We start from the raw sequence: 60,948 nt of genomic DNA on the forward strand, positions 1-60,948 counted from the left end.
GAGATAAGTGTTCATCGAGACTGATTGATATCGTACATCAATAGCTAATTAAATTAGATTCGCATATGTTAAGGTTATTGAAATACGAGCTGTGTTCACATTGGATATCAAGTAGATTTTAAGCGAAAAAAGTGACGATCAATGGATAGGGCGTTTTTGCGATTTTCAAACTGAGCCATTTTAGCGAAATTAAAAAGAGTAAGTTCATTTAAGTAGCAATTAAAATTCTACGTCCAGGATGGATGGGAATAATCAAGGTGTTTCTTAAATTGTTCCTATTTTGATTAAAATAACAAAAACGGAATTATTATAGTCACATATTATTTAACTGGTAAAATATTGGAAAAAAATACAAATTAAAACAAAAAGAAATTAAATTAAAGAAAAACAAACTGAACCTTATAGAATCGTTGAGTTGTGTAAAATGCAGATATAAGATGCTACAACAAAATTTTTATTTTTTAATATATTTTAGCGGTATGTTGAATGACAATTCTGAAAGAATAATTAAATGTTTGGGCTTGATGTTTGTGATGTCGTATAACAGAAAAAAAGATTATGCATATGCAATAGAAGTGGTGAAATACTAGTATAGAGTCAGAAATAAAATAACGAATGTCCTTTATAGAGACTGAGAGATGATATAATGAATTTTTATTTATAGTAATTAAGGCTCTACATTTTTATCTAACTTAAATATAAATAAGGAAACAAAAGCAATAATTGTAATTATTGACAACGCTATGAAATCAGGTAGTTAGTTTTCTCGTATGAGTTGTTTAACGTTGTCATTTCGGGGCCTTTTATAGCTTACTGTGCGGTATGGGTTTTGCTCATTGTTGAAGGCCGTACGGTGACATATAGCTGTTAACTTCTACGTCACTTGGTCTCTAGTGGAGAGTTGTCTCATTGGCAAACATACTACATCTCCCTTTTTTTTACTTAAAGAAACCATACTTAATCTTATTTAAAAATACAAGTTAACTTTGGAAATTACGACGAAATTTAAAGGCACCTTTTATGTGTGTTAAATGCAGAAATTAAACGTCACATCGAAACAGTTCATAAATGAATATACGTTTGAGTCCTTAAAATAATTCTAAAGATATGAAAAGATTTACAGACCTTTGGAGTTGAGGCGATAACTCACTATTTATTTAAAACTTATGGTCAATGAAATAAAACAAATTGAGGTTTGATATATTCCTCGATGTTTGGCATTGAAAACTATCATAAATTACTACCGGTATGTGGTTTGCGAGGATATATTAGCAATTGTCCAAAGACTTAAAATAACAAGAAGATGAGTATTATATATTCATGATTCTTTTATGAAATTAGAGATGCGTATGTTAATTTTCTTTAGAAAAATATGTGAGTTTTCCAAAGGGCACGTGTGTCGACTTCCCTCTCCAAAACATATAGTTATAAATGGCAAAGTGAATTCTTTTGTTTTTGGCATGTGAAACAACCCACCTCCCCCTCAAAATAAAATCAGATTAAAAGTTGAAGCAGCTGGTGCACAACCTCATGTCCCACCTAAAGAAGAATCAGTGCAATTTTTTGGAAATTCCGTCAATTTGTTTTCAAGGAGTCGAGCCAATATGTAGTCATAAGCGAATTTAGATGGTCTAGTTGACAAAGGTCTAGAGCGTGTTTGGCGACAATTTAGTAAAAAATTATTTTTCTTACAATCAATATCCGTATAAAACGAAATGTTTGAGCAAACTGATTCAAGTATAAAGTTAAGGTTTCAAATTGTTTCTACTCTAAAAGTCTGTTTTGAGTTTGTTGCCTAGGGTATAAATAAATTGAGATCAAGCATATCTCGAATATGATAGCCAATGACCAAACCATATAAACCAGTGTAATTGATTTTCCAAAACGGTTTTAGTTCGGAATAATCAATTAACCAATACGAATATAGCTTAGGGTTTTGAACTATTTTCAAACTGGCTACCAACAAATAATCATTATTCATTTCATAAACTTTTTCAAAACAAAGACTGTTTTCACATTTACATTTCGACTTTAGCCAGGAAGCTACCTCTAATTTCCAAAATAGCACCTCAGAAGTGAACAAACAGTGGTTGCCTCTTATTTAGCTTGTTGTACAATCTAATCTAAATATAGAGATGTGTTTTCGTTATCCTCGTATGCTTATATGTACGAGCACGCGAGTTAAGATAGATCTGAATTTTAATCAGATTGCATGTTGTTATGTTATCTATCGGAAGAGAGAGGGATGAGAGAGAGAGAAATTATTTCTTTAACAAGAAAATTATACCCCACATAGAAAAGCAGCTTCATTAATAACCCATATCAGTTTTTCTACATTTTATATTAAAAAAGGAAAAAATTATGCTTATTTATGTACCAATTATCTGATCGTTCATGCCAAACAGGCATTTAGGTTCACGATTGCATTTCTTTTTTTAAAGAAAGCAACTTGTATAATTGTTTTCAGCTGGTTCAAAACTACAATTTTAAAAGATTTCAGCCAATTCGGAGTATTTATTAAAAAGAAATGTCAGAGAAGAACATTATTAACCAAAAGCCAGTGGTGTACGTAGCCACTGGAAAACAAATTGTAAGCAGGGGGTCTGGAGGGCGGTAGCCACCATAAGCTGAACGATTATAGTAAAATTTCTATTGTAAAATTGTTTGTAAGCACATGCTACACTGGTGCTACGCCACTGAAAGCAAAGGAAGTAAAGCAATATTGTTTAAATACAATCAATTTACGTTGGTTACGAATGCTCTATTTTTTTAAATCAAAATTAAAATATAACAATGTGAAGCAGTGAATAACATATTAAATATGGAAAATTGTATATTATATTCAGACTCCTTAATATTCAAATACCTTTATAAGTTTCATCAATGATTTGTATATAGTAAGACTTTATAAAATCTTGGTTTCATCAACTTTCGGATTTTGACCCCATGAGGGAAACAAATTCAAGGGACCATACCTCATACATAAAATCTTCCTGTGTTTTTCACCAATATTAATGAACTGTAAAGGCCGAAAATCATTTTACCAAGGATGTAATTCTCAAGAATGATAAAGTCGTAAGTATACACTTGTCAAAGAATTGAATTACTTATTGGTAATTTTTTTTTTGCAGAAATTCGTCAATATTAATAAGAAGATGTGGTATGAGTGTCAATGAAACAACTATCCATCCAAGTCACAATATGTAAAAAGTAAACAATTATAGGTCAAAGTACGGCCTTCAACACGAAGCCTTGGCTCACACCGAACAGCAAGCTATAAAGGGCCCCAAAAAGACTAGTGTAAAACAATTCGAACAGGAAAACCAACGGTCTAATCTATATCAAAAACGAGAAACGAGAAACACTTATGAACCACACCAACAAGCGACAACCACTGAACAACAATGCCAATTTAGCTGCGCTCCATACATAGTATAGCATTTTGTGTTTAAAGACTAAAATTTTCTTTTTTATTATCACAATGCCACAACTAAAGATGTCAATGAGACATCTATGCTTCAATTTGGATTGAGATGAATAAAACAAAAAGTAGCACGATAATCGTTTTGATTTTGAAATTTTCAATAGTGATGATCCCTTTTGGCACAAAATACCTCGGCAAAACCAACTCTCCTATAATATAGATAGACCGATGTGAGGTGCTCAAAATGTAATGCATACTCTTTTGTTTCAGTAGTGCCCACAATTTTGTTAATTGGAAAACGACGCTTGATCTAGTATACATTAAGCAATATAATAACACGTTCCAATTACTAGTCAATATTGTGTAATTTTAAAATTTAAAGAGTCATTTTATAGTTTGTTTGTTTTTCTTTTTGATAATAAAAAACTTTTTGATTCACATTAAAATTTAATGTTACACATAATTTCTGAATCTTAATTTTTAAACGAAAATTGAACACTTTTTTGTTTCAAAAAACATGAAAGCAGATCACCGGAAAATATCTCAGTAATTTCGGAAATGACAGTAGAAAGAAAAACTGTTCTAACGAAATAATATACAATGCGATATGCAACAACTTTCGATGGGAAAATTGGTTTAATTTTTAGATGATACAAAGGAGCATTCATAATATTGGTAAAAACGTGGGAAAACATCTTTCACTAAAGAAAATTGAAGATCAAACAGTGGGAGTTCATTTAGATGTTTTATAATTGTTTATTCATTTAAAAAAGTAAACGATGTCGCTGGGAAATTCCAGGAAACAGAGTCTCAAACATTATATTGGAAAGTACACAACGAAATAGTTTAAAATGCTACAGATTCAATTAAAGCGACAATATTTTGACAAAAAAACTTAAGTAAAGTATGTTTCTTAGACCTATACTTACATAAGGTTTGAACAAGGGGGTTATATTAGAATTTAACCTCCTTGGTTTGACAGAACATCTTTCGAATATCATCCATTTGATAATCACCAGATATCAGTATGTCAAAAAAAGTTAGAATTAAAGTATTTTTCATTAATGATTTACAATATTAAAGTGTTGAAGTTGAAATCATCCATTCGTAAATTTTACGGATGCCATCACGAGTTGGTTGACCGTTATGGAATATCCTTTCACAGATGACAACGAATATGTTCCAATTGTCGTAACTACAATCCCGTCCCCTTTTCCTCTAATGTGACCTACCGAAATGGAGGCTTAACACCGGGTTTGTACTAACATGAGCAACACGATGGGTGCCTCATGTGAAGCAGGATCTGCTTACCCTTCAAGAGCACCTGAGATCACCCCCTGTTTTTGGTTGGGTTCGTGTTGTTCTGTCTTAAGTTTTCTATGTTGTGTTTTATGTACTGTTGTTTGTTTGTTTGTTTCTCTGTTTCTTTTTAGCCATGGCGTTTTCAGTTTATTTTCGACATATGATTTTGAATGTCCCTTTGGTATCTTTCGCCTCTCTTTTATGATTACAACTGTCAAGTAATGCAAACTATATTGACGACCCTTGAAAGCAAAAAAAAATATTAATCTCCTCAAATGCTATTGAATTCCTGATTTCGAAGCCATTGAGTAACTGGAATACAGGTTCGCATTATTACTACTGCAATATCACTGTCCTAAGCCATTGGCAAATGTGTTGTGCCGTTATACTTTATATATATGCTCTGCAATGGTCGCGAGTGTGTTTTGTCATCATAGTTTTATGTCCAAATACTTAATGCAATGAATTTGATATAAGAGTGAAAAAAATACAGATCTTAATCATTTAATCATCTACATGATACATTTTTTCTGAGTGCACGCTTTTTTTTTCTATTTCAGTTTTATGAATGGATCATACACAAAGATATATAGACAAGCATATCTTTGCAATAGTTAGAGTATATCTATGAATGTAAGAACACAACTCCCCAACAAAACAAAACAATAACATCTACAGGTAAATATACTGTTATCATTTAACAAATAACAGGTGTCGAGCTCTGAAGTTTTGAGTCTAGAAGAGAAGTGGTGGGATTTAGCAGCGACTATCATATTGTTTATTAACACCAACTTATTATTTAAATTAACAGTACCAATTTTACTGCACAAGATACGCATTTCGACAATTAAGGTCTTTTCAGTGATGCTTGAGGCAAAATTATTTAAAAATTCAAAATCAAACAGTGGCGGATCCAGAGATTTTCATAAGGGGGCCCACTGACTGCCCTAAGAGGGGACCGGCTCCAGTCATGCTTCAGTAATTCCCTATATAATCAACCAAATTTTTCCCACAAAAGGGGGCCCCTCGATCCGCCTATGTCAAATACAAAAGTTGAAGAGCTGATAAAACCAGCACGTCAAAAAGTAAAGACGAATCCGGGAAAGGAATCCGAGCTCGTTTAACCTGCTTTGTATATACTCAGATTTGTTAACCTTTATGACATTACTTGTCAATCTGATTAACATACAGATCATGTATCCTCGTTCCGCTTGCAAGGCTTGTGAGCGAAGCGCGAACACAAGATATGTATTTCAATCTGATTGTTCAAATGTTTCTATAGTCTTTCGCTGCACCTGATCTTATTTTTCAATACACTTATATTCATTTTACAACATTTTTGTGATTTTTGTCTAACTCTTGGTCTGTATCTGAATTTATGTTCATCAGAAAAGCCAAGAGCTCAACAGATTCAAATGTCAAAGACATATAAAGATCTGGATAGCTATATGTACAGTATTTACGTTAAAAATTGTTACCTCAATAAAACATATACGTTTAGATTTTCACCAGAGAGTGGCAAATATTAGTTATCAAGTCTGTTACGCAAAAAAACTGGTCAGGAGTTAATAGATATTTTCTATTCTGTTATAAAATGTTGCATCGAATGAAATTTCTAACATGAATTAATTAGTTTGCATCTAAAAGATAATGCATAACTTTTATCTGATAAAAAATTGGTTTTTATAATAAATCATTTAAAAATAAAATGCCCTATATACATCTATTATTAAAGTTTTTGGTCATCTTAAGATTTTCAAGATGTTCACGTGTTAAAAATCATCATGCCAGTATGTTGTTATAACCTTCAGCTGTGATACTGTGAATTTTAGTAAAGATTAGTGTATTTTTGCAAAACGAACATGGTTGGAAATCAATTTAGGGATATTTGGCCCTACCTTTTTTTAACATGCATCCGAAGTACAAGGCTGCCAATGGCTTCTTAAGACAAACCATTAAATATTTGTTTGCTTAATATAATTACTTTGACTTCCCAGTACCCTTTAACTCAATATCTTATTTGTCAATTTGATTCTGAGGAAAACATAATAAATGTTTTACATTTTTTCCATTTGGGGCTTTTTATAGCTTGTTGAGCGGTATGGGTTTTGTTCATTGTTGAAAGTCGTACGATGACCTATAGTTGCCTACAACTACGCTAGTTTGGTCCCCGATGGATAGTTGTCCATTGGCAATCATACCAGATTTCCTTATTTTTATATTATATCATGCAAACAACTACAGGTGTATTACTAAAAATAGGCAAAAAGATAAGCAAACTGCTGTCTTGATCTTTAAAACACAACAGTGTAATATATTTTGCTTTACAAGTCAACAGTCCTTAAATGTCCATTACAAAAAGGGAAGAACAAAATAATACGTAAACATCTGTAAATGCATAATTTTCAAATTATTGTGCAAATACATTGTAATGTTGATCTTATTCGGAATAATTAAACTGGTTTAATGCACGCCAATATCACGGGTATCAAACAATTCTAGGTATTTGTTAAATTGTATTCAGCGCAATGTTAGTTTGAGCTGGGAAATAAAATATATTAGACTAAAGTCTACTTTTTGTAAGTTTGAGACATCCTGCAGAGAATCAGTCTATTTGCTCTGTTCTGGCCTTGCGGTCATGAAAATTTCGAGCACGATTATCGTACTCATACTCAGAAATCAACTAATCAAAATACTGGATTTGTTATTTAGAGCACAAATTTTCTACTCCGAGCACTGAGAAAGTTTTATGACAGAAAGTCTTTTATTGCAGAGGAGAAAACACTTAACTGCTCATATTATGCCATGCTGCGTTTCTTTCTTTATTTTTCTGTACTCTGTTGTAGTTCTGTTGACTGTCTGTTCGAATGGTATTGCTGTTTTTGGCTTGTATTGCTCTTTATTTGTCGTTGCTCTTGTGCAACATAACAAGTTGCTGGCTTACTGGGTTTTTTTGTTGGTTAAATTGAATTCTTCAGGGTAAATTACGTATTCCATGAATATATAAATTCAACTTTTAGAGAAGCTAATTTTGAAATTATTTTATAAACATATTGACATCTCTTTCACATTTCACTGCAATTGAAATTCAGTTATAATAGTTACCATTGAGGCATTCAATAAGTCCATTTCTTAAATTACAGATTTTGAGGCTAAGACTTTGACATTCTATTATCTTAATTGGAATGCTTCTATTGGAAAGTGTAGATGTGTTATGAATCATGCTGGCGGGAAACTATGCGTATAATTGATCATCATACTCTGGAACAATATTTCCGGTTCGTTTCTGGTGTCAATTTCCTTTATTGAATCTTAATCATCAAGACGTTTGGTCCATAGTCCTGAGATGTTTTAAATCTTTGGACGTAATGAGTCGTAATCAGAAGTCATAGAAGAGCGAAATGGATTTTGTAGGTTAAAACATTTCCAAATAAAAAGTAATTCAAATATGAATAAAGATGTTTTGTACAATTTATCTCAGCGCTTTGAATTACTTAAATTGGTTCCAGAAATGCTTTATTGCGTTGGGACAGTTTTCCTTTGGGAACAGGTTTTGTTCGTTTATAAATCAGTATGCTTTTTGTCGGACATTGCATAGGCGGATAGTGAATTATTTGTCCATTTGTCCACTTGTCCATACTTAACAATCTAATGAACCTGTATATCATTATGTGACATTATGTGTTAAATGGGTGTTTAATTTACTTTATGTCACATATACATGTAATTATAATCTATTTGTATTGATGTCTGTGATTTTTTTGTGATTTATCGGTGTTTAGTGATTTCTAACTATTCCTATGCATTATAATTGTCTGAAATATTTCAATTATATATTGTTGCGACTTTCTACTTAACTTCTTCGCTTTTATTCCTAACATTATTTTGTAGTCAGTTGAAAATTGAATATATTCAATCTTTCACTATTTAGAACATATAACTGTAATATGAAAGATCTACAATAAATAAGTATTGCACATGACATCTTAATACTGACACTTTTTTTTTTAATAATTTTGAGATTGCGGTCAAAATTGAACTTCAGGGTCATTTCCCTCGTGTAGACTTGGCCATGTTTTACTCCACAATTTTTTAGGTTTCAGCTGTTCAAAGTTACTATAGGATTCTCTACTTTTTATAGAAGATTTTTTCAAATAATTTGTTTCAAAATATAAAAATAAAAAGATTTTATATGATTGCCCATGAGACAACTATCCACCAGTGGCAAAATGACGTAGATGTTAGCAACTCATGATAGGTCACCATACGACCTTTAATCTTGAGCAAAACACATACCTAATATCAAGCTATAAAAGGCCCCGACACGACAAAATGTTAAATAATTCAAACGAGAAATTAACAGCCTGATTTATGTACAAAACAATAAAAAGATAAAATATAGCAACAAACGACAACCACTGAATTCTATCTGGTGCATCAAATCTGTAGTAGCGAAACATGTTATTATTACCACTAGGTAAACAATTATGTTGGCGGGATGTAAGCATCCCAACCTTGTTGCGCTGACATGAAAATAGCACCTTTCCATACAAAGTAGTTCCGTAAATATGACTGATAATTTAGCCAACCTCTTTAAGACTATGTTGTCATCTCTTTTTGTTATTTGTTATTTGTGTTGTTGTGTTGTTTTCCAATTGCCGTTTACCCTCATCTCATTTCATTTATATTGATATCAAATGGAAGATGAACCATTTTGATATTCAAGATACATTTTCAGTGAATAATTTGCTTATATGAGTGGAAATATTTAAGCCATTCGAACTGTTTCGAGTACAGTGATAATGTTTGCCAAAAGTACCAGTATTGGCAAACTACAACAACTTTTAAATTCTGGGAATCTCTTATAAATGTATGCTGAATTTTTATGACTAGTTAAGCCAGGATGCAATTTTCTTAGGGTATATATAGCTGAAATCTGAGTAGAACTTTCAAAATAAAAAGACCAAAAATGTTGATACTATTAAATCATAAAATGCAAGAGGGCATGGATTAATGGTTTATCCCTCACAAAAACTGCAATTTTTTATAATTCAATTCGATTTTGTTTTTAAAACATGCAATTAAAAATATGAGAAATTGATAAGGAAATTTAAGATCACCTACCTCAAGTTAAGCCTTACTCCTTACTGCTTCAGTCAAAGTTGATATCAATTGTTTTTGTTTATTTTTTTGGGGGTTTACGGGACATTTCTGATTTGGGTGATCTCAAACAGTTTAAATGCTTTAAAGTCTTCAAACTTTTGATCTAAACTTAACGACGAAAACATTTATCCAAAAAACACTGGCCAGTTTATCAATTTGGAAACAGATAAAGATTTAGAGGTTCTGGGTTTTTGGTTTCTTAAATCTGTTTTTTCTACTTGTTATAGTTATCAAACGATGTTTCCATTCTCTATCCTATTAAGTAGATACAGCTTTGGTATTGAATATTGGCTTGATCTAAGTTTTGATTGTAGATTTTCAAAATTTTTAGGTATTTGCCTTCCAAAACATGGACTCTAGCGCACATATTGAAAGTTATTAAAAAGCATTCATATTACTACTATATTAGAAATTTACATTTGGAGAATCTCAATATCTAATTCATTAAAATTAAACAAAATAATCCCTGCACATGATATTTTCGATATTTTTAAGCCAGTATATCAGGACGGGTACCTTTCTCAAATGTTACCATTATTTTGAAAAGGGAAAAAGTTATTGTCCACCTAAATCAAAAGTAAACCAATCCTAAATAAAGCACTGGCTGGGGTGAAAGCGAGCTTTTAATGACTATATTATTGTTTAAAATAATTTCATAATAATGAGTACTGAAAAGACATTTTTAATGCATTGAGTTTATGATTGCATAATATTTTACCACATTTACAAAGACATGCAGTTCCTCTCAATTTAAGATGTGTTTATGAATGAATGGTTTGATTATTAGTAGTTTCTCTCTTTAGCATTATTTTACCAATCATCACATAAGTGAACAACAGTTTTCATACTTATAATCAAAGAATTCTTGCTTATGTAAAGGCTAATTTGATTTACTTGAACCCACAAGTAGATATTTAAACACATCAAATTTGCTTTTATCGACTTTTTATTTTGAGATAATTGCATAAAAGTATATGTGTACGTTATGCCTTATTGAAGCTAATAGAGTCATTGAGATGTCCCGTGGATTGGTTCCGATAGATTTTCCTTTCTTGCACGCATTTGTCCTTTTATCAATGGGATTTCCTTCTTGATAACCAAGTGTCCTAAACAAATGGGTAAGGAAATTATCAAGTTGAATGAGCATGAGAAAAGCTTAAGTCAATTGTATATACTATTTGATAGAACCGTACTGTGATGTAATTCATTATTTCTTCACAGGTGCATTATCTATAATAATTGGGTATTCTAATTAAATTAAGTCTAGTGATCTGCAAATGTATTAACTTTTTCATTTATGCATAATGAAAATGCTGCATAAAAAGAATACACAACAAGATAAGAAAAGAAATTATAGTATATATTTAGCAGTATGTGTTAGTTTTCAATTTTCGAAAGCCAAAGTACCATAAAACATTTTGAGCGTGACAACCAATGCAAGACGAGTCTAAATCGATAAGTCAAAATCCGGTGGAGTAGCTTTCCAAAATAAGCTAAAACTGTATTCAATGAAAAAATAACAAACTTTGAACAACCAAGTCAAAAAAGAAGGGACAGTCTTTGTGTTTTTAAATGTATTGTACAGTAATGATATGATATATCCGATCAGTTTGTTTAAGTCTTAATTTTACTCGATTTTCCTTAACATGGTTTCTTAGGTGTATGCCGGATAGAATTAGCTTGGTTCAAGTCTGATTTGTACTGACAACCCTGGTTTCTTAGTTATATACTGAATAGAATTAACTTGGTTCTAATCTGAATTGTACCGACCAGTCGACAAATTTTGCACCAAGTTTGAACAGTTATTGGCGAGATTTGGACAAGAACAATTCAGAACATTGATCAAATGAATAAATTAATTTAAGTGATCTATAAGTTTACCGCATGATTGATGGTATCTAAATTTTCGAGCTCTATAGACAACATCACCGTACAAATTATGATCGATGAGAAATCCCGTTTGTAATAAGGTTTCTACAGGTACATGTTCAGCCAAACTTCCAAACCAAATCTTTGAAAGAATATATAGTAAAGTCTTCAAATAATGTGTGTTAACGAAATCCCTGACTTAATAATTTACCAGTTATTCAAAGATTCTAAACTTCACTACAGACACGGGCATAGAAAAAAATGTAGGAAAGAAAAATCGCCTCTTTTGTCGTAAATGTGTAATGAGTTTCCTGTGTGCAACCAAAATATTAAAATCTAGAAAAAGACAATTATTCCTTATATATTAGCATTTGGTATTAATTTCAAAATCAGACGTTTCCTCCCGTTTACCTACTTTTGATCTGATTACAGGCGTTGGATTTCGAAAATTTCATAAAAATAAAGTTTGTTTTGTCGAGTTTTCAGCCATTAATTGGCAGTGTTTGCTGATATTTTGTTTGTAATTGTACCAGTACCAGTAGTCACATATAATATGCGAATAAGTTTAGCTTTGTTTTACATATGTTTTGATTCATCGCGACATTGAACTTTGTGTAAATGATTGTTTCTTATTCAGTTTCCAGCCCTTATTATTTGACAATACAATGTAACTCTGTAAGGTGAATAGTCAAATAAGATATGTTAGTTTTGTTCCTTTGACAACATTTTATCCTTTTAAAAACTTAAACAGTTTCCTAAAAAAATGATAGTTTTTCTGCTTTGTTTTTCAACTTTACTTCCAGATAACAAATTGATTTTTGGAAGTAAGTGCAACGAGTAGTTAAGATCCTTCATAAGCAAAGCAGCTTTTGACCTAATTATATGATAGGGCGTGGTAAAGGTAACCTATGGCAATTTTTTTTCTGAATGAGGTTCATACATTGTAATAGGTTTCTTGTATTGGTATTCTTGGGCTCAAATGGTTGCAAATGACATACAAGTTGAATGCTAAATGTTTGTTTTTCAGCAGTTCATTCTGGAAATTATTATAAGAGAAAACAATAACAATTGTTTCTGACAGTGTATTTTTACGCCTCTTTCAACTATCAAGTCGCCATGTCTTGTCTTGTCTTATATGAAGATCATGCCTTTCAAAGGCACACACCTCTGGTTTGAGAGTAAAATAAATGGTGTATTTAACATCCACTAAAAAGTTTATTACACTTAAAAATCTAAAACAGAAGATGATATAGATTTTATAAATTCACGCCTTTGAGTGAGCGATCGCAAGCGACTCTTTCCTTTTATTCACAGGGGATGTTAATAATAGCATATTACGTCTATGAAGAAAATTGGTGGACTTAAACGTTAACATGATCTTATGGCAGTATATTTTTATACTTTTATTTCATACAGAACTCGGTAAAAGATTATCAAATTTATGTGGAAAATAGTAAGAACATTAAAATAAGTAATATTTTGCTATATGAACCCCCAAAAAATACGCAGAATTCTACGTTTTATTGTCAGCAAAGTTAGTGGGTCTGGAATCTGTCAACATGTACAGATGATTTTTTTAAATGTAATTATCAATACTGTACTAAGCATGTTTTACTTAATCAGCGGTGCTAGCATTGGATCTGTACATTTAAGGTTTGCTGAAATGGCGGCTGATTGCATTATTGAAGTCGTCATTTGGAAATCTTTTGTTCGATTGTTTTTACTCTTAACTGTATAAAAATAACTATGAGTTTATTGAACTTAATGTGTTTTTATATAAATTTTACTGAGACAGCTGGAAATTATAATGATTTCAAGTTAAAACTAAAATAATTCGGTTTTTTTTTCTCGTTTCTGTTATAAACAGGATTGTCTTGTCACAGTCTAGCAAGGAAATATATGGGCTACAGAACAAACTTCATTGTGTTTGCGAAATCCTTGTATTTTGCATTCAAATGTTAACGAACTACCCTTTTCTTCCTTATTTCAACCAAAAATAATTAAGACTGGATGTATTTATCTAATGTGTTTAGAAGACTGAAAAGAAATATATTTGTACGAAGCTTAACAATGCTAGACAAATTGATGTACAGCAGAAAGTCGTTTGATAATTAGAATTGTATTCAGGCTATAGTCATTGATCTATAGAGAGTGTCTTAGAAACACCTGATTCTCTTCAGAGTATCAAAATGCGTTTCCTAATTTGTTTCATTAATAGTTTTGTCTCTATCCCCTTTCAATTTGTAATAAAAGCCAGCACAATACGGATTGCCTTAGGTTTCTCCGGTATTTGCATCCGAGGTTTTAAGTCGCATTTAGCAAAGAAATTATTTTCTTTTTTCGCTCCGTATTTCATTTCCGCACATCAGATGGGGTTTAGTATAAGTAAAAGGATTAATGATCGAATTGTATCTAATAGAAATTTGATGCCATATTACAACATTTCTATGTGAATAACAATCGCACGACCAGACCAAAACGAAGTCTCACAATAGTCTTTAGATGGTTCTATTTAATCCGAATTTGTTTAGGGATAAAATATTCTTATTTTCCAAAGAGTCGAATAATAAGAAACTGATTGTTTTATTTAATAACAGGTCCTTTTTCTGTGAATTAATCAGTTTTGTATTAAATCTCCAGCTTCCTCTGTTTTTAATCAGTGGAAGACAATCGTGTTCTTTTTAATTTAGATGTGATAGAATTTTATGATAGAAAGAAAGTCTTACAAGTAAGGGGAAGATAATACAACATCTAATCACATTATAATCTATGGTTTCCTGAACAAATATCTTTTGATAAATACTTTGTCTTTTCTAAGTTTTCTTGTTGACGCAAAAGAAAATTGGAGAACGGTTTAACTTTACAACACCATTGTTGTTAATAAGAAAGAGCTGTTATAGTTTAATTCTGATTTATACAAAAAGCTATTATTTACTGTAAAATGGTTATCTTCATGATAGGAAGAATGCTTATAAGTGTAAGATAAGCATGCAGAGTTTAATTATTTTTACAAATAGGATAATTAAAAATGTTAAATCCATTATCAAATTCTAGAAGAAAATCAAACAATTATTTATACGACACATATTTTATTTTAAAGTAAATTAAGCGCAAAAACACAGATTATCATGATTTATATTAGTCTTATACAAGGGTTGAAGTCCGTCAGCAAGAAAAAGGTGATTTAAAATGTAAACGAAAGTTACACAAATTCCAAACTGAATAAAAGAATAATAAAAGATTGGACAGACTGTTAATACGTGGGTAAAATCTTAATAGTCAACCAAACATAAAACTATATGGTTAACTAAAAAGTCTACAAATAATAGCACAGTTGCAACAAGATTTATTCCAAGTTAAAACAGTTCTTGTACTTTATGGTTTTCCTTTGCAGAAATGGTTGTCAAGAATGTGCTTTATAGCTGCTTATACAAGACATCATAAATAACAATGTGGTTCTCAACCGGAACAGGCGATAGAACCATGTATAAAGTTATAAATGGACCCCGGAAAAAGGACAAGCAATTAAACAGCGAAAAACAAGGATTGAATATATACACTACATTCCAAAGACGAGCAAATGACAAAAGTGATCAATTGACTCTTCAAATTGAACTATAAATGTGAATATTGAATAAAAAAAATTTATGCATTCGCCTACTCCTGTATTCAGCTAGTCGAATTGAAATGTAATATTTTAGATCGAAGCTTAATTTTAGACAGACTTGTATAGTATCACATAGTAGTCTAATTCCAGAATACTCTAAAATATATTTTAAAAGAATGTCCATTTGGGAGCTTTTGGTGCCCTTTATATATCCAATAATTGTGATAAGTTTCATACCAGAAATTTCTATTAACTTATAGATTTCAGAAAAACAGCTTGGTCACAGTTTAAGATCATGCAATATATAAGCTTAAGCTTAACCGATGGTCACAATTTGAAGATTTACTATGATTGGCATATTCTAGCAGAAATAAAATGTACTTTCGACATTCTTCTAATCGCAGTAAAGAAGAGCAAAGGCATCGCCTAAAACATTTATGTCACTATAAAGCACGCTTTGTGTGCAAATATCTTTCTGGACGAAAAATCATTGAAGGAAAGTTGAGATGTCGATTTAAAATTAATGCAACAACCATCCTACCAAGGCTGTTCATGTCTGCTCAACGAGTTTCATCCCTCACTATTTTACAGTACAATTAACAAGTTAGATCGTATTTGTGGTTTACCCCAAACCTAAACCAGACACTGTAACAGTATAATGTGAGAATTCTGTTTCAAGAATCTGGATTTAATCATAAATCATCATTAAACTAACAAATAACACAATAGTAGGTGTTGGAAATATCACGTCGTGTGTCCAGTCACAAATAGTCCATGCATAGTCGGGACCAGAAAAAATACCACAGCAAACCAATGAATAAGTTTCTGAAAAGTTGGCGGACCGATTTGTTGACTGTCAATGAACAATAAGAACATTCGTAGAATCCAAACTTTGTCTGAAATATTGTTCTAGCTAAGACATGCTTCAAATCGGTTTCAATGTGAGCTCATCCAATTTATATTACCTGCCAACCCTGAGAACAGTCGTATGTCCTTCTTTTCATATGAAATTGATGTTAGATTGCTTCTGACTGATGCCAAATTAAGATAAAATTGAGAATGGAAACGGGGAATGTGTAAAAGAGACAATAACCCGACCAAAGAGCAGAAAACAGCCCAAGGCCACCATCTTACTTTACATTGTTTTATCAATGGAAACTTTCTCAATTATCAATAGCAAAATAATATATATCCTGTTCTAAAACAGACTTTCAGATAGATGATGCCTTCACAAACTTGTTAATCACCAGCAGTGGCACTATCAATCGTGCAATATAACTAAATCTATTTTACAAATGATGTCCATTTCGAAAAGTCTTTTTCTTCAGTGGGTGCTCCTTTTCCCCTTTTTCAAACATTAATGTTTTTCTTATGGAAGGATTTTCTTTATTTTCTTCTGGGTGATGTTTTTAGATTTATGCTTTTTCAACTTTTGATTCTTCCCAATATCCAATATTTGGTATCTAATGCTTTTCAAAATGGGAATACCATAATGGTATGACTTATACATCAACGTTCAGCAAAACAAGTTTTTAATTTAAACTTCAATCAAAGACTATCCAATTTCTATCTCATATAAAAATGGTGTAGAATATGAACTTATATTATCTACAACTCAAACTTATTGAAAGCAAATTTTGGCTAAATATAAATAAGAAGATGTGGTATGAGTGCCAATTTGACAACTATCCATCCTAGTCACAATGTGTAAAAAATAAACAATTATAGGTCAAAGTACGGCCGTCGACAATGAGCCTTGGCTCACACCGAACAGCAAGATATAAAGGGCCACAAACAGACTAGTGTAAAACAATTCAAACAGAAAAACCAACGGTTTAATCTATGAAAAAAACGAGAAACGAGAAACACTTCTGAACCACACCAACAAACGACAACCACTGAACAACAGGCTTCTGACTGTATGTCTCACTCAATATCTTAGGTTGTAGTTCAATGAAAGCTTTTTTACTTGGCAGACCAACAGCGAAAGCAGTTCTAGTAACCATTCGACTCTGAATAAAAAACTTTTGTCTATTCTTTCTTCTATGAAAGGGAATGATTTTGAATTTGGTCTGTACCTTGATAATGTTTAATTGTTGCTTGTAAGCAATTATTACATCAGCAGTTCAACCACTACCTGTTTGCCAAAAGTTTGAATTTTTGTCAAACTTTTCTTGGCTTTTATGGAAGGGAATGATCAATTATGCTTTCGAACATGTGTTCACAAACAAATGCACGCAGCGATGCAGGCCCAGGCCCAGACCCAGAATTGGTCTTGTTCTTATCATGGAGGTAATATTACTTCCATGTTCTTATAAAGATACTGGCCATAGACATTTTAAGAAAAATAATAAAAAGGCTAAAACTGACAGTTTTAAAGCAGATCAATAATGACTAACGAAACTATCTTATGACTTTACAAAGGGGGAAGATATCAAGGGGGCATTCAAAAAGAGAATCTGACAATGCATTGGCGAAAAACAAAAGACATCTTAACAAAGACAAATAATACACAGATAACTAAAGACTAAGTAAAAAAGAGAAACTAACAATGCATTGGCGAAAAACAAAAGACAACTTAACAAAGACAAATAATACACAGATAACTAAAGACTAAGTCAAAAAGAGAAACTGACAATGCATTGGCGAAAAACAAAAGACAACTTAACAAAGACAAATAATACACAGATAACTAAAGACTAAGTCAAAAAGAGAAACTGACAATGCATTGGCGAAAAATAAAAGACAACTTAACAAAGACAAATAATACACAAATAACTAAAGACTAAGTCAAAAAGAGAAACTGACAATGCATTGGCGAAAAACAAAAGACAACTTAACAAAGACAAATAATACACAGATAACTAAAGACTAAGTCAAAAAGAGAAACTGACAATGCATTGGCGAAAAAACAAAAGACAACTTAACAAAGACAAATAATACACAGATAACTAAAAGACTAAGTCAAAAAGAGAAACTGACAATGCATTGGCGAAAAACAAAAGACAACTTAACAAGAAAAACAATACACAGATAACTAAAGACTAAGTACATTATTTTTTGTAACAAAAACTGGGGGTGATCTCAGGTGCACAGGAAGGGTAAAATTCAGCAGTCATGATGAAAGAGATTATGAGTATCAAATAAAATAGTTTGCAAATACACTTTTTTCCTCAAACTTTCACTTCCGACATTGAGGACTTTACTTTGACCTCTAAAGAAGCTTAAATAAAATCTGACCAGTTGGACAGCTTGATTTAATGAAAAAACTCAAAGATCAGATTTTTTACTGAACTGCAGTAGGAAGAGTCAAGTCACTGTAATACTGTTTAAATTATTCATCTATATGTCAGGATATGCAACTAAAAACTTATTGTGCAAAATATTGAAATGAATGTTAGTCTCTGAAGCAAGATTTTTTTATTGTCTCGCCTGCAACTTTCGTCGCAGTATGCGAGACATAGGTATTACTTTACGCGGTGGCGGCGGCGTAAACTATTTGTATAAAGCTTTATATTACAGAAGGTAGAAGACCTGGATGCTTCATACCTCGTATGCAGATACCTTATGTTACGAAGTTTCCGTCCGTCATATGCCCATTGTCCTTGACCTCATTTTCATGGTTCAGTGACTGCTTGAAAAGAAATTACTGTTTTTTGCCATGTGAATTTCTCACTTATTATGAGTAATATGATAACTATATTTGGTATATGGGTTTCTTGCAACGTCTACATATGATGTGTCCGTCATACAGGGTTAACCTGACCTCGACCTCAATTCATGGATCATTGATCAAGGTTAAAAGTTACGTGATTAGGTCCATTTCTCTGATACTTCAAGCAGCAGGTCAACTATATGTGGTGTATGGAATGATTGTAAGGGGTACATATCAGACTGGCAGGTTTCATCTGACCTTTACCTCTTTTTCATGGTTCATTGGTCATTGTTAATTTTTTGTTTTGGTCTGTTTTTAATCAATGGGTCACCTATATTTGGTGTATGGAATAATTGTTAGGTGTACATGTCTGTGTGACAGTTTTTATCTGACCTTGACCTCATTGTCATGGATTTTTAAGAATGTTAAGTTTATGTGATACTTGTAGTAAAACCTTTAAGACTTTCAACATAAAATCAATGGTCAGTAAAACAGGCATTTCAGCGTGTGCACTCTTGTTATTAATTGTTTTTGGCTTTTAACTAGCTTTCAGTAACTGTGAGTACTCTCAAATCGTAAATAAATTGTTAATTTGACCTGTTGATACAATTTGTAATGTATTTTTGTTATTTAATGTTTCCTTATTTAGTGTTATATCTCGTCTCACTATTTTTAATATATACCACCTTTGATCAGTGTTTAGTATGACGATAAATTTTCACTTTTGTTCTCGTACAAGAAACAACAAAATTAATCATTTTGTAAAAATTATTTCGTACTCCATGTATACCTTACAACAAAATTATTTTTATTTACCTGTTAACGTTATTTTATTTGGCGGCATTTTGTCCAAGGTTATGGTTGTCTTTCTGATATTGTTTTACATCTAACCCCCTTGTTTTATTAATTTTGTATTTACATTGTGTCATAGATCAAATTTATTTGTTCAGTGTATGTTCACTTGTTTTTTTTAATATGTCTTTTGATTGAGTTAAGCCATTTCAATTGATATTTTATAGTGTGTCTTTCTATGTTGTGATGTTACACTATTGTTTCAGGTAGGGTGAAGGTTGGCGCCTATTAAAATGTTTAAACCTACTGCATTTGTTTGCACCTGTCCTAAGTCAGGAACCTGATGTTCAGTGGTTGTTGTATGTTGATGTGGTTCATAAGTGTTTCTCGTTTCTCGTTTTTTATATAGATTAGACCTTTGGTTTTCCTGTTTGAATGGTTTTACACTAGTCATTTTTGGGGCCCTTTATAGATTCCTGTTCGGTGTGAGCCAAGGCTCCGTGTTGAAGGCCGTACTTTGAACTATAATGGTTTACTTTTACAAATTGTGACTTGGATGGAGAGTTGTCTCATTGGCACTCATACCACATCTTCTTAAATCTAATAAGAAAATTATAGATCAATAATAAATAATGCCATCAGCATTTTTTTTTATGATAAACCTGGACTTGGTTGAGTGTAATAACTTTTTTGTCCTTGTGTCTAGTACTTTGTGCTAGAAACATTTACACCATAAACTTCTTTCACTTTAATACACTCACTGTCTTGGCTGAACCATGACAGCTAAATCAGACTTAAAGAATCATTGTTTTTATGTCTGATAACAGATTTTAAACATAAGAAAGTTTCAAAAAGAAACCCTATATTTCAGGACTTCAATGGATTTGAACAGGCTCGATCATAACTGGTTATACATCTCTGTTTCTACTTCTATGAATAATTGATTACTTAAGATTCATTTTTAACCAATTTTATTTCAATTTGTTTGTATCAAAATTATTCAAACTTAAAAATTAAAATAATCAACAGCAATAAATAAAATGCATTACAATAATTTATATCAACATCTACTGATTTTTAGAAAGGCATTATAAGCAATAAATGCTATATTTCTTAAAACACAGACTGAAGGTAATTAATAAAGTGGATTTCATTCTTTTATTTCATAATTATAAATTGTTCAATTTATATTTCATAAATTGAATATAAATGGCACTCATTCCTCTCCATCAGCTGAGAAGAGTTTCTTGCAAGTTGTCAACAATAGACACATACAAAGATTGCTAATGGAGATCACTTGCATATCATACTTCTATGCTCACTGGTTGGATTTCATTAGAATCAGGTCCAAAGATTACAGAAAAAATGCAAAGCAAACCGAGTTTATAATGAAGAATAGGAATTTTTTGTATAACCTTTCAAATACTTATAACAAATCATGCTGCTCCCTATTTAGGAACTGTTTAGAAAGAATACAATATATGTTTAGTTGAACATACATATATCAGTAAAATGCCCAGGAGGAGTTGGGGTTTGGGGCCTGCAGCCTAATTGCCTGGAATCCATATGAAAGGTGAGGTTTACTTAGTTCATACACTGTCAACACTGTGTTCATGACTTCAAAAATGCCATTACATTATCACAAAATGTTCATGTTAAAAAACAGAAGTCATGAATCCCTCAAGGCATACTGGAAGGATTTCATACAAATATAATTTTCACAATAATGTTTAAGAGAAAGACTTAACAAATGCTAATAAACAGGAATAAAATTCACACTTAAATTATGCAAGTATCTGTCAACTGGAATAAAACACAAACTTAATCTGAAAGATATCCTTATACACTTATGTACAAAAAATGAGTTTCAGAGCTGGTTTTAAAAAATAGTCATTTTTTTTTTAATTTTCCAAGTCCGAAGTTTACTTAAGAAAGTCAATCAACCCCAACAAAATACATATCTTTCTGTATGTGATCATGATACACTAAATGTTCAAAAATTAGCTCTCCAAAAATAACTAAGCAAGTCTGTAACAATTGTTTGAGTTAAGTACACGACATAAGTAGTTGCAACCTATAAACTGTTTACACATATACCTCATGTAATTCCATAGTTATTCTGAAAATAAAAAATAAACATTTCTCGTTGCTACCAGTTCCAAAACTTTTTTATGGCCATAGTGCTCAAAAGAAATAAATTTGGCATGTACATCACAGAGAACTGTTCTGCCATACTTTATTTCCAATAGTTTGGCCATTCTATTGATTTATAATGGTCAAGATAGGCAATAATAAAGAAACAATCAGCAGGTCCTGCAATGAAATTTTCAACAATTTAGTTCTAACAAAGTCAGCTGTTCTCATGAAAAATATTTTTTTTCTCATGTAGCACCAGAGAAGTTACACTTGCCATGTACTATCCTTTCAAAAGCTTCTTTTTTCCCAAATATTTGTAATAACAATTCTTCATGCACATGTTTGTCTTTGTCCTGCAGCATCCATGATGTTTTGAGCGAAATTACCACCTCGTGACGAAACAAAGTTCTCATAACTGAAAAAAAAGAAAGAAAAAAAAACAATTACATTTATTTTATTTCTTTTTAAATAAACTTCATGTCATTTCTAATATGCTGGATAGATATCTCATTGGCAACCATTATTTTATATTATCCATTTTACTTTCAAATGTATCTGCACAACAACATTAAATCTACAATAAAATATGTTTAAATACATTATCATTCCTAATACATCTCTTAAATACCAATACATTTCTATCAATAAAAAAATCCTTACATCAATAAAATGTTTATTTACTAACAATTCTTTTTAAAAAAATAAAATCTAAGTAAAAGATTTTTAAATAATTTGTTCAGTGGCATAAATATATCTGAGTGTTAGTTCTAATGAAGCATAAAAATTAAACCCATTTAAAATTTTATCTTCTTTCTATAAATGCTTCCAGACTAAGAATTTGACATTGCTTTTTTCCAAGATGTTTTTTATTCAGTTCCCTCAATAAAACAGTTGGATTTGTTTATTTAGACCAGAAGTAATCTTTTTTAATAATTCTTCAATTTTTTGGTCAATCAAACATTTTTTAAGCATTTCTATTGTTAAATTGACCTCTCTTCGACATCCCTCTTCACAAATTACAACCGACTAATTCCACATTGTCATCTGATGTTGAATTTTGTTGTTTTCACAACAGATTAAGTCAATGGTATATTGTGTTAGGACAATGAAAGGCGACACAGAAAATGACATCAAATTAGATTTCATTCTTTGAGATGACACTTAACTCACAGGCATCATTGTTCTCTGATGAATGGTTTTGGCAGAACAGATGAACTCAGGATATTGTTTAACATATTATACCATCGGAATATGAAGAAATTTGTATGATTATATTATGTTTTCAGACTTTTTCTTTTTTCGGTTTTGTCTAACCATAATTTGTTTGGTGGCATCATTATAATGCTCCGTCAGTCTTTTATATTTATTCTATTTTCTTTTTTCCTATGTTCAATTACAGAAAATTTATAATACTAGGTACTTCTAATGTTATTTCAAAACAACACTGATTTTATCAAGATTTGAGTACACATTATTTTCACATAATGTTCAAGAATATATGAATAAGGAGATGTTCTGGGTTTATTTTTTAAAGAACAACAATCAGTGTTTATAATTTTTATTTCTATGGAATTTATCACATACCGGGTACATACTTTAAAGTATCTAAATGTTAAAAAAATAATTTCATTGTAAGTATAAGAAATCGTAATGTTCTCTGAAATCCCTCTTCTCATAGCTTTGACAGTGATTTGTTACTGTTCAAAAAAAGTACGCAGAATTTCATAAATCAATCAATGTACAGGTGTATATGTTATTTGTTACTGTGACAATAAGTAGTGCGAAAGTACATCTTAAATTGGTATAACACCCATCAAATAAGAAACTTTATAAAAAATAAAAAGTTATTTGTCCAAATAAAAGAGGATAAATTTGACATCCATGTCACAAGTACAGGTTATGAAAAACTAACAACTAAACATGCTATTAAAATTCAATTAAATATTCATTGCAAAATAGGCTTTAGACCATACACAAGCAAAAATTAATTTCATTTTTGACATTCTGCATAAAAATCAATTGTTTTGAATAGCAAACTGCATATTTCCTTCACCATGCAACACCCAAAGTCTCCTGTTACTCAAAAAGAACATCTCAAATTATAGTTTATCACAAAATCCTTATTCAGTGTATCTTCCCTTGCTTTTGTTATTCTTTTGAATACTATTACAATGAAGTAACAGAAAAATTTGTTTGGTCATTAACTACTTAAATAAAAGTTGACAAAGCTTATTTCGATAAATTTTTTCTGGCTGCCTTTCTATATAACAAGGCAAACATTGGCGAGGTCTTGCAATTGGTAACCAGTAATCAGAGAAACACACCGGCTTTATTTAATTTTTGGCTTAACAAAGCCCTGTTGTGATTTTGAATTCAACGTCTATTGTATAACATTGAATGCAAGCGTTTTAGCATTTGTTTGGCGATGCTTGCTATCAATAGAAATTTGCAGTTAATTTTTGACTCTATTTGACATCCCTATTCAACATCACTCCAGGGTGTCAATATTTACCAAAAGCTAATCAAAAGAACTGAATTAAATTCTTTTGTGTTCATTTTTTCAAATAAGTTTAGTCAAAATATAAACCTATTCATCGTGGAATACACATTGATATTACAGAAAATTAGCCCTATTTGTGAAATTTATCCATTCAAGCTAATCAGATATAAATCTTTAGAAAGAATAAAATTCGCATTGTTAGCTTTGGTGATCAAATAGAATTCTACCAATTTTGACAAATTGATTTTTTAAATGAGTATTACAAATCTTTTATATTTATCAATGGTTTGTGAAATGCATCACTCCAACTTTATAATTAGTTTCAATAGTGATTATGTCAAGTCAAATTGAGTATCTGTTTTGGTGGAAAAAAATAACCCTTAATTTCACAACTGGAAACCGGCTGATCAAAAGAGTCTCCAACAAGTTTGTTAATGTAAGCTATTTTAGAATACAAGAAATTTCTGAGGAATACATGTTTTGTAACTTCAAAATGATAAAGATACAAAGGTTTATTTGAAGATAAATGTTTCATTATTCACTCTTTCCAAATTATTTCTTAAATTTATGGACATGATGTGAAAGCATGACATTCTTAAAAGTACATGTAATCTTTAAAGCATGTTTTAGTTTTTTTTTTTCAAATTTAGTCAACATATACAGATTGCTAATATAAGTGTTTATGTGAAACCTCTATGTAAAGGAGTCTGCAACAGTGGCACTGAAAAGAAATATTTAAGACACACGTGTATTTCACAGAAAGTTTTGAAGTATTTAAAATTTGTTGCCAAAAAAAAACAGCAAGATATTGAATTAATCATGAATAACAGATATGTTGTGTATAGAATTTTCTGAATTTTGATTGATTGATTGTTGGGATTTCTTGCCACTTTCAGCACTATTGGATATATCGTGGCTGTCAGTTTTAACTGAGTGATGAAACCAGAGTGCCCACAGACCTTTTTTTACATTAGATTTGTAAAAATATTTGCTTATGAAACAACCACAATTGCAAGAAATATTCACAAAACGTGGCAATTTTCACAGAAAGCTTTAAAGTTTAGAATTTTCTGAATTTGAAACTAGTATTATAACAAAACCAGATATTTTAATACTAGATTTGTATCAAAATATGATGCTGACAATATGAAACTTTAGATAATTACTGATTCAGCAGTTATTGATATAAAACAACAGGATTTTATAAAAATATTTAAAAGAGGACAATCGGTAAGTACAGAACAATCAGAACAGTCAATACATAAACTAAATTTATCTCTCAAAATAATAATACAAAAAAAAAATCTAAAAAAAGAAGAAGAGGACAGTTAAAATATAACAGAATGAAGTTGAGAAAGTGCCAGTGAAACATCAACCAAAAATTAAAATGCTAATGAGAAACAATCTTGAAAAGCCAGTAAGAAACTGCATTATAAAAACAAAAGATGACATCCTAAAACCAATATTTTCTAGAAAATTTCAGTCTTATACAGCTGCCATGACTAAACTTTGATATCTAATACAAGTCTCCATCTCCATTATGGACACTATCTAGACACAATAAGATGCATGATCCAACTGATATCATCTGAAACCCATAGTTTCTTGAATTTCTACATATAACACCTGTAATCTTCACCTTGAATTAGTGTAACTTAAAATTCAAAAGCCGATTTCCTCTTCTCAAGAGGCTTTGCAAATCCAAATTTGGTAAAGATCAAATTTGCTCCTCAAAACACAATCTCTGGAAATTGAAATTATATACCATGACAGACAGCATTCATCATTTCATAAACATAATTGGATTTATACACTAAGAACAGAAAACTACAGAATGGTTTGTAAAAGAAAACAATTACAAACTGGCATAAACTGACAATTATTGTACTGACAAAATATGGCAAAAATGTATTGTACTGACTTGTCAGAGTCAAGACATTAGGAAAGCTGTAATTGACTACTTATTTAAAATGATAGACATCTGCTAGAAGAAGAATCATAATGGCAACTGCTGACCACAAACTGTTGACAACTAACTACAAAGATGGTGACAACAAATAAATCCTAACCACATAATAGTGCAAGCAGACATTTGTTGGCCACAAATTGATGACTGCAGAATGTTGGCAAATATTGAAGATCAGACAACAGACAAAAGGTGACTATGGGATAATAACAATAAATGGGGAATGTGTCCATGGGACACAGATGATGCCCCCGCTTGCATATCTAATAAAGGTATAAAGGGATATAACTAAAGAACGGTATAAGTGACGCTACCCTAATTTGTACTTGATCTGAGTTTTGTGGTAATAAGTATTGTGTATAAGTTTCATAACATTTGGTTGAGGCAAACTAAAGTTAGAGAACGGAAACGAAAAATTCAGCAATTTTTATGCTTATAAAGGGGCATAACTCAAGAACAGTAAAAGTGACACCACCCAATTTCAAACTTGATTTGTATTCTGTAATGATAAGCATTGTGTATAAGTTTCATAACATTTGGTTGAGGCAAACAAAAGTTAGAGAACGGAAACGAAAAATTCAGCAATTTTTATGCTTATAAAGGGGCATTACTCAAGAACAGTAAAAGTGACACCACCCAATTTCAAACTTGATCTGTATTATGTGGTTATAAGCATTGTGTATAAGTTTCATAATATTTGGTTGAGGCAAACTAAAGTTAGAGAACGGAAACGAAAAATTCAGCAATTTTTATGTTTATAAAGGGGCAAAACTCAAGAACGGTATAAGTGACGCCACCCAATTTCAAACTTGATCTGTATTATGTGGTAATAAGCATTGTGTATAAGTTTCATAACATTTGGTAGAGGCAAACTAAAGTAAGAGAACGGAAACGAAAAATTCAGCAATTTTTATGTTTATAAAGGGGCATAACTCAAGAACGGTATAAGAGACGCCACCCATTTTCAAACTCGATCTGTGTTTTGTGGTAATAAGCATTGTGTATAAGTTTCATAACATTTGGAAGAGGCAAACTAAAGTTAGAGAACGGAAACCAGCTTTGGGACGGACGGACGTACGGACGTACAGACGGACAAGGGTAAAACTTAATGCTCCCTCCGCTGCGGCGGGGGCATAAAAAAACAAAAATTGACTACTGATGATTGACATCAGATATATGTAAAACATTAAATGGTGATGAATCCATTAATCAACAATTGAGTTGTGACAATAGTCATATGAAAATAAGAAGAAGTGATAAGATTGCCAGTGAAGAGATCAAATGACATAAAAGGTTAGCAACTACAGGTCACAGTACTGCCTCCATCAAATGAATGGTAACAATGAATTTCCTGGTGACAATTGCTTCAGGTCAACCATTGAATTGTGACAACAGCCATATATGTCAACTAATGAATGGTGGCAACAAAAAGATCAACAACAATGATGAAGTTGTTGATGCTGATTATGACCAAAGAATCCCAAATATTGACTACTAAATGGATACAAAAGGACAGAAGATGATTATGGATAGTGATGAGAAACTATTGACAATATAGTGATTTAGTGGTACTGTTCCAAGTTATGAGACAGAACTGAAGGGTTCATGCAAATAATAATCAACTTACACCGAACCACAGGCTATGTGTCTCTTAACAACAGACAAAAGTGAGGAATACAATGCTGACAACATTTGACAACACAGAAGGTAACAAAACACAAATGTTATCAATTAAATTAATTGGAAGAACAATCAGCATGCAAAACATTTGAATTTTCCACAATTAAGCAGAGTTCACAAACAGAAGTTTCATATATGATACTTTGTGATTATATTTTTCTATCCTTGTATTATTCAAATTTTGATCTAACAAAGTCATAAAATCTTTCAAAATATTTTTGTTTGCTATGGTTCATAAAAGATTATTGAAATTTAAATGAAGTATTAGAGTATTCATTTTAAGAAACCATATGCAAAGGGAGAAAACTAGATTTTCTCATCTACACAACTAACAGCTTACAGTGCAAAGGGACATAACTAGTGTTTTCTCTGCTTTGTCTAAAATGTAATTCTTGAAAGTCTTTTTACTACAATTCTAAAGGGTAAATCAGATATATATTCAATTTTGACAGTTCATTAGTAAATTGTAATTTTCAATTTCTTGGACAGATCAAATCTTTATACTTTGTGATAGAGAAAAGGTAAATAAATCTTTTAAATACTTTAAAATTGAAAATATTTTAGGAAATAAATATATCTATGAATGTGAGATGTTTGCAAAGTTCAATGTATAAACAACCAAAATATTTGGGCTCTTAAATTACAAAAAAAATAAAAATTCTTTAATCAATAAAAATATGAAAGTTTTAACAGCTTTTAAATTTTAGTCATTATAATATAAGTGTATGAACATAGATATTAGGTCTCTCTTTCACAGGAATTGACAAGTCTTGTCTTGATCATCAGTTTCAGTCTTTCTTCCTTTTACATGATATTTCAACCTCTCTCCTCAAAGATTGTATGTACTGGATGTATTTCCTCTGAACTAGTACACATTTTTGTTTAGGGGCCAGCTGAAGCCCGCCTCTGGGTGTGGGATTTTCTCACTGTATTGAAGACCCATTGGTGGCCTTGGGCTGTTTTCTGCTCTTTGGTCAGATTGTTGTCTCTTTGACACATAACCCATTTCCATTCTCAATTTTATTACTTAACTTTAACATTGCTTCTACTTACATCTGTCTGTATCGCTCTTCAACAAGGACCAGGTGCCTTGTTTTATTTTACCAATTTCAAACATTTATTTTTTGTATTTTGACCCATTCTTTAATCTTAAGGTACTAATGGTCTTATATTTTCTTATATAGGACTTATATAGGTCATCTTTCCCTATTCTAATTGTTTTAACATTTGCCAAAAGAACTGAAAACAAACTTATTTTCCTAAGGCGATTTATTTTCGTGACTTCGTGAGTAGAAGAAAACATGATATATAAATAGTCAAGAAAATTTCAAACCTAGAAATTTTCCTTAATATCTAAAACCTTAACAATGTTCTAAAATCTTAAAAATAAATTGTTGGGAAGTCAGCTAATATGTACTAAACGTGATATAAAGTATTCACGAAAATAATTTGCTTTACAGTATATGGCTACTGATTTGATACCTTCTTGTATAGTACACTTGCTGTTTCAATCATTTAAATATAGAGCTTTTCACTTACATATGTTGATATTTACTTACATATATTGATATTCACTTTAATATGATGGTATTTACATACATATGTTGTTATTTATTTACATATGTTGGTATTTTCTGATATATGTTGGTATTTACTTTAATCTGTTGGTATTTTCAGAAATATGTTGGTATTTACTTACATATTTTGGTATTTAAGTCTCTCTTCAGCAGGAACTGAGGGTCTTGTCTTATCTAGAGCTTTCTTTATATCATCCTGTGATATCAGTATAGCTTGACCTTTGGAGGTGGCCACAGGTGAAAACAGACTTTCAGCAGTTGTTACTTTTTCTGTATTTTTGTGGACCTTCAATCTGTTTCTAATCTGCTGCACCTGAAATTTTTACACCAATACATAAGTCACAAAACTATTGAAATACTTTCCCATAATACTGCCAATGTATTATGAAGTAATAAAATATTACTAAAAAGCATTACAGGCTTAGCTTTTATTCACTAATACTTTCTCTAAAAATAAATGAATGTTTTTAAGTAATGACAGAGATAGGAGGATCAAGTATCAAACTTCATCCACCCAATCAATAATAAAACAGGCCCTGGTTTTGAGAGCAGTAAATATCTCATGTAAAATGTGTTCCAATTTGCACCAAAAAAAATAATCCCTCTTGATAAATGAAGAATATATCCATGTAAGTAATCCTTTGCAGTTTTTACTGATATTAATAAAAAGGTAACCTGTTGGGTTAAAAGATCATCCATTTCTTCTGATAATTCTGTAGCACCTTCATTCAGATTCTTCATGTAAATGAAGTCAGATTTAAACTGTTTCTGTTCTCGTTCCAATTCGGCTGCTTTTGCTAGAAACCCATAACTACTGCTTCTTCTTCGTGTTCTAAGATAACTAGGGCTCTTTTGAGGTGAAAAGTCCAAATTATCTCTCTTTGCTTGTCCTGTCACATGATGAATGGCTTCTAACTGAGCGTTATAGAGAAGTGCTTTGAAATCAGCACCAGTAAAGTTTTCACATTGCTCTGCAAAATTGTCCAAATCTACATCAAATCCCAATGTTATTTTCCTTGTTAAGGCTTTAAGTATGGCTTTCCTTTCATTCTACAAAAGTAAAGTTTACAATTAACAAATTTGTGCACCTTGTTTGAAAATTTGTTGTACCAATAATTATTGAATAAATGTGTAATGTGTCCATGGGACACAGATGATGCCCCCGCTTGCATATCATATAAAGATATAAAGGGACATAACTGAAGAACGGTAAAAGTGAAGCTACCCAAATTTGTACTTGTTCTGAGTTTTGTGGTAATAAGCATTGTGTATAAGTTTCATACAATTCTGTTGAGGCAAATTAAAGTTAGAGGAAACGAAAAATTCATCAATTTTTATGTTTATAAAGGAGCATAACTCAAGAACAATATAAGTGACACCAACCGATTTCAAACTTGATCTGTATAAAGCGGTAATAAGCATTGTGTAAAAGTTTCATAACATTTGGTTGAGGCAAACTAAAGTTAGAGAACAGAAACGAAAAATTAAGCAATTTTTATGTTTATAAAGGGGCATAACTCAAGAACCATTATCATGACGGCACCCAATTTCAAATTTGATCTATGTTTGTGGTAATAAGCATTGTGTATAAGTTTCATAACATTTGGTTGAGGCAAACTAAAGTTAGAGAACGGAAACCAACTTTGGGACGTATGGACGTATGGACGGACGTACAGATGTACAGATGGACAAGGGTAAAACTTAATGCCCATAATAATAAAATACCTCACTGATAAATTTGTTAAAATCACCACTTTTTTAAGGTGTACTTAGATGCATAATTACCATATAGAAAACAGTAAAAAATGTATTTATCATTCTATATTTTTGTTGTATTTTTATTGTTTTCCTACAACTTCTTGTTAGACAGTCATATTCTGAACACTCAAATATAAATCAAGGCAAATTAAACTGAACCAATTACTTTGTTTTTCATGTATCTGAGATTTTTATGTCAACATACTTTCAGAAAGCTTGGTGTGCAGTTGCAACTTCTAAATATATTTACTTTTGATTTAAAATATTACCAATATTTAAATAGAAAACTCTACAAATTTTAAGGTAATAGAATTGTTAAAGTTCATTTTCTTACAAGGTCTGGTAAGTTACAACGTAAACATTTATCTAATCTGCCAGGTCTGAGAAGAGCTGGATCTATAAGGTCTGGCCGACTGGTGGCAGCTAAAACATACACACCTATAAACAGAAAACAGAAAATAAAATATTTGTGTTTAAACTAGAGTTGATATCTACTTATTTTTTAAACAAAGGGTGTTTTTACTAATATATTTGTTTAGCTTTCTGTGGGGGTGTTCTGAAGGCTGTTGTCAGTCTTTTCATCATTTTCTGTTTTTCTGTTCTGATAAGTTTTTTTTAATTTTATTTATAGTTTTTTTATTGTCCCCCTTGTATTTCCTCCTTTTCCCCAACTCAATGTAAAATAATCTTTGTTTTATAATAATTATTTTTTCTTGTTACCTTGAAGTCCTTCCACACCATCTAATTGTGTCAGTAACTGGTTAACTACTCGATCTGTTACCCCTGTGTTGTCATGGCCACGTCTGAAAAATAGAAACTGATGTTACAAACCAGCATTCCAATTTATACCAAAATAATATTTAAGTGTTTGAAAAAAATACAAGTTTGTTTTATACATGAATGTTAATTATTTAAACAGGTTGATAATATAAATAAAATGCTCCGCAGGGCGCAGCTTGATACGACCGCAGAGGTCGAACCCTGAACAGTTGGGGCAAGTATGGACACAACATTCAAGCTTGATACAGCTCTGAATTTGGATTGTGATTAAATATTTGACGCAGCATAGGTTTCTGACACAGAATGAATGAGGTCTAAGAACTTAAAAATTTTAAATTGGACATTCACCTATTATGGTCCAATATCCAAAATCTAAATACATGGTTAGATTCAGCATATCAAAGAACCCCAAGAATTCAATTTTTGATGAAATCAAACAAAGATTAATTTTGGACCCTTTTGACCTCAATGTGGACAAAGTTGATAACGGGGCCCAAAAATCAAAAATCTAAATACATGGTTAGATTCAGCATATCAAAGAACCCCATATATTCAATTTTTGTTGAAATCAAACAAAGTTTAATTTTGGACCCCGATTTGGACCAACTTGAAAACTGGGCCCATAATCAAAAATCTAAATACATGTTTAGATTCAGCATATCAAAGAACCCCAATAATTCAATTTTTGATGAAATCAAACAAAGTTAAATTTTGGACCCTTTGGACCTCAATGTGGACCAATTTAAAAACGGGGCCCAAAATCCAAAAACTTAATACACGGTTAGATTCAGCATATTAAAGAACCCCAAGAATTCAAGAATAAAACCCCATTGAAATTGATCAAGAAATAAGCAATTTATACGAAGTATCTTCTTTTGCGCAATACTGTACAATTGACAATTTCTTGCTATTGCGCAATATTGTGCTATTGGATATTTCTTGCTATTGCGCAATACTGTGCAATTGAAGATTTCTTGCTATTGCGCAATACTGTGCAATTGAAGATTTCTTGCTATTGCGCAATACTGTGCAATTGAAGATTTCTTGCTATTGTGCAATACTGTGCAATTGAAAATTTCTTGCTATTGCACAATACTTATTATATAATAATTTACACATCCTGTTTGGTGTGTATCTCCTACCATATCATTATTATTTGCTTTTAAATATAAATCAGAACTAACCAACTTAAAATGGAAAATTTTAAAAGAAAAAAAAAAGGAAAAAAAGAAAAAAAAAGAAAGAAAAAAAATCCCCCCCCCCTAATTTTTTGAACCCCCTTATGATTCATCACCCCCAAACTCAATCCCAGCCTTCCCTTTGTGGTATGGTACCTTGCAGTACAATTTCAGAGAGATCCATACACTTGAACACAAGTTATTGTCTGGAAACTAGAAAAATGCTTATTTTTGGCCCCTTTTTGGCCCCCAATTCCTAAACGTTTCGGGCAATTACCCCCAAACTCAATTCCAGCTTTCCCTTTGTGATATGGAACCTTGTAGTACAATTTAAGAAATATCCAAACACTTACACACAAGTTATTGTCATGAAACTAGAAAAATGCTTGTTTTTTGCCCCTTTTTTGGCCCCTAATTCCTAAAATTTTGAGGCAATTACCCCCAAAATCAATTACAGCCTTCCCTTTGTGATATGGAATCTTGTGGTACAATGTCAGAGAGATCCATACACTTACACACAAGTTATTGTCTGGAAGTTACAAAAATGCTTATTTTTGGCCCCTTTTTGGCCCCTAATTCCTTAACTGTTGGTACCATAACCCCCAAAATCAATCCCAACCTTCCTTTCGTGGTATTGAACCTTATGGTAAAATTTCATGGAGATCCATTTACTTAAACTAAAGTTAGAGTGCGAAAACCAATGTGTCTTCGGACGACGACGCCAACGTCATACCAATATACGACCAAAAAATTTTTAATTTTTGCCGTCGTATAAAAATTGTAAGGGTTCCGCGGAACCCAGTGTCTCGCCTATTTTTGCTGTTAGTCGCAGGCTCAACAAAAATGGGGAAAAAATTATTAAAAATTTTTCCTCTAGATACTATCTTTTGATTGTAAGAAGTTCTGTTCAAGTTTGGTAAAAATCCAAGAAGGTTTATGAATCTAATAAATGTTTTAAAAACTTTAACTGCAGACTGTACGTAATGTTAACTGGAATAAAACTAAGTCCATCTATAAGTAATATACAGAAAAACAGGAAATAAATTTTTATAAAATTTCCTTCTAGATACTAGCTTTTGATCATAAAGAAGCTTCTGTCCAAGTGTGGTACAAATCCAGGATAGTTTAAGAAAGTTATTAAAGTTTTGAAAGCTTTAACCACAGAGTGAATGTAATGTTAACTGGCAGAAAAACTAAGTCCATTTATAAGTAAAATACGGATAAACAGGATTTTTTTTTTAACAAAATTTACTTTTGAATACTATCTTATGATCACAAACAAGCTTCTGTCCAAGTGTGGTACAAATCCAGGATAGTTTAAGAAAGTTATTAAAATTTCAAAAACTTTAACCACAGAGTGAATGTTATGTTAACTGGCAGAAAAACTAAGTCCATTTATGAGTAAAATACGGAAAAACAGGATTTTTTTTTTTTACAAAATTTTCTTCTGGATACTATCTTATGATCATAAACAAGCTTCTGTCCAAGTTTGGTTGAAATGCAGGATAGTTTAAGAAAGTTATTAAAATTTCAAAAACTTTAACCACAGGGTGAATATTTGTGGATGCCGCCGCCGCCGCCGACGGAATGTAGGATCACTATGTCTCGCTTTTGCAACAAAAGTCGCAGGCTCAACAATAAAATCAAAGCACTGTAAGCGAGTTAACAGTTAACCAAAAACCAAGGCAAACGTAATTATGAAAACTGTGGCAGTGATACTTCAATTTTTTTTTTAAGATTTGAAAGAACAAACATTAAACATTCGTATATATTGTACATTTATGTTTATTTAATGAATTGATTATTAAGACAAATTAATTAATACTTTATCAAGGTTTTCAAAAGCAACGCATATATCAATGTATATTTTTAATGTTGAGTCTGCAGTGGCACAAGTTCGCAATGATTGCAGTTGTTCTAGTTGGTAGTTAACCTTGGTACAAGTTGACTTTTAGTGGTACAAGTTGACATAGTACGAGTTTGTAATAGTATGAAGAGACTTGCTTCTCTGGAAGGAACACTGAGTTTGGGTTCTACAGTACAAAAGTTATGAGACACAAATCAGGCAAATGTTTACTACTACAGGGATCAAAGGTGAGGTCTGACTGACCTACCCATAGTAAATTTAAATGACCCCCAACTTCACCCCAAGTCCATGATATCACTCCATACCAAGTTTGGAATAAAATGACAGGTGATTATAAAACAGTTGGTGAAACATTCTTGGGCTTTACACTGCTTGAAAGATTTATATGTTTTCTTTAAAATGAGCCATAAATGAAAATTTGTATAGGCCCCGAAAAAATTCAATTAACCTAGACTCATTTTTTGCATCAATAAAATTTTATAATAAACAAGAAATAATTGTAACAGGATGCTGTTACGAGGTCTCCCAAACAAGGCTCCCATAATTCGTCATTCCCATGGTCGCCTGACATTGGGCAAAATCCAGTACACATTGGTTTGGTCTAGTAAAGTGATATGCATATGTGATGCCTAGGAGATTGGCCCTGTATGTCATTAATAAATATGGTTTAGGAGTGGGTATCTCAACCGTTTACAAGTTCTCAAACAGGAGGGGGTGGGGTGACTCCAGGGACTCCCCCTATATTTCATTTGATTTGTTATATTGTCCCATACATGAATATATATGGTTTAGGGGTGGGGATTTCGACCATTTACAAGTTCTCAAACAGGAGGGGTGGGGTGACCCCAGGGATTCCCCCTATATTTCATTTGATTTGTTATATTGTCCCATACATGAATATATATGGTTTAGGGGTGGGGATCTCGACCGTTTACAAGTTCTCAAACAGAAGGGGGTGGGTTGACACCGGGGACGCCCCCAAATTATTTTCATTTGATTTGTTTTATTGTCCCATACAAGTATATATATGGTTTAGGGGTGGGGATCGCGACCGTTTACAAGATAAAAGCACATTTTCAAATTGAAGGGGGGTGGGATGACCCCCAGGGACTCACCCTATATTTTATTTGATTTGTTTTATTGTCCTGTTCTCATTACTGAAGACCATGTGTGTCTATCACTTACTATAGTCGAGTAATAGTCATTTGAAAATTAAAAAAAATACAATCCCATAGGGTTCTACAGTAAACCCCTCCCTTCTTTAGGCCCCTCAAAATACCCCTAAATAGTCCCCAATGCACAAACGAAAGATTGATGGCTTCGCTAGACATGTTAGTCTTACATTTTATGAAACCTAAGTAAATCTGACAAGCAGTCCAAGTTGTCTTCTTAGACGGTCCGAGTGGACTCGGTCCGACATGTCTCTGGGACGAGTTGTCCCGCATTTTTTAAAACATCGACCAATCAGTTGATTACATCGATTTCCGGTTCTTTTTCATTCATAAAATAACAACAACCAATTGGCAAGGTCAGTGATAAATGGAATAATTTAATAAAAGAAAGGAATTTAAATGAGCATACATTTAACTGAAATCAATTGAATAATCACAATCTTCTTTAACTAAAAGAATATCATGATTAACAATACTTTCTTTTAATCGGGCTTTATATCATCAGAATCAAACGAACTTACGTTTCGTGTAAGTTAAAATTACCGCCAACTTAGACTACTATATATAACTTTCTTTCCTCTATTCTAGAGATTTGGTGTACATGAACAATATTCCTGCACATTTTGCCATTTGGGAAATATAAACGACTTGTAATTACAGATTTTCGGCGATGAAATATTTCATACAATTGTTCTTTGACATCTTAGCCAAAAGCACAGGGGATAATAAACTACGTACGGATTTCTATTGAGCACTATTTCCTATGTGCAACTTCATATATTATGGGTTGTTCGACGATCATTTAAGGTTATTCTTGTCATATTTTTTGTATTCCAGAATTAATAGTATGAAAAAAATGTCCAATTAGTTACAAATAACATATTAGCCTGCTAGATAATAACAATGGCACTTTTTTCAGCACTCTTTGGGAAGAACACAAATCTGGGGTGCTAGCATAAGGCAGCTTAACTGCCTAAAAAATCTTACCTGGGAGCTATTGAGTCGAATTCATCAAAGAAAAGTATGCATGGTTTGGCACTCTGGGCTCTGAAAAGTACATCATATAAACCTATAAATCAGTTTTTTCTTTTATTCAATCAATAAAAGAATGGTATCATGCTATTATTTCGGTTTCTCTATAAAATTTGTATTTTCCACAGTTTAAAATTTTGTTGTTTTTCAAATATGTAAAAATATGCCAATTTCTTTAAATAAAAAGTGAACTGTTATAGTTGACTGTAAAAGCTTAATAGAGTTTGTGGTTGTTAAACATGCTTACCCCTAATATCATCTTATCTTATATTGTGTGTATAATGTAACTATTTGGTCTACATTTTACATTTTGAACATGTGCTTGGTTGTTTTGATTAAACAATAAGTACCTAAGAAATGTATCTCTTACAGCCTGTTCACTAGCCCCTATGTATTTATTAAGCAGCTCTGGTCCCTGAAAACACAAATATAATCATGAAACATAGCATTTCTTAGATTTTCAATTAGGTCTGTGAAATGTAGTGAGTCTTGAACAAGAACAATGACCTATAAATATAACAATACTGATTGTATGTATAAAAATAGCTCAGTAATACAGGTAAGTTTTGGTCTATTGATTTAATCCAAAATCCTGAACATCATAATATAAAACAAAACGTGATGCTTCAAGTTAGAATTATTGTTACAAGATATAGTCTCTTTTACCTGAAAATAGCAACCTTACCTTAATGCTTATAAAATTGAGTCCACATTCTTTAGCTACAACTCCAGCTAGGAGTGTTTTGCCTGTTCCAGGTGCACCATATAACAGCAGACCTGACCTTAGTCTCAATGGACAATTGCTGAATAATTTAGGATACTAAAATATATAAAGTTATTTCTATTAGTTAAACAAGTAGGTACATTTTAGTTTGTTTACTTTGCATGCAACTTATGATCTTAAAGTCTCATATTTTAAGATTTCCAAACTTTTGGTTTTGAGCATTCCTGATGAAATAGATTCCAGAAACACACGAGGTGAGCATGGAAATCAGCATTATACTTTGTAAAATCAATTCTACACTCATAAAAATTGATGTCTAAAACTCAAGATAAACTTTTGTGTTGCAGATCAAGTTTTTCAATTCTTTCAAAACAAACCTTGCTCGGCCACTGTAATGTCTCTACTAGTATACTTCTTATATCCTCTAGACCTCCAACATCATCCCAACCTAGCTCCCCTGCTGTATGTAAAGATACATTCCTTATTGATGCAGGGGTGAACCCTTCTATTGCAGCTTTGAACTCATCAGTGTAGAGGGTTATTCCATTATCTGTATCTCCACCTTGTTAAACATGAAATAAACATCTGATAACTAATATAAAGTAATTTTTCAAAATATTGAGTCTTAAGATTGAGACACTTTCTTATTGTAGAACACTTTATTATAACCTCTAGATGCCTTTTGTAGCAAAATTAGTTACACATTGTTGAGGTACTATTATTTGTTCTCATTTTATGAGAACAACGAAACCATTACTTCCAGTATTCAATTTACAAAGAAATGTCAGTTGTTTTGATAGATACCAAAACCGTGCCATTATTTAACTTGAAACAGCTACTTTCTGTAACACAAACAAAATTTATTAAAGAAACCACAGTTGTTATTCTTATTCAACAAATGTTAATGAAAAAAAATATTAAATTACCATAACCATATTTTAACCAATGAGCATGCAATGCCCTGCTGACTAAGTTCATGAGGTCACTAGCTACATATCCTTCTGTACGACACTGTAACCAGTCAAGGTCAATCTTGTCCAAGGTGACTGGATTAATTACGGGTCGTGAATTAATAATGGAGGTAATAATCTTCCTTCTTCTTATCTACAACAATTTATGTTTTATTAGGATCTATATATATATAAATAAAAGAACAGAGTTCCAATGTCCCCCTCGTTGCACATATTTTATCTATCCAAGGTACAAGGGCAATAACTAAATAAAACACTTTTTTTTGTAGCGCTAACGAGGCCATTTTCCATAAATTATATATTTCCAAGGGGCATAACTCTTTTAAAAAAAGTCAATCCTCCACCATTATAAAACTTGTCTTAGATATTGCTGATATTAACCTATAGTATAAGTTTTATTAAAATCTGGCAAGAACTGTACCCATGAGAGCGCTAACAATTAAGACCATTTTCCATAAATTTAATATTTCCAAGGGGCATAACTCTTTTAAAAAAAGTTGATCGGCCACCATTATAAAACTTGTCCGAGATATTGCTGATATTAACTAATAGTATAAGTTTTATAAAAATCTGGTAAGAATTGTACCTGTGACAGCGCTAACGAGGCCATTGTCCATAAATTTAATATTTCCAAGGGGCATAACTCTTTTAAAAAAAGTCAATCGTCCACCATTATATAACTTGTCTGAGATATCACTGATATTAACCTATAGTATAAGTTTTATAAAAATCTGGCAAAAATTGTACCCGTGAGAGTGCTAACGAGGCCATTTCACATAAATTTAATATTTCCAAGGGGCATAACTCTTTTAAAAAAAGTCGAATGGCCACCATTATAAAACTTGTCCGAGATATTGCTGATATTAACCTATAGTACAAGTTTTATAAAAATCTAGCAAGAATTGTACCTGTGAGAGCGCTAACAAGACAGGACAGACAGATGGATGGACGCCTGGTATTTCCATGTCCCCGCAACGCATTACGCAGGGGACAATAAAAAGATATGGTATGATTGCCAATGAAACAACCCTCCACCAGAGACCAAATGAGATAGAGGTCTCTGTAAGACCTTCAATAATGAGCAAAACCAGTATTTTTCAAGTTACAATTTGACAGATTTATACATTTTTACATTTATTAAGACATCTGCCATTTACTTTTTACTTTTAAAGTCATTTTAATGCTCTTTTATGTAATGTAGTTACTGAATAAGGTAAATTCATTATTATTAAAATGCAAAAAATAACTCAACTTATTTGTAATATGTCTTGATAATTCAGAAAACTTAACAAATGTAGTCTCCTAGGACCCTAAATCACTCACCTGGTAAAGTATGCTATATTGATATTCATTGCCTGACAACTTTTTGCAATCAAAACACATTTTTTCCAGAAACACATTATACATTTTCAAATATATAGCTTTTTGAGTGTTTTTATTTGACATCAAGGTCAATAACTTTTGCAAGGACACAATTCATGGTTTCATATAGACTGGCATTTTTGTAGATCAATGGTCGATGTCTACAGATGCCAAGTCATGGTATCTGAAGCAGATGTTAGATGAACTATAGCTACAAAAGCAGACCAACATCAAAATACTTATAGAACCATTGAACCTGCCCAAATTAATCACTTGTATTACACCATGCTTTAACCTGAAATATGGAGTAGGATTTGATTTCATTGTACAATTCATTGCAGTAAATCTATATCTCATAAATTGTGTATTGGGCTATTTTTTCACTTCATGTTTTGTTTGGGGTTTGAGGATTAGAAGGTCTCTGAAGGGGCAGTAAAATATAAGCTATTTTCATTTTTCATAATTTACAGCCTTGTAAATGCATATACATGGACAGTGCAATGTTTGTGAAGAGCAAATTTTGGGGTAAATCCTACAACCAACATAGTTAAAATTAGACAAATTTAAAATTCCTATTGTACAGTCATTTGTGTTTTTGTATGCCTAAAACATATATATGCTATGTAATGTTGTTACAAATTTTCAAATGATTTTGAGTCAAATACATGTACATATAAAATTTGCTATTATTGTATTCATATCAATGAACAAATATAAAACATGCATTCAATGGATTAACATTAAATGTTACCTTATCTGGTGGATTAATGGCAAGAGTGGTCTGTACAAAATGAGTTCCTCTAGAGTTCACCAATAAGGAATTGACAGAAGTTCTAGCAACCGTGGTGGCAATCACAGCAATTCTTGTCCCATCACAGATTTCTCTCCTTAGTAAATCCCTTAATACTGTAATGCAATAAGACATTAAACATTAAATGGTCTAAATATCTTTTAAATTTTACAATCCAACTTGTTCTTATTGTCTAAGTACCTGAATTTACACCATCTATCTGGATTAAATTTGTATTCAACTTGTAATGTACAATGCATTACTAAATACGATAATTTAAGCCCTCATCAGTGGAATAATGCAATGAAGATGTTGCCCTGCTGATATCTCAATCAATCTTTTTGGTCAATGGGCCAAATACAAAATAAAGATGTATTGGACCAGTTAAAAAAGGCTCAATGGGCCAAATACAAAATAAAGATGTATTGGACCAGTAAAAAAAGGCTCAATGGGCCAAATACAAAATAAAGATGTATTGGACCAGTAAAAAAATAAGTATACAATACAGCTGTGTCTGTATTTATAAATTCTTTGGGTCTTAGCACAAATTCAGAAGAATTCAGCTAGAAAATAACTTATATAATATTATAATACTTATTTGTAATTTTAAGCTTTTAGTATAATTAATAAACCTGTCAAATTACTGAAGAATAATTAGTTACTATGGATTCATTGTCACTTGTGGGGTACCAATATTTGCTGATTTTGTGGGTACAAACTACAAATCTAAATGTCCACCAAAGTTTCAATTTTCAACTGGCTAGTATGTACACTTTGGCAAATCCACGAAATTTAAATATCCAAAAAGACACAACTTTTCCTCAATCCACATAAATTGGTATCCACAAAAATAGATGAATCCACAGAACTTAAATTTGTTGGAGATTTAATAACAAGAAGACATTTTATTTACTTTCTGAAAGCATTAAATAAAATGACACTTTCCCTGTGGTACAATTGAAAACAAACCATGTGGTCAATAAAACATCTAAATTAATATGTTCTGTGAGCTATTGCTTACAAATCTACTGCGAGCTATTGCTTACGAGTGATAAGAGTTATTGTTCGCATGTGCCACTCTTGCTAAAAGTATTAAGTAGACAGGACGTTGAAGAGTGTTGGTTAGAAAACATACATACTGAGAAAAACGTGTCAAAATTTTATTTCATGGGACAGACAGATGGACACACTGACAGACATACAGAAGTAGAGCAGTAAATCACCTCTACTTAAGTCCATGGGTTTAAATAATAATTTTATCTAAAGCTTTATCAGCTGATGCTATTTATGTGAATGGGGGTTTACTAACTACTCTAAATGGCATGCTGTTGTGCAAATGCAAAGACGTGTGATAACTTTAGTCAAAGCTTGTGACAAGATCAGCAGAATTTACATTCAACTATAATTCAATATTCTGTAAAAGGAAACAATGTTCCAGTAAATGTACTCATATTATTCAGTTGTACTTAACTTTATTCTTTGTTACAATAGAAACCTATCAAAATGTATTTAAATAGTACAACACAGTGCAAATTTATATAATTTCACTACCTTCAGCTACCCTAGATCCATAAATAGCTTCACCACTCATTTCAGCCTCAGGTCCAGAAGGGGCTGGCACCACATGTTCTAAATCATCCAATAATATTACAGAGGGTTGGCGCCAAGCAGCTTCATCAAAAGCCATCTGTAAAATCTTAAGTATGGTATCAGGTCTTTTACCTATTCAAATGTTTAACAATATTAAAACCAGAAAATCTCTTTTGAAGTTTTATTAAGATATAAAAGCATCGATACAACATTTTAGCAAGGGAATGAAATAGGTTTTCCTTCAATGCTTTTTAACCATATAAAACAATGATAAATTATTTCCTTATTATTATTTAATTTATGTGAACAAAATGAAATTTAAGAAAAATTAGTTACTGATATATAATAGCCACTTGTGAAAAGGTCCACATAATGAACACGGACCTGCAGATTGATATAGCATGTCCTGTAGGCTAGGGTTATATAAAGGTGCCTTCCATGTCTCAGTCTGTGATAAAAAAAGTCAATTCCAATTTAATTTAAAGTAATATTTCCTAATTTTTCTTTATCAATACAAAACATTTTTTTTACACATTTAATTTCATAACTTAATATTCTTTACCATTAATGTTTACAATCTAGATAGGGAATATTAAGAAACAGTCAATACATGTACCAGAAAAAGATAGTGCTTGGCCTGTTTGGTTTCGATATGGACTGTTCAAATTTTTACCCCTAAAAGTGTATACCATGTGACTACAATAATGCAACTCCAAAACTATTTTCTATGAAACAATTCCTGGTAACTCACCTCGTAAAGGTTTGCAATCAATATTTAAAATATAAGCTAAGTTTGGTATCTCTGCCTGCTTCCTACATAATGCATGAGCAAACATGGTCTTCCCAGATCCCTTTGGTCCAGTAATCAGGATCATTCCATTTCTGAGACCAGGAGTTATCTTCCTAAACATGGAATCCCCAAGTGGTTTTGAAGACAAGCAAATCTCTACTGAATTAATTGCCTCCTCAGCTAGTTCTTCTACTCCACTTTAAAAAAAATGTCATGTATGCAAATTTAGTCAACATTACACTGTAACATTGGCATCAGCAGTCACAGTCACTTTTAAAGTTCAATGGTACAAAAGTTATGGTGGTCAAAAAGTGGGACAGACAGTCAGAAAAACAGACAGAAGGACAGAAAGACATGATGATTCCTGTAAACCCCCAAAACTTTGTTTGCGGGGGTATAATAAGGGACACCAGAATACTTTAGTCCTGATATACCCCTCATTATTGCACCCAATAGTTATAAATAGTCGTCAGAAATTTTACTTTCATTCTAAATCAAAGTGCACAAGTGTCTGATAAGGCAGTTTCTAACTAAAAAGCTTGTTACGGTTTCCTAAGAACCCTGAATCTCGCCTGTGTTTGCTGCTGCCGATGTTACAGTGTAATGTTAACTGCCAAACTAGTAGCTCCCTTTAGCAGTAGAATACAGAAAAATAAATAATAAATGGAGAATGTGTCCATGGGACACAGATGATGCCCCCACTTGCATATTAACGTTATAAAGGGACATAACTCAAGAACAGTAAAAGTGACGCCACCCAAATTCGATCTTAATCTGAGTTTTGTGGTAATAAGCATTGTGTATAAGTTTCATAACATTTGGTTGAGGCAAACTAAAGTTAGAGAACGGAAACCATTTCTGGGCATACATACCGACAGATGGATGTACAGACGAACAAAGGTAACACTTAATATCCCTTCTGCTGCGGCAGGGCATAACAAAAAAAAGTTGGCTCAGGGTGCTTTCTCTTAATTGCCATTTTTTCTAATCTGCACCAATAGTAATAAAATAGCCCAGTCAAAATAAGTGCCTGTTAAGGAAATAGCACAGTCAAAAAGATCATCTTAACCACAATATTTTTCTTCATCAGATGAAAAATACAGCGAAGTCCTATATATTCATTAATATACTAGACAGACATTTTTCAAAATATTTGACTTGTCTGGAAAATAAAACAATGTTGAACTAAAATGCTTGCTTTTCACTGTTGTTGTATGCAAATAAAAAAGAACTTATATTCAGCAGAAAGTGCCTTCATTCAAAACAAAACTACATGCGTTGATGGTCAGTGTATCCTCTCTTTTCAGGGCAAATACAAAAGCGAACATATATTTTGAATTTATAAACATACCCCATGTCCTCAAACTTCTCCTTTGGAAAACATGGATCAAAACTTTTGACATCCATATAAGACAACATAGGAAGTATTGGCCATTTTGCATTGTCTATGCTCACAGGAGTTTTAATAAAGAACGACAAGTCCTCTAGATTATTACTATGCAACAAACTGTACACTGCAGCCTCTCTTTCATTTAATTTCTGTTCATGAAATAATATCTGCATGTCTATACTTATATCTAAAAGAAATAGTTATTCAAGATTACTTATATCAAACTAAAATCCTTTCAAGTTAACGAAAGAGGCAGCCTGCTAAATTAACATAGCTGTTCTTGGTAGGAGCAAAATCATCTCAAGGTTGATTCATTGTGATTGAATAGCATTTTAGAACACAGTTAAATAGGTTCTATTGAATCTAAATAGTTATTATACTGCTATAAACAAGTGCATTATGTACTGAAAGTATAAGTCTGCATTTGTTGAGCACCTGATTTGACTACTGGGTTTGATTAAAATTTGTATTGCCAAAAGCTTCAGTTTTTTGTGTTCACTGTGTGTACATGCCATTTTTGTTGTTCTGTACACCTGTCTTGTGGCTTTTGGTTGATCTTGTTTATGTATTTTTCTCTTGATATTTTCAGATTTATCCTGCTATAACATAGATTGGTATCTTCTTACTTATCATTGGTATCCTTATTAATCAACAGGACAAGCAAAAAAATATGTTTGGTTCTTTATCAATCAACAGGACAAGCAAAAAAATATGTTTGATTCCTTATCAATCAACAGGACAAGCAAACAAATATGTTTGGTTCCTTACAATCAACAGGACAAGCAAACAAATATGTTTGATTCCTTATCAATCAACAGGACAAGCAAATAAATATGTTTGATTCCTTACAATCAACAGGACAAGCAAAAAAATATGTTTGATTCGTTATCAATCAACAGGACAAGCAAAAAATATGTTTGGTTCCTTATCAATCAACAGGACAAGCAAACAAATATGTTTGGTTCCTTATCAATCAACAGGACAAGCAAACAAATATGTTTGGTTCCTTATCAATCAACAGGACAAGCAAACAAATATGTTTGGTTCCTTATCAATCAACAGGACAAGCAAAAAATGTTTGGTTCCTCATCAATCAACAGGACAAGCAAAAATATGTTTGGTTCCTTATCAATCAACAGGACAAGCAAAAAAATATGTTCAGTTTCTTATCAATATGCATCCAATAATAATTGCTTGATATTTTAATAACCAGATAAAATATTAAATTGTGATTTTTAAGCTACTGCCTATATTAAAAACAACAACTATTTCTACAACGATCTTACCTTTGAAAACATGCATATTTATCATGACCCCAGGAAACATTACAAAAGGAATATTTCTGGAACTTGTTTCCTTTACCCATTTCTTAAATGTTTCTTGTACCATATAATTTGACACATTTCTTGGCTGAAAAAAAAATATATCTACAATAGGACTTCATAATGACACACTGATATCAGAACATGATAGAACATTATACAAAGAACATGTTTATCAATTATTGAGTGGTGATAACAGATTTTTATACAAATGTCAAAGTTAATTATTCTATTTCTTACAATTTCTTTAACAAATGAATAGTTAAGTCTAGAAGCTATATTATCTGAGTCATGACAATAATGATAATCCTGACATCATCCATAGATATGATGTCACTTGAATAAAATAAATGTTTTAGAACCATTTTGAATAAATTTTATGATACCTCTGTAATTACTATCATCATGTATGTCCATGATTTCAAATCAAATATGCCACTGGATGTTGAGGAAGCAATCACCAATCATTCAATCAATCAAATACAGTAAAATGATAGAAAAAAACAATGAACTACATAGTATGATTTTAATCAGCAGAGTTATCCTACTGTATTTGAATCCTTTCAAAAAATTTATTTAATGATAAATATGTGAGTATTTATGACAGTGACTATATTTGATTCAAGTAAGCATTCCTGATCCTTTATTAAAGTGTCAAGTAAGCATTCCTGATCCTTTATTAAAGTGTCAAGTAAGCATTCCTGATCCTTTATTAAAGTGTCAAGTAAGCATTCCTGATCCTTTATTAAAGTGTCTCTTCCATAATTTTTTCGTTCTCAATATGCAAGTAAACACATGAACATCACAAATATTATGTTCCCCAAAAAATATTGTCACAAAAACAGAGCTAAGTTTCATCATTGTGATCACAAAAGATAGCTGAAAAACCGTTAATGCAAAATGCAAGAAATTGGAGACAAATATAATAAAAGAAAATTGTATATTGCAATAAAGGCCTTATTTGGGCAATAATTTTTCACTATACTTGTACTTTTCAAATAAGATTTCCATATATATTTACATTAAGGTTCCAGTAATACAAAACTTAAGACTTAGTTTAGGAGCCAAGACATTCATTATATGATGCTATAGAAATGCCACTTTTTAGTATTCAATGAAAGTAAATGGATTTTGCTAATATGAATAATACATCTCTAATAATTATTTAAACAGTTCTTGCATGCACCTGGTATTTCCAAATGACAAACTTATGTAATAAATAAGCAAATTTTGTCTTTTTCCATAAAAAATTAAAAAAAAAAAAAATACCATAATATTTTGGTAAATATACTTAAAACCATTTAGATATGGTCGTTATTATGACTGAATTATTTTGTCATACAATTCATGAGAGTTTGTAATATCTGTACTTTATTTTTTTAACCAAAGAAGGCCCTTATGCATCTCCTCCTTACAAAGTAAATCAACAAGGAATACCATCTATCATTTATCGTGAAGCACCATTAAGGAAGATTTTTAACTTAATCACTTCATATATATTATACATACAAGACTAGTAACAGGTTGGAGATCAAATGCCAGGGCTGGATATGGTTCTACATCTATACTCTGTAACCAAATCTGTCGTGTCACGTCTAACTTCATCAACCGCCGTAATAAATCTGGAACAATCACATGTCCTCTCAAACAAGGCTGTTCCTCTAACATGTGTGCTATCAAATCTACGTATTCTGGCTCAGAATGTAGACCTTTCTTGGTCAATATCACAACACGGACAATACAGTTCAGCTGTTTATCCTTTCTATCACTTTTATTAGATTTAATTGAGTCTGAGGACTGGTCTAATTTATCTTGCTTTTCTTTCTTCTGTTTTGCTAAGTCCTCTTCTGCTCTAGCATAAATATCTTTAGGTGAATCTAGCCTAGTTAATTTTGCATAGAAAATATCAGGGAGTCTGATGTTTTTACTGTTAATCTGTTGTTGGATGTCTTCACTGTTTACAAACACAATGTTTGGTTGTTTGAGATAAAGTTTTGAACGAAAGTCATCCTCTGAAATACCATCAATTTCTGATTCTATTGATGACATTTCATCATTGGAGTCAAAATCTACCTTCAAAGATTGCACTCTAAATTTAAAATTCAAGCCTCCAAAACATGTACCTCTGGTGAAACTTTCCTTCCTTTCAGGAGAAACTGAGGGAGTCCTAGAAACATTCCCACATCCCTCTTCATCATCCACAGATGTCTGTGGAACATAGAAATGAGTTCCACCATCAAAACCACCAGTTGCAGAAAGAAAACCAGTTACAATTTTGAACGGATTCCAACTTGATCTTTTCTTTGGTCTAATTTCATTTGGCATGATATTGTTAGTACTAAAGCTTGTAGGACGTGATTGCACAGAGGTAGCTTTTCTTGGAACGATTGGTGAAGTGTTCCTTCTAATGGGGGATAATGACTTTCTGACAGAATCTGTTGAGATACTGGACTGGTTAAGGTTTTGTCCATTGGGATTATTCCTTACTTTAGGAGAGATGTTGACTTCTGTATCATCATGCAAAATCACACAATTTTCATTTGGTTCTGTTAAACCTGGTTAATAAACATTTTTATTTACAATCATTGTTAAATTATACAATAACTAACAATAGCAAAAATTTGTCATTGTGGAAAAGGTGAAAAATATTAACCTGTTGAAAACAGCACTAAATGACTCATGTATTACCAATCTAATATGAAAATGCATATTAACATTTACTTATAAAGATGAAAATGTATAACATTTACCTTATTAGTAAATATACACTTATATTTGGATTTGTTTCACATTGTTTCATTTTAACTGGATATTAGCTTTCAACGTAATTACTGGTTTGCTCAAATTTAATTTATATATTCTTTTTGACATTATATAACAATTTTTTGTACAATGCAAGCTAGTTAGTTGGTTCTGTGTTGTCAATGAAGACCTTTTCACTAACTTACATGATGAAGAAAATTAAAAAAAGTAATGTTTTTATTGTTGTCTACTTATAATATTTCCTGATTTTTTATATACTCAGTTCTCTTGATTATCATTGTTCCTTATATCTAATGCCTTTCTCCTATGTACAGTCACTCAATAGATAAAAATCTTCTCACTGTGCATTTTGTGTTTTTTATTGAATTCCATTCTAACAAACTACAATTGCAATATTTACTTCTTTCATTAGTAAATACCCAATATTCCATCTTTTTTCATATAACATTTGTCACACTTATTTTCATAAACTTTTCAATAGCAAGCAACGTAAATTAAAATGTCTTAATTTAAGTTACTGTCTTAATTTAACTTACTAATCTTTAAAAACAGTACGTTTTTGTCTACCCAGAAAGGAAACACCTGTCCCTTCCAGACAACTCTGATCTGGTTCATCAAGTTTCCTTCAACATACTGAGCATGCCGCTCCTGAATAATGTAAAACTAGTTGTTTTGAAAGCATGGTTGCAATAGTGAAAAAGAACAATCTAAATATATCTAAAGAATACCCAGAATTTTATTTTCAAAATAACGTTCCACATGGCACCTTCTGATTGCTCTTTTTCTCGAATATATTTATTTTTCTCTGCATTTTTTATTTGGGAGGAATTTGCATACTGCTATTTCCAAGATGACTGTAATGAGCTTTACATTAGCACTATCAACCTATTTATACAGGTAGAAACATATACTTTCTAAGGTCTTATGTAACAAATAGCAATATTCCCTTTTCTTTTGTGTACAAAATTTTAAATACATGTGTAGTAGACTTTCATTATTCAATGTTTTAAAATCTCAATTCAGACAATTCAAATCAGAAGGTAGTGTCATCACCTTCATATAATAATACTTAAAATTTACTCCTTATATAATATGGATAATTTAAACAATGAAAGAAAATAGATGTTTCATAAATACCATAGAAATAGTAAAAAAAAAAATAAAAGACAGACACTGACGAGGTGTAGATATTATCTAGCTTAAAAACTCAGTAACTACTAATACAGCAACTCTTTAAGAGGAAGAGGGGAGTCCTAAGTTGCTGAGCAGTCTAAGTAGTTCATCTAAAGAGATTATTAGCCTGTCAACACTTAGTTCTCTCCCAGCTTTCTGGCTTCTTCCATCAATAAAAACTGGCTACCATGATAAAGACAAAAGTGCTGAAAGAAGTGTTAAATGCCAACAATCAATCAAGAGAAAGAACAGTCATAGAAACGTTGGCTAGATCTAACATGTATATTTTCTCCATTTTCCTGGTATTGTTTATGATAAATAATATTTAGCTGAATATACAAACCAATATCTCCCAATCATCAACTGACTGTGGTTCTATAAAAACTTTCTGTGAGTTTGACACGGCACTAATAGGTCTAACCAATACCTGAAAAACAGTCTTGATTTTCAATTTATTCTTAATAGAATGGTAAATTCTCAGCACAAATTAAAATATCATGTACAATAAAATATTATGAAATCTGTGTATAATTTGTGTATACATTTACTGAGAACAAAAAGATGTATAATGTTAAACAGGAAAATTAAGTCAATAAATGATGACAATTTCACTAGAAACATTTTGCTGCATGATAAAACTGACTATATAATACTGACTTCACACACTGCTTCAATACTACCAATAATGGAATTTCTAATTTTATGCACATTTTATGTCATATTTATAAGAACTTATTTGTTGAATATCATTTTTATCAAATAATATGAACATTTGATGAAAAAATTATTGAAGCAACACACTATATTTTTGGGTTAACACAGTAATTTGTTGGACACAGAAATTTCATTTTATAATTTAAATACCAGAAAAATAAACAAACACAACTCATTATTCAACTACATACAAGGCTCATAATGTATGTAGGCTCAACAAAAAAGTTTGAACAATGGCTGTATTTTGGAGGGACAAATTGGCAGAATATGGTAAAACTAGGTACCATAAAAAGGGCAATGAGAGAAGAAGAATACATAAAAAAAGAAATAAATTCTTAAAAATCATTTGTTTTGTGCTAGTGCATCTTGAAAAATAAATAAAATGAGAATGATTATGATAAGGCCACACCAATTTGATTAATAGCTCTTAGGACAAAAGCTCCAAAAAATATTGGGCGAGCAGGCGAATTTTTTTTGTTTTTATATATTTTTTGAAACGATTTTTTTTTAGGCGAGTGCTCTACAAGTGAAGCGAGCGGTATAATTTTTTTTTTAAATTGTGTGATTTAGAAGTTGTACAATTTAAGTACATGTTATAACTGGGTTATTTCATAGAAAAACGAGGAGCAACAGATGCTCTAATGCATATAATTTGATTTATTGGTGCCTGCACCATATCAGACTTTCTTGTCTCACTGTGGTTTAGTTAATTTTGGTTATTTTCTTCAAGTAAGCTTTGTCTGTGTGAATTTTCATTTAAATCCATATATATATTTAGGAAGCATTGCAGATGCAGTTTTACAAGAAGAAGTATGTTAGTTAGTAGATATAAGAAGATGTGGTATGAGTGCCAATGAGACAACTCTCCATCCAAGTCACAATTTGTAAAAGTAAACCATTATAGGTCAAAGTATAAGTCAAACAGGAAAACCAACGGTCTAATCTATATAAATAAACAGCTGCGCCATGAGCGCATGATACGCCTGTCGCTTTTTCAAAGAATAAAGTTCAATAACTTCTCAATGTCATATCAGAAATTTAAAAAAACTAAAGGGAGGTTATCTTAATAGATATAAACCAGTTACCAAAGTTTAACGAAAACTGCTCAAAGCACTTTAAAGATATTGTCTGAAAACTGGAAAATCACCCCATTTTATGAATAAAATCTCATAACTCGGAAAAGTAAAATCTAAAATTTATAAAACTCGAAAGGGAGCTTACATCAATAGATATAAACAATTCACCAAAGTTTCATGAAAACTGCTGAAAGCATTTTTGTGTTATTGTCCGAAAACTGGAAAAACACCCTTTTTTTAATGAATAAAACCCCATAACTCGGAAACGTAAGATCAAACATTTATAAAAATCGAAAGGGAGCTCATGTCAATAGATATAAACAATTCATCAAAGTTTCTTGCAAATTGGTGAAAGTGTTTTTGAGTTATTGTCTGAAAACTGGAAAATCCCCCTTTTTTAATGAATAAAACCCCCATAACTGGGAAAGGTCAAATCTAAAATTTATAAAAAACAAAAGGGAGCTCACGTCTATAGATATAAAACAATTCACCAAAGTTTCATGCAAATTGGTTAAAGCGTTTTTGAGTTATTGTCCGACATGTCCTGAGTAAGATAGTTATATTGCTATACATGTAAATATGTATTTAAATATTCCCTTAAAATACCTGTCACCCCATTCACATGCATTTTCTTACTGAGCAAAATACTCTTTCCTTTTGCTCCTAAAAGCTGTAATGCATTTAAAACTCTTTAGCTTAACTAGAAGTGGTTGAACCAATTAAACACCCCTAATTATTATGAGCATGCCAATCACAATACGGCATCACCTTGGTCTCGTTGGAACTCTTTAAATTCCCCCCAACAAAAGAAGATTTCTGTTTGCATGCCAAAAGATTAACAAGGGGATATGGGGTTTCATCAATCAAATACTTCTGTGATTTTTTAAAAAGTTCATGAGAATTTACAATTCATTTCATCCAAAAGATAGATACATGTAGGTCTGACTATGCCTGTTGAAAAAAGGATCGGGGGTGATGATGGTTCTAACAAATATTGATGTGTTTGTGGTCATCTAACGAAAGATTTTTAATTTTTGCATCCTAGAACAGGTCTTTAAAGTTGAAAAGAGAAGCATTTCGGATAACTGTGTGTTCAATAACTACTTGTCTACGGCAATGAGCTGACACATGCATGTTGGCATCCCGATTTTTTACCTTTCATTTACAAATCGATTTATCAGACATTGTTTAAAATGATACGAGCATTGTATGCAATAGAAAAGCGTCTATGTGAAAAAAAAATTCAAGGAGAAACTAATTTTGGAGCAGCATGCGGACCAAAAATTTGCGGAAGAGGTAATTTTTTTTTTATGAAAAGTCAATTTCTCCAAAACAGGAGCGGGAAAATCCAAAGAACTATTAATCAAATTGGTGTGGCCCAAGGAAGCAAAAGTACAGAGAGAAAGAGGATATTTTACTAAGTGTGAGTTTTATTTCAACAAACATAACTATATAAAAACAATTGTTTTGAAACTCTTTCTAAGAAAATTACCTCTGTATCCTTCAGTCCAAGTCTGTCAGCATAAATTCCATTCACTTGAAGTTCTGCATCTTTGTATCCTGTCTCCGTAGCTGCAGTAAAATAAGCATGTTCATCCCTGCCAAACTGTACTTCATACACCTGTATCTACAAAATGTTGTCAAAATATATTTATAAGTTGTCACATTAGTTTGGTCCATATATAAAATTGAGAATGGAAATGGGGAATGTGTCAAAGAGACAACAACCTGACCAAAGAGCAGAAAACAGCCGAAGGCCACCAATGGGTCGTATACATAGTCCCCTACCGGTTACAAATTCATTGTAGTGGAACAAAATTCTAACTTGATCTATAACTTGTCATGGTGTAAACTACATAAAAATATCAAGTCAAAATCTTCAAGCATGACGAAAAAAACTGTTGAAAACTGATTATTTAAGTGAATTTTCTAAGTCCAAAGACCATAACTCTGTACAAAATTATCAGACTGGAACAAAATTCCAACTTGATCTGTAACTTGTCATGATTAAACTATATACTAATAATCAAATCAATATCTTCAAGAATGACAAACAAACCTACCACTAAATTCTTCAAACAATTTACCAAAGAAAAGGAAAAAAATCCAAAATGTCATTTTGTCTTTTAAAAGTCTTTTAAAAAATGAGTTATTTCCCTTTGAACAGAAATCTACTAATTAAGGTGGCTCGGGCGTCTTCCTCCATCTTGGATTTTGAAGAAGATAACAATTGGTCTAAATCTTTAATGAAATGTGCAAATTCTGAGAGTAGTACAATGTATGTAATTCATGTGTAAGACTTCTAATGTTAACATAGAAAATTATGTGTTGCATCATAGTTGCGGCTGTATTTTCTAAATAACACTATGTTTGTTTGATTAATTTTTTTTTCAACTTTGCCAAATTAGGGGAGAAAACTCAGATGGTGGGGAGATAACTCAGATAAAGTAATTTTACAATAGAAAGTGTTGTGAATTTACCTATTTTAATATGAGCAAGAAAACAAGTCTGGTGACCCCATTTTTTCTTTTTCTTATCTTATATGAAATAAGAGCTATCTTCTCACATTTTATCTTAAAATTCTATGGTGTAGTTATTTTTTTATCACACAAAATTGGATTTTACATGCATAATCTATACAAAATCTGACAATTTTGCACAACCTGTAGCGTGAAAAAGAGTCTGGTGACCCATATTTTTTATTGTATTTTTGAAAAAAGCATGATATAAACTTCATTTTGACAAATTATTAAAAAATTCTATGAATTTTAATTAAGACGCCCCAGCCACCTTAATAAGTATTTCATCAAGAATTTAATTCTAGGGAAAGGGCTTTAGCTGAACAAAGAGAAAATCTAAAATCATGAAAATTGAACTTGACCTGTAATTTGTTATGATAAATCAATAAACCTAATATCAAATCTTCGTCGGTAGGGGACTAAAAACATACAAGACTAACAAAGGCCAGAGACTCCTGACTTGGGACAGGCGCATGTTTCATACTTTTACTACATATGGTACAGATAAAATAAAGAAAAAGAGGTGGTGGTCTGTTATACTATCCAATATTTATTTTTCCTATAGCTATCACAATTCTCATTCATATAAGAAATGATGCATCTTGAATTTTCAGCAATAAATAGTGTGCTTTTACTCCATATTGAAAGCCTGGTTGTGAAATCAAGATGAAGAGCAGCAATTAAAGCACCATTCCTTTGCTATTTTGTTTTGTCAAGTACATTTTGAGCCATGAATAGATGCACTGTATCCTTTCAATACCATGCAGGGGACATAAAATTACGGCCTCTACCCAAATACCGTTTTTTGGCTCCCATGGCTCTCCATACTTTTAGAGGTCAACTATACGGCATGTCTTTCAAAATGTATGCATGTTCCCTCAATCTTAGACTATTTATTGTCATGTTTCTCAGGTTTAAGGTGCAGTTTGGCCCAAATACAAACCTGTGGGTTTAATTAGGTGAACGTTCGTCTGTAATGCCCACTTATCACATCGTATTTATTATAGACATTTAAACTGTGGGGTCACCAAAGGTTCTCAATGCCTAAATCAAATAATTCGAAAAACTAGTACAGGAATAACCTTTGTGGTTTGATTAATATTGAATAGTTAAACGTTCTTTACTTGCGTTTTAGTTATGTTTTGATAAACAATTTTTATGATATCGCACGTTTTTTAAACATAAAAATTAATTTAACTAGCTTTAAAAGTTACAATCTATGTGTTGGCTATTATCTTTTTCGGACTTCAAAGCGATTAACCCATTGCGGTTGTCTAATTTTTTTACTTAGTATCTTTTAACTTTGATCTTGTGTAAAATTTTATTTTAGAAAGAATGCATGATCAACTTTCAATAGTTGTGCAATTACAAAACATAGACAAAATATACTTTCGTACGGTCTTTTTCGTACTTGCAAGATATTGGACAGTAAAAAGCTATTTGGACCAAGCCTTATGAAATTTGCATTTACTTCACGAAATACTAGTAGGTAAAATGTATAGTTTGGTGTATTTTGGAAACTAGAACTTTTCTGCTAACTACAATACTTGTGAAAAACCCTTGGTAGCATAATGATTATGCACCGACTATTCTTCCTTTTCTGAGTGTGTGTGTGTGTTTTTTTTTTTTTTTTTTTTTTTGTGAGGGGGGGGGGGGATTGGTTTTTTTTTCTCATGCACATACCTGAACATTGCTTTTTTAATCTTAGTGTCGTATTTTTTTCGCCCCTAATTTTGAATGTAAATCCATTAGTGTTTTTCCTCTTTTTTCTGAAACAAAGTATTTTTTTTCCTTTCCAATTTATTTTTTTAGAATCAATTCATTTTTTTTTAAACGACCCAATTTACACACGCACACAATAATTGACGGCAGTTTATATATCAACTTTGTCCTTATTGATGTCATCCTGTATGTTTTTAAATACGAAGAAAAGAGGATCTGGTTGTATGTCAATGAGACACAAACAAACGACTAAAAATTTTAAAAAGCGGGCAACATTCGTTCTTCAATAATAAAATATGTTACAAGAAAATAAGTTTTGTAAGTAAAAGACCCAAATTTGTGTGATACAAGAATGATATATCGACGACTACTGCAATTTAGTTTATGACTAACTATTGTTGGTCAAAGAGACAAAAAGGAGCACACACACATGACGTAACAGTTTCCCCTTTACATAAAAGCATTATACAAACAGAAAAGTCTTTTAATTAATTAGATGTACATACAGATACATACATAAATAGAGGCAATTGAGTTGTGTAGTACTGGAATATCCAAGGCAAACTAATCATATGAGTTCTCTGTATGACTGAATGATTTAAACGATGATCCATGTGAAAATTATCCAGTTAAAAAAAAAGATTTTTTTTTCATCGTCCGGAACTCTTTTCACAAACAAATCCTATGCATTGAATAAATGGTATGTTACTCTTGAATGATCACAACGTGGGAGTATTTTTTTCTCTTAAGATATTTTGTGAATTAACCCAATCGACTTAAAGTTTTTACAATGAAAATCCAAATGTGTAAATGTATTTTTCGATTATTTAATGATATTAGATCTGAACATTTATTATTCTCTAAAATGAAACTGTTGTGTGTGCTGGTATAAAGAATATTTCAAACAAATTCCTTCAAAGTTTTGTGAAAAGAGTTTCATTTTATGTATCGAAATGTGTAACAAGTGATTATTTGGCAGTGTCTGCGCATACCCGCATGCGGGTACGAATAGTAAAATTGCCAATCATAGGCTACGCGTACCCACATCGGGTTTTATAATAAAATGCCATCAGATCCGGAATGAAACGTGAAATTATAGATAATATGGGGATTTTGTGTAGAACGAGTGAAGAGTATGAAAAATAATATTTAAATTCGATTTAAAACTACAATTTAAAACAAATACCTTGTATTAGGTCTTTTTCCTGTCGAACTTGTTTGGAATTTTTTGCCACCGTGAATGCAGGAAAAATTTATTCTGTTAAACTTTAATTCTTCTTTAATTTTTGTGTTTCTAGTTCTTCTTTTCTCTGCAGCTGCAATTGACTCCGAGTTTCTTTTATACAATTGTATAAAATTAATTGACTGATAGTTCTGAACAAATTGTTCCAATTCATGAGAACTTTGAAATGTCTTCCCCACATGTATATCACTCTCTTCCATTTTAAGAATATTTATTAACTGAGAAAAACTGTTCACTTACCTATATATAAATATTTATAAGTAGTTTTAATCAATTTATTCACTAATTGCGACAAATTCCATATATATTTCACGTTTCATTCCCGATCCGATGGCATTTTATTATAAAACCGGATGTGGGTACGCGTAGCCTATGAATGGCAATTTGACTATTCGTAACCGCATGCGGGTACGTGCAGACACTGCTCACTTGGAGGCCTCTGACAGACTAAGTGAGCATAGTAAAATCATTTTTATCGATAGACGATGACAAACAAGTGGAAGGTAAATGATTCAGTATTTTTAACAACAAAAGTACTACGGTTGTCCACACTGTTACGGGAATACCTCTAATGACAATCGCCGAGTCAAGCAAGTTTTAGATTTTAACTGTGACTTGTGTATATACAGGCATTGTATATAATAAAGTGTTGTGGTGGTGCATTTGTGTATATAAGTATATGAAGAAGAATTCTATATTAAATGGAAGTGCCATAAATTCAAAAGATAAAGGATTCTACACTTCAAGAATATTGCCTTACTGAAGTGGTTCATCTGATAAAGGTGAATGTACAGACAGTGTTCCAGCTAGGTCGTTTTCACAGGGCGATCCGCCCGCCCTTTACCGAGTGCCACCCTGTGCCCTTTTTCTGACGCCCTGTGCCCTTTTTAAGACGCCCTGCCCTTTTTCTTAAGTCCATGCCTTTATTGTCGTAATATTTTGATGAAAATACAATTATTCTACCTGTCTTCATATTTATGACAAGTTTATGACCCTCAGCTAATTAACAGTTACAGCAGGTGCAATAAGTTGTGATTACAGATAATCCGCTTATCGACATCGGATGGGTCATTAATCTGTTAATGTAAACTTCATAATTGACCATTGTAATAATTTTTCTCATTAAATTCGGTCAGTCAGCATTTCAATTTCAATATTTCTCAAAAGACAACAATTTGTGTTTGACGTATCCGTAGATCGTCTGTTGTTTATATGTCAAAGATTTTTTTTTTTCAATTGATCTTTTAAACTAGTTTTAAACCAGAAGAAAGTAAAAACAATGCTTGACTGTACCTTTCATTGAATATCTATATCCAAATTAAATTAATTAAAGCTCTATTCCATGATCACAAATTGACTGCTTTGTTTACATGTGTTGAAAGCCATGTGCTTTTTTTGCGGGAAAATTCAGAAAAACCCCTTTAACAAGAAACAGTTACATTTCATTGTTATTTATAGACAGTAAGAAATTCATTTTGATTAACTGCTAAGATTATTTCATTAAAAATAAATACTTTCTTGGGGTGAAACTGATAATACTTTAATACTCTACATCTAGGGGTGTGTAAAATGGAAAAAAAGGGGGGGGGGGGTATATATTTTTTATATATAATATTATAAATATAAGTTTAACAGTCTGAAAAGACATGGTTTAATGGATTTTAATTCTGAAAAACTCAATGTTCTTTATTATAATTCATTTATTATTTTATCATAATCAGAAACACTGGGCTACATGTACATGTATTAGGCATTTCAAACATATATTATTGCCTTTATAAGAACATTCAAGACTATTAATAAGTATGTACCTGTACTAAAAATACCCTGGTAGGGCCTTAAAATTTCTACTGGGCCCTTGGAAAAAAGTTTTGGGATCCAGGTTGGCCCCTGGAGAAAATGTAAGGTATAATTGTTCCTGACTGTATTGCAGATCTAGTGTAATATTTTAACTGACATGCACAATTCATTTCACTAATGAAATAAAAATAATTCTACAAAACGCTGCTGCGCTCTGCATTGCAACTTAACCTTAGACCTACCATGCATCATAAATATTCTAGGGAAGACTGAGCTAGTAATATACGTCCTTGCATGGTCCCTTTAATACTGTTACCCAAAATAAGGTTGATTTTCATCTAGCGTAAAAACTAAACCCCCTCAAAACTCCTAGCTGAAACCCCTGCAGTTAACATAAGACAATGTTTGACATGCCCTATTTAAAATATCAATCATCGTTCTAAAGTGCCCTTTTCATGATTGGCTCCCTGCCCTTTTGAAATCCTAGCTGGAACACTGACAGAATAGGTAACAGGTAACGTGGATAATTATTATTATCTGTTTGTTTTGGGTAAATAGTCCACGTTTGCAACAGCAAGTAATTTTGGACATCGATGGTACATTTTATAACTTAAGGGGGAGAAGGAGAAGTATCACTAACATGTCCTTTAAAGAGAAACTGAAACAGAAAGTAGAAAGATTACGAAGTTTCGTCTTGATTACCCTTTCAGTGGCTAACGTTGTTTTGCATAACTCTTTTGGTAAGACAATGAAGCAGTTCTTTTCAGCTTTATGGGACACTCTGGCCACTGTACAGCTCATTTCAATTATTAAAATTTTTTACTCGAAGATAAAAATAGCTGATCATCCTTTCACTTCCGGTTCAGTGGAGTGAATAAAAGATGGATTGATTTGTCAAAAGACCAAATGTTAAATGAAAAAGAATTTCACCATAACGTACGGATATAGTAGTTAAAAATGTCTTTTTATAGACCATCATAGTTGTATTCGTACCGAGATGTCTTTTACCAGTACGAATATACCATATGAATATGAGAAGACTCTGAGTAAATATCATCTAAACGTGTTTAAATAGTTCTTTACCTTTACTTTTGATGTGATATGATATTGGACATTTTTATTTAAAGTATATATAGTGAACTGGCAAGGGTTCACTGATAAGTATTTATTATCCATGCATGTACAATAAAAAAAAAGTTATCAAGAAGGGGGTTTCCACCACTGACTCACTGCAATAATGCATTATCTATGAATAATCACAAATACTAGTACATTATTCAATCCACCATTTTCTACATAATGAAATGTCTGTACCAAGTCAGGAATATGACAGTTGTTTTCAACTCGTTTGATGTGTTTGAGCTTTAATTTTACCATTTGGTAAAGGATTTTCCGTTTTGAATTTTCCTTTGAGTTCGGTATTTTTGATATTTTACTTTTTTATGGGAAAGGATTTGAATATAGGCTTTGCCTTTTGTCCAATCCCTTTGTGTGAATGTACTTTTGATATTTGAACGATAAAATGCTTTGAATTCAAAACT

At 31.8% G+C, this 60,948-nt stretch overlaps 1 protein-coding gene across 1 annotated transcript; it reads right to left on the reverse strand.

Moving 5' to 3' along the window:
* Nucleotides 1-20,766: 20,766 nt before the first annotated feature.
* Nucleotides 20,767-60,262, reverse strand: LOC127738393 (peroxisome biogenesis factor 1-like). Its single transcript, XM_052249627.1, has 20 exons — nucleotides 60,110-60,262; nucleotides 53,616-53,750; nucleotides 50,677-50,760; nucleotides 49,697-49,808; nucleotides 47,907-48,952; nucleotides 46,362-46,485; nucleotides 45,037-45,262; nucleotides 43,647-43,882; nucleotides 42,857-43,027; nucleotides 41,267-41,421; nucleotides 39,109-39,286; nucleotides 38,560-38,744; nucleotides 38,144-38,278; nucleotides 37,809-37,873; nucleotides 37,414-37,473; nucleotides 32,150-32,232; nucleotides 31,764-31,867; nucleotides 30,347-30,721; nucleotides 29,794-29,984; nucleotides 20,767-22,363 (listed from the first exon to the last, which is right to left on the reverse strand). Exons 1-20 carry the CDS (start codon nucleotides 60,206-60,208, stop codon nucleotides 22,279-22,281), a joined length of 3,849 nt encoding a protein of 1,282 aa, XP_052105587.1. The 5' UTR covers nucleotides 60,209-60,262; the 3' UTR covers nucleotides 20,767-22,278.
* Nucleotides 60,263-60,948: the final 686 nt, after the last annotated feature.

This window comes from Mytilus californianus, unplaced genomic scaffold (genome assembly GCF_021869535.1).
Source record: "Mytilus californianus isolate M0D057914Y unplaced genomic scaffold, xbMytCali1.0.p SCAF_4, whole genome shotgun sequence".
NCBI classification, from domain to species: Eukaryota; Metazoa; Mollusca; class Bivalvia; order Mytilida; family Mytilidae; genus Mytilus; species Mytilus californianus.

Bases quoted from the DNA above. Each gene is read 5' to 3' on its own strand.
- LOC127738393 (XM_052249627.1), bottom strand. From the start codon at position 60,208: ATGAGCTGTACAGTGGCCAGAGTGTCCCATAAAGCTGAAAAGAACTGC. The intron at 53,751-60,109 runs GTAATCAAGACG...AACATTTTGTAG, and splicing joins CAACGTTAGCCACTGAAAGG to ATACAGGTGTATGAAGTACA. The intron at 48,953-49,696 runs GTAAGTTAAATT...TTTATTAACCAG, and splicing joins CGTACTGTTTTTAAAGATTA to GTTTAACAGAACCAAATGAA.